The sequence below is a fragment of the Tachysurus vachellii genome, chromosome 24 (assembly GCF_030014155.1).
Source record: "Tachysurus vachellii isolate PV-2020 chromosome 24, HZAU_Pvac_v1, whole genome shotgun sequence".
Taxonomy (NCBI): Eukaryota; Metazoa; Chordata; class Actinopteri; order Siluriformes; family Bagridae; genus Tachysurus; species Tachysurus vachellii.
In genome coordinates, this window is record NC_083483.1 from 9742702 (window position 1) to 9814790 (window position 72089).

The 72089-nt window shown below is 38.7% G+C and overlaps 4 protein-coding genes across 8 annotated transcripts; 1 reads left to right on the top strand and 3 right to left on the bottom strand.

Annotated features, from left to right (window-relative positions):
- Positions 1-6743: 6743 nt before the first annotated feature.
- LOC132839134 (RCC1 and BTB domain-containing protein 1-like) lies at positions 6744-19774 on the bottom strand. 2 transcript variants are annotated; one of them, XM_060859938.1, is made up of 12 exons: positions 19600-19774; positions 18485-18702; positions 17493-17643; positions 16699-16865; positions 15842-16000; positions 15510-15617; positions 15179-15321; positions 13697-13887; positions 13295-13421; positions 12474-12625; positions 12140-12270; positions 6744-9810 (listed from the first exon to the last, which is right to left on the bottom strand). In XM_060859938.1, exons 2-12 carry the CDS (start codon positions 18608-18610, stop codon positions 9670-9672), a joined length of 1596 nt encoding a protein of 531 aa, XP_060715921.1. In that variant the 5' UTR covers positions 18611-18702; positions 19600-19774; the 3' UTR covers positions 6744-9669. The 2 variants fall into 2 exon arrangements, with proteins under 2 accessions (XP_060715921.1, XP_060715922.1); XM_060859939.1 differs by having other exon boundaries at positions 19685-19740.
- A 1127-nt stretch (positions 19775-20901) lies between these two features.
- Positions 20902-39039, bottom strand: LOC132839133 (RCC1 and BTB domain-containing protein 1-like). 3 transcript variants are annotated; one of them, XM_060859937.1, is made up of 12 exons: positions 38964-39039; positions 37814-38031; positions 35572-35722; positions 34780-34946; positions 26949-27107; positions 26609-26716; positions 26278-26420; positions 25694-25884; positions 25288-25414; positions 24488-24639; positions 24149-24279; positions 20902-23197 (listed from the first exon to the last, which is right to left on the bottom strand). In XM_060859937.1, the coding sequence occupies exons 2-12, from the start codon at positions 37937-37939 to the stop codon at positions 23057-23059; spliced, it is 1596 nt and encodes a 531-aa protein (XP_060715920.1). In that variant the 5' UTR covers positions 37940-38031; positions 38964-39039; the 3' UTR covers positions 20902-23056. The 3 variants fall into 3 exon arrangements, with proteins under 3 accessions (XP_060715920.1, XP_060715919.1, XP_060715918.1); XM_060859936.1 differs by lacking the exon at positions 38964-39039 and adding an exon at positions 38860-38955; XM_060859935.1 differs by lacking the exon at positions 38964-39039 and adding an exon at positions 38860-38934 and having other exon boundaries at positions 37814-38006.
- Positions 39040-50302: 11263 nt separating this feature from the next.
- cdadc1 (cytidine and dCMP deaminase domain containing 1) lies at positions 50303-59329 on the top strand. 2 transcript variants are annotated; one of them, XM_060861011.1, is made up of 9 exons: positions 50303-50544; positions 52491-52591; positions 53019-53196; positions 53474-54055; positions 55666-55715; positions 55886-56055; positions 56969-57151; positions 57721-57778; positions 58259-59329. In XM_060861011.1, exons 1-8 carry the CDS (start codon positions 50418-50420, stop codon positions 57737-57739), a joined length of 1410 nt encoding a protein of 469 aa, XP_060716994.1. In that variant the 5' UTR covers positions 50303-50417; the 3' UTR covers positions 57740-57778; positions 58259-59329. The 2 variants fall into 2 exon arrangements, with proteins under 2 accessions (XP_060716994.1, XP_060716992.1); XM_060861009.1 differs by having other exon boundaries at positions 50304-50544; positions 56969-57158.
- Positions 59330-59511: 182 nt separating this feature from the next.
- Positions 59512-70373, bottom strand: cab39l (calcium binding protein 39-like). Its single transcript, XM_060861012.1, has 9 exons — positions 70137-70373; positions 66581-66749; positions 65233-65397; positions 63759-63877; positions 63398-63566; positions 63250-63309; positions 62724-62789; positions 62485-62628; positions 59512-61869 (listed from the first exon to the last, which is right to left on the bottom strand). The coding sequence occupies exons 2-9, from the start codon at positions 66680-66682 to the stop codon at positions 61690-61692; spliced, it is 1005 nt and encodes a 334-aa protein (XP_060716995.1). The 5' UTR covers positions 66683-66749; positions 70137-70373; the 3' UTR covers positions 59512-61689.
- Between the last annotated feature and the right edge of the window lie 1716 nt (positions 70374-72089).

Below are 72089 nucleotides of genomic sequence, written 5' to 3' on the forward strand. Positions count from 1 at the left end.
AATAACCTGGAAGTATATAGTCGAGCGAGCTGCCTGGTGGGGAGGTTTCTGGGAATGTCTTGTGAACAAAGTCATGCCTTAAGAGACTCTTGGGTAAAGCCTCATTAAATTTTGAAGCGCTAACCACGATCTTAACTGAATTTAGCTGTGCTAAATTCAAGACCCCCATTCACGATGAATTGGATGAACCTCAGACATTGACTCCTGCTCATTTTCTGGTTTTTAACATCACTACCACCAAGACCATTGCATCTAACCCTCAGCCAGCTGTTCAGAATTGAGAAACCTTGACAAAGAGATGGAAATACAGTCAGAGGCTGTTGAATGAATTTTGGACTTGTTGGCCAAAGGGACTACTTGATGAATTTAAGGTCTGCTCACCATTGTGTAAACACTACAGCAGAGGTGCTAAATGTCGTTCTTGTGGCAGAGCCACGACAGACATAGAAGATAGGAAAGATTGAAGATGTTTTCCTGGGGAGAGATGGATTAATACACACATGTTCTGTGCGCACTTCCCTTGGAACGGTGCTGAGAAGACCAGAACAGTTACTGTATCCTTTGGAAAATCCACTTAGTGATGAGTGATATTTTATGTTGCAATTTATTATTTGATATTAAACAACGTGAAAGGTAAAGTTAAAATTTAGTGTTGTTTTTATGTCTATGATTGTTTTGTTGTTTACCTCAACATTTTCTTTTTAAACAAAAAAGCAGCAGCATGAGATATGGTCGGCAGTGAATTTTGGGATCAGGCAGCCCTATATAGTTTTCTGCTTGCTAATTTCTCATGCAATTTTTGTTCAGTTCCCGCAAAAGACAAGATGCCTCCCATCTCTTTATTTTAATCCAAACTATTTCATAGCGTTATTGGTGAAAGTGAGGGTCTTGAATATGAACATAGATGAACAAAGTCAAACACAAAGGAGTTAATAAAAAAAACTAAAAACAAAAAAACTAAAAATTTGATACCACACGAGTTTAAATGCAGCATAATTGCAAATTCATGATTGTTCATATTCGTTATTTGATGCCATTCATGCAAAAATTTCCTTACCAGTCTTTTTTCAGTCAAAGTGGTCTCATTTTATTTTCTTGTATTTTATTCCCTTCTCCAGGAATTATTCACTGTGGAACTTATAAATGGGCTGGAGGAGGCTTTCTGACCGATGTTGGTGATCTACAGCTATCCGCTAGCGGACATGACAGACACAAGCCGCCTTCCTCAAACCGCATACAAAAGCCAAAAGCTTTGTGTGCTAAAAATAGAGGATTCATGGGATGGCCGTTATGCTCTGCGGCCAGAAGCAGCAGTGTTGCACACCCAGGCATTTAAATAGCGTGTTATTGGTTATTGTTATTGGTGAGAGTATTGAATTTGAGCTCAAGAGTTTGAGAAAGGCAGAGGCAGAGAGAAAGCTTGATAACTTTGTAAGACTGTCTTTTATCTCAATTCTGTGTTGAGCTATGAATATGAGTGAAGCGTACACTTGTACACTTTGTATTGTGAGATTTTAATCTTTATTGTGAGATTTTATATGAATTGTATTGAATAAATAATTGCAAAATTTGTGTTATTTCTTGAGAAAAATAGTATAAATGCTGTATACACTGCATTCATTACTACTTGCTACTTAATAATAGCTATTAGGCACTTACGTACTTAAATGCTATTACTATTATTTTATTTAAAAATTTGATTAAATTTTTAAATTTAAAAATCCGAAGTCAGAACTGTTAGAACTCGTAACTCGGAAGTCGGCCGGAATTTGTAAGTATAACTCGGAACTTAAAACTGTGAAGTCGGGAAAGACCCGCCATAACTCGAAACTCGTAGGTATGTAAGTGGGAACTCGAAGTCGGAAATCACTATTTTATTTGCTATTTTATCAAAACTTAAAAATCCGGTCAGAAATTGCAAACTGTGTCAGAACTTGGAAGTCGGAACTCGGAAGTCGTAAGTCGGAACTCGGAAGTGGGAACTCAGAAGTCATAACTCGTAAGTCGGAAGTTGCTATTTTATTTGCTATTTTATGAAAACAAACATCCAAAGTCAGAAATTGTAAACTGTGTCGAACTCGGAAGTCGTAAGTCGGAAATCGTAAGTCAGCCGTCGGAAGTCGGCAGTCGTAAGTCGTAGGTCGGCCGTCGGGAGTCGTGGGTCGTAAGTCGGCCGTCATAAGTCGGCCGTCGGAAGTCGGCCGTCGGAAGTCGGCCGTCGGAAGTCGTGACCTGAAAGTTATCGGAAGGCGCTGTTTTATTTGATACTATATCAAAACTTAAAAATCCAGTCAGAAATTGCAAACTGTGATCGTAAGTCGGAAATCGTAAGTCGGCCGTCGGAAGTCGTGAGTCGGAAGTCGGCCGTCGTGGGTCGGAAGTCGGCCGTCGGCCGTCGTGGGTCGGAAGTCGGCCGTCGTGGGTCGGAAGTCGGCCGTCGGCCGTCGTGGGTCGGAAGTCGGCCGTCGTGGGTCGTAAGTCGGCCGTCGGAAGTCGCGGGTCGGAAGTCGGCCGTCGGAAGTCGTGACCTGAAAGTTATCGGAAGTCGCGGAAGTCGGAACTTAAAAATCCAGTCAGAAATTGCAAACTGTGATCGTAAGTCGGAAATCGTAAGTCGGTCGTCGGAAATCGGAAGTCGGCCGTCGGAAGCGGATCTTGTCAGCTTGCTAATCTTACCTGTCATCTTGCTAAAGTGTATTAACATATCTGTTACTCTGCTTGTAGAGCACGATGATTTCTTGACCGTGGCTGAATCTCTAATGAAAGAGTTTGGCTGCCCTGAGACTTCAGACCTGAAATTCAGCGTTGAGGGAAAAATTCATTTATGTCCACAAAGCAGTGCTTAAAATTAGGTGCATGCTTCACTCCTTTTACACTGTGGGGAGTGAGATTAGTTCATTGGCACCAAAAAGTGTACAGTGTTTTTTTTTTTTTTTTTTTTTGCCATGCAGAGGTTGATTATTATCAGAGAATTTGAAGTCTACTGTATTTAGATGTCAGGAATGCTTGGTTGGTCAAACAGTTGTTTGCTTGGTGCTTGCTCAGGTGTTTGCTTGGTGCTATAATAACTGCGGTCAAGTAGGATCAGGTTCCACGGCCAACCAGCCCACACCACACAGGGTCTCCAGCTGCCTCCTTAACAAAGTAGTGGTCAGCATAGTGTTACGTCCTTTTTTATTTTTGTTTTCTGTTTTGGGAGGTGTCTGTGTTTTTGTGCAGGATGAACACCAATTGGTTCCTGAAGGTTACCTGGTGCCACGCCCTGCCTGGTCAGCTGACTTCCTGCGGCCTATAAAGCCTCCACCACCTCTTCCTGCTTTAGCTTTTTGTTGTTGCTGCTGCTGCTGCTGCTGCTGCTGCTGCTGCTGCTGCTGCTGCTGTGTTTTTGTTATTCGTTTGCTTATAGTTAGTATTGTGTGAGATTTGTCAGTGATAGCGTGTTTAGCCATTCCTTTAATGCTGATTATTGCCTGTTCTTTTGACTTTGATTCTGGATTGCCCCTCTTTGGACTTATTAGCTAACCTGTAAATATTTGTATATAGTATTGGGTAGGTAGGGATACCGACACCATTTTTTGTTTGAACCTTTTATTGATTGTGTACAGTTAGGGAAGTAATTGTATTTTCTTTTCTTTTTGTTTGCAAAGTAGGGAATTTAAAGGGTAGAACAATTAGATGTTTCTGTTTGTTATTTTGGCTTTGTCGGCTCCTCAAGACATACCCCTAGTTGTAAATGTGAAATTTGTTATTCTCATCAAAAATATTGTTCATTCCGTTCCTTCTGTTTCCTCGTACCCTTTCATGTTGCGCCTTCACCCCTAGACCGGGCATAACAATAGCCTGTGGTCAGACTTCTTCCATGACGGTAACAGACAACGGAGAGGTAAAAGCGAACATGCCATAGCTTTACTCCTTCGCTTAGTCCAAAGAGATATACATATTTTCATTTGTCAGATTTTGAACAGCATCTGGTTCAATCACAATCTCAGTGACAGACCACATCATCAAGTTGTAAATATCTTGGATCAATTCTGGACTGCCAGATGAGTTTTACTGATAATACAGAGTACCTTTTTAGAAGCTGTTCACAGTGACTTTTTCTTCTAAGGTGGCTCAGTGGTCTCGGTGTCAGTCAGCACATTTTAGAACTTGTGTATACATCTATTATTGAGAGTGCCTGATGTTTCATCTTACCGCCTGGTATGAGCATTTAAACTGTAAACTGAAGAATAAGCTCTCCAGATTTGTGTCAATTTCAAGCAAAATTGATGGCAGGACACAGAAGCTCTTGACACAACTGTATGCAGAAAGAACAAAGGAGAAGGCAAGAAGCATTCTAGCAGATGCTTCTCGCCCTCTCTTTGGTCAGTTTGAGCCTATGAAATCTGGCAGATGATATAGGGTTCCCTTAGCACATAAAAACGTGTTTAAGAGGTCTTTTATCCCAAATGCTATTAAATTTCTGAATTTCTCAAGCGATTGATAAAACAAGTGTAATCTGAGATACTGTGATGTGATGTGATAATGTGATATTCTAATGGATATTGGTCTTTGTTTTTATTTTCCAGTTCCTTTTGTTTTTCTTATTTTTAAGTGATGGTGAGCCAAAGAAAAATTTCCACCTTGGTGGACAATAAAGACATACAATACAATACAATCATCAACTTATTGTGAAGTCATTCTTACAATTCTATTATGTCTGTTTTGTTCATGTTCATATTCTTTGTACGTTTGGCTCCTTAAGTGTGTGCCTGAGTGTTTTAGGTGTACGGTTGGGGATATAATGGTAATGGACATGTGACACTCACAAAATAGGATTTGTTGAGATTATGAATTTTTGTTTCCTTTCCTTCTATTACAATGGTATTTTATTTTACTCTGATTTATATAATTGAATACTAATGAGAGATAATGGGGAAAAACACACAATGACATGTATTTCATCAAATGGACACAGGGTGGCAGTAACCACGTGCAGTGTTACACTGGGACATTTAGCGGTGCGCAGGGCAAGATGAGCTCATAATCCGAGTGAATGGAGAATGAGCAACTCTCTCACTCATTTTCTACCACTTATCCGAACTATCTCGGGTCACGGGGAGCCTGTGCCTATCTCAGGCGTCATCGGGCATCAAGGCAGGATACACCCTGGACGGAGTGCCAACCCATCACAGGGCACCAGTATAAAGTACTAGAAAGCAATACTTGAGTAAAAGTTTAAGCATCGTACTAGAAAAAGACTTTGGTAGAAGTGAAAGTCACCTTTTAGAATATTACTCAAGTAAAAGTCTTAAAGTATCTGATATTTACTGTACTTAAGTATCAAAAGTAATTTTCTGATATTTAATGTACTTAAGTATTTGAAGTAAAAGTAAAAAGTAAAATCTCAGTGATGTTCGGTAGGTATAAGAGCAGGGACGGTTCTAGGGTTTCATCTTTAGGGGGTTTAGCCCTCAGTGAGAATTTAAAACAAGAAGAGTTTTATATTTTATATGACTACATAATAAGCCAAATGTTATGGTATTCTTAAATGGCAAAAGTGGACACCAAAATTTTATGCATGATGTAATGATGCCAGTCTTGAATCAGATCAGTTCATGTAGTGTGCATTCTCTACAAACAGTGTGTCCAATGAATGCAGTCATTAATAGAATAAATATTCACAAGACAAAGACCAAATCAATAAATGTTATTTTTATTTAGTATTAATATTGCATTAATATTTTGTTTGTGCTATCATCTCTGGTAATAAGAATAGTGGTTGCTTTTGGTTGCCGCCGTTACAGATAAATGCCTCCAGCTCTGACTGCGTGTGCGCGGAAACCCCCGACGCACGGGGAGAACATGCAAACTCCACACACACAAGGCGGAGGCGGGAATCGAACCCCCAACCCTGGAGGTGTGAGGCGAACGTGCTATACCACTAACAGCCTAGCAGGTTCTCACCTTGCACTTTGCCCTCCGTCTGTGTGCTGCTCTCCTTCAAGTTAATGACGTCATCCTCTCCTTTGAAGATGAACCCATTTCTTCTTTCTTCTAACCCCAGCTTTTAAAACTATTAAACTCTTCCATCATCAGCAGCATTTTTTTTTATATTTCTCTTTCAGCCTTGACATGTGGATAGTGTACATTAAAAAAAAAAGATACTACTACATTTATACTTCTAGGTAAAAGACAGGAATTATACAATAAGGTACAATATTGACAAGGAATAGAATTATTATATAGTTATAGATTAGATTATAGATTATTTTATTCTGAGTGGAAAGCCTGGGATCAAGATTGAACAAATGAGCAGTCTTTGTCCAGTCCATTTGGCTGTTTTAAATATATGCAGTGAAAACTTACAGAAATTGCCTAGAAATGTATAAGTAATGTTGGCAACCAAAAAAAATTAAATTAAAATATATTCTTAAAGGATATCAGCTGCTTCACTGACCGAAACAAATGACTTAAGCTGTATTAGTGCAGAACATGTTAAATGGCTAAATTTACATCCCAATGAAGTCTCAAGTTTATGGTACTATTATGACATCATAAATTCACATTCGTTTCCTAAAATAGTTTCTAAAAGTCAATATTTTGCCAGACTAAGTGACTTTAAATGCAATATTTTTCCTGATTTACACAAAAAAGTTAACAAATCGACATTACCGTACACGGGGAAAAAGTTTAACAAAACTCAGTCCTTGATTTACGTTTAATTTATTAAATTTTAATAAGTTAATAACTTACATCACTGCTTTATTTTAAATCACTTCATTTTAAATTTATTTCAAAACCTATACAATATATACATTTCACAAAAAATAAACTTTTTGCCCTTTTTTTTATATATATATATTCACAAGCATTTATCATAAACACAAAGTCATAAAAAATGAAAATGATGTCTGTGCAGTCATTAACTATAGGGAACAGTGCATTTTAATGTGCAGCTTTGTGCCCAGCTGGTTGTTTGCCTAAAATTCTCAGCCAATAGGTCTTGTAGATTAAGCACTGAAACTTCAACTGAGCATCCATGGAATTTCTGATTAAAAAAAGAGGTTTCCTCAAGTGGACATGTGTAGTGATGTATGTCTCTACATATGGAATGCAGTGAATTAAAGACTTTGCTAAAGTGTCATGATCAACACTGGAGCAGCGAACATAAGAGGTGCTCCAACTGAAATGAATAATAACTGAGTCGCACCAGATTAGGAAAGAAAACTCCCATTAATCTCTCTTGTTGCTTTAACCCTGGCTCTGCCAATTGGAATGTGATGTCATTGGGGTAAGGATTGGGGTTTAGTGTTGTTGGGGCAAAAATATTGTACAATGATGCACAGCATAGCAACATGTTCGAAATACCATAAAAAAACGTGTTATTCAGTTCCCACTACAGTCCAAACAAGCCCAATAAGGCCAGCAGGCATGTTAGGACATTACCATGACTCTACACTGTCAATTGTAAATTAAACTGAGATTCCAGCGAGGATTATAGAGTTAAAGACTGACAGGTTACACATCTCTGTAACAGAAGTGAAGATGACCTAACTGCCATTGTCAATAGTGATGCTCCGATTGATCGGCCACCAATCATGATCGGCCGATATTGGCTAAAAATAGCTAAAAATCAAAAAAGCCGATCACGTGACGTAAATTACTCGCGCGACTTTTTCACACGTGCATGCACGGCGCACAGGTAAACAACAGCAGAGCAGAGCTTACCAGTGGCAACATGAGTTCTCCCGTCAGGAAGTTTTTCAGTGTCCGATAAAGACGTAAAGTCAGCCGTTTGCAATGTATGTCGTGATGAAATCCCTCGAGGTGGAAGCAAGCAACGGCATTTTAATACCACTAACATGATTAGGCATCTTAGAACACGCCATACAACTGAATATGCCGAGTATGAGAAACTAAACCAGCCGAAGCTAACAACATCCCCATCCCTCAACCAGCCAACTGTGAGTGATGCATTTAAACTAGTAGTGATGTGAGTGTGAGTGATGCCTTTTATGAGACCTGAAGGATTTTGTACTCTGTGTTAGTAGGCCGAGGCCCAACATGTTTTGGTTGAAACATTTTTGTGGCCAATTGTTTAATTTTAATATATTAAATTTTATTTACATTTTATTTACATTTTACAAGTAGCCTGGGCCTTTGTAACCTCATACCATCCCAAGTTCATCTGGTTGGTAACTATCTGCTTGGCCTCCTTGTTTCTCTGCCTTGTTATTTAGAAAGGATGGCATTGGCTTACAGTAGCTTTCATTATTTAATTTTTTGGATCTGATGTAGTTGGTTTCTCAACTACATCAGACGTTCATAATAATAATAACAGAAAAAAAACACTTGCCATAGTTTTGTAATTTGTGGCAGTAGCCAGTTTTGGTGTAACAAGTTTTACATTTTGCTGCCAATTATAAAATGTAATCAGTGTATTAAGAGGCTACATCCCATTAAGCTGATCTGATGTGTGTTGGTCTGCCTGACCCCTCTTTGTTTGGAATAATTTTAAGTTACTCTGCCTTATTTGGGAAATGTCTTACAGTAGCCTTAAGTTCTCATTTTCTAAAATAAACACTTGGTGGTTCTTCAAGATCTTGACTGTAGCCAATTTCTACAGTTTTTTTTCTCAATACAGTTAATTTAGAGTTAATTTCATTTCTAAAAATGGTGCAAACTCTGCTAGATTATAGATAAAAGATTCCCATACCCCTGCCATTCTGTGATCGGCAATCGGCAGATCATGATCTTGGTGATCGGTAATCGGCTCCAAAAATGCTGATCGGAGCATCTCTAATTGTCAACCCAAGTGCTGTAAAGTCTAATGGAAAAACAATGTCTATTACTTCCTATTAAAGGTGGGGTGCACAATGTTTGAAAGCCAATGTTGACATTTGAAATCACCTAAACAAACACGCCCCTAACCCAAATAGATGTCACCCCTGTTTTGATAGTTCCGCCCCACACATACCTGTACATAAGTAACCCAGGCAACTATTATGGCGGAACCTGCTGGGGCAGCTGGCCGAGGGGATATTTTAATCAATAAATGAACTAATGAAGTAATACTATGGTAATACAAATGTGTTTATGTAGTACTGCGTGTTGTACCGTGAAAGGTTTAGCTCTGTTTCACGCGGAAGACGTTCAGTTCTCTCCAGCGCTGGAAAGCTGATCCTATATCAACACGGGTCCTGCTTCGTGCCTTATCGTAAGCCTTTTTTCGCTTTTCATTTTTATCCGCCATGTCATTGTTTCAATCGCTTGCAGCTAATGTCAGACATGTGCACTGAACACTCTCTCTGCCCATATTGACAAGACACGCTCCTTTCTGCTCATTGGCTACACGTTTGTTTTGTTAGTCGGCCCGACTCAGTTTTCTGAAGCATTTCTCAAACATCGTGCACCAAACCTTTAATACAATATCTACTGTGAAACAAAACAACTCCCCATAAAGAAAAATCTATTTCTCCTAGAAAGCATCTATTAAGATAATTTCAACAACCCTTTATCAAAAAATTGTTCACTCCATGGGAATAAACAAAAATTCTCCTTCTCGGATATCTGTAATAAAGCAAAAGGGCTCAAAATGCAGGCGGTAACAGTCGAGCAGAGTGCCCTCTAGTGGTGAAGATGAGTTTGTAGTAACAGCTGCACTCATGGGAAAATTTAGCTGATTATTTAGTTTTTAAAAGCTCCACAGCGGCTGGCTCTACAGATAAACTCCTTCAGCATGTTCCCGTCAAACTGCCAGAATGCTGCAGTCTGAGTCACCTCGGTCAGATGGTCCACACAGAACTTAAAGCAGAATTCTTCAAGATCCTAATTGAGAAGGAGAGAGAGATAGAGATTATGACTGATTAGACGTACAGTGCCTTGCAAAAGTATTCATACCCACTGAACTTTTTCACATTTTGACACATTACAACCACAAACAAAAATGTATTTTATTAGGATTTTATGTGATAGACCAACACAAAGTGGCACATAATTGTGAAGTGGAAGGTAAAAAGATAAATGATGTCCAAATTTCTTTTACAAATAAATATCTGAAAAGTGTGGCATGCATTTGTATTCATCCCCACTGAGTCAATACTTTGTGAAACCACCTTTTGCTGCAATTACAGCTGCAAGTCTTTTGGGGTATGTCTCTTCCAGCTTTGCACATCTAGAGAGTGAAATTTTTGCCCATTCTTCTTTACAAAATAGCTAAAGCTCATTCAGATTGGATGGCGAGCATCTGTGAACAGCGATTTTCAAGCCTTGCCACAGATTCTCAATTGGATTTAGGTCTGGACTTTGACTGGGCCATTCTAACACATGCATATGCTTTGATCTAAACCACTTCATTGTAGCTATGGCTATGTTTAGGGTCATTGTCTTGCTGGAAGGTGAACCTCCGCCCATCTCAAGTCTTTTGCAGACTCTAACAGGTTTTCATCTAAGATTGCCCTGTATTTGGCTCCATCCATCTTCCCATAAACTCTGGCCAGCTTCCCTGTCCCTGCTGAAGAAAAACATCCCCACAACATGATGCTGCCACCACCATGTTTCACAGTGGGGATGGTGTGTTCAGTGTGATTTGCAGGGTTAAGTTTCCGCCACACATAACGTTTTGAATTTTGTCCAAAAAGTTCAATTTTGGTCTCATCTGACCTCTGGCCTCGGCTGCTGTTCTGATTAATGCTCTCCTTTTGCACGGCCTGTCAGTTTAGGTGGACGGCCATGTCTTGGTAGGGTTGCAGTTGTGCCATACTCTTTCCATTTCCGGATGATGGATTGTACAGTGCTTTGTGAGATGTTCAAGGCTTTGGATATTAATTTATAACCTAACCCTGCTTTAAACTTCTCCACCACTTTATCCCTGACCTTTCTGGTGTGTTCTTCAAGATGCTGTTTTTTCACTAATGTTCTCTAACACACTTCTGAGGTCTTCACAGAACAGCTGTATTTATACTGAGATTAAATTACACACAGGTACACTCTATTTACTAATTACTTCTGAAGGCAGTTGGTTTCACTGGATTTTAATTAGGGGTATCAGAGTGAAGGGGGCTGAATACAAACGCACACCACACTTTTCAGATATTTATTTGTAAAAAAGATTTGGACACCATTTACAATTTTCATTCCTCTTCACAATTATGTGCCACTTTCTTTCTGTCTATTTCATAAAATCCCAATAATATACATTTTTCTTTGTGGTTGTAACATGTCAAAATGTGGAAAAGTTCAGTGGGTATGAATACTTTTGCAAGGCACTGTATAAGCCTTTATTTGTCACATATATATTACAGTGCAGTGAGATTATTTATTTGCATATCCCCTTGTTAGAAAGTTGGGGTCAGTGCAGAGAGAGACAGACATGATACAACACCACTGTAGAAGGGCTTGAACCCCTGATCTTCTGATCAGTAACCCAGAGCCTTTACATATCCTTTAAACACCACTGCCCAAAATAGATTGATTAGTGTAATTACAGTAAGATAAATACTGAAATTGCCTTCACTCAAAACTAGTTCTCCATTACCTGGAACCCTGGTAAAAAGTGGTAGTGAACAAGTTTACGATTATTTTTCTCTTTTAACTAAATTTAATCTCAGCTTTGACGTGGTGCTCTGCCCTCAGGTTGCACGTAACAGACATGTGAGTGGCTAGTGTCTTTATTTTCTCTCTAAATGTGAGGTGACTAACATAACTGTCGTGATAGCAGCAGAGGTTGTCATTGTTTCCACAAATCTGCATGCTTCCCATTGTGGAAAGATCATCGTTTCCCCTCAGTCTGATGTGTGCAGTACAGCACACGATGGAATTCTGAACAAACAATATTGAAGTCTCTTATGTGCTTTACGCTTAAATAATCATACCAAATAAAAAGCTTTGTTTTTATTCTCGAGCTAATACAGCGACCCAATTTAAAATAAATCTCTAGGATAACAGTCAAAGTCTATCATCACAGGGCAAAAGGAACAAGAGCTGGGCAAATGATTTTCTTCATCATGTTAATGGCTCACTCACATTTCCACACACACAGATAACAGTTATACCTGTGCATGTTTTTAAAGCTTTAGACAACCCAGACCTAGAAAGTTAAACTTGTCATGAGCCAGAAGTTTAATGTGTCCTGTAAGAGCGGGTGGGTCATTTGTACCTCAGCGTCGTATCTGACTGCAGCAGAAAGCAGGGAGAAAGCATTTTCCACAGTGATGCCCCGCTTTATGATGTGCTGACATAGCCGCTTTAGCCTGTTCTCACAGTACGAAGTTGCCAGATCCAGCAGTCCTGCAAAAAAAATAAACAAAAGTGGAAAAATGACCAGTGAACATTGATGTAATGATCAATGCACATTTTTTATTTGCTGGTTATAGCCAGTTATGGAAACAGAAATATTGTATACTGATTTTTATTCTAACATTTTTTTGTCATGTACATATTAATTGTGTGTAGATGGACTAGAAACTTCTCATGCTCCGTGTTGCACTCACCAATAGCATCCTCTGGAGGAAGATCTACTGTGTCCGTGTAGAGGAACTTGAGGAAGGACCTGTACACTGGGTAGGAGAACTGATCGATCTCAATCACCTCTTTCATATCTTCATTCCACTTGGAATTAAACATGGATCTGAAGTGTTCACATCTGTGAAAGAAATAATATAGTACACATTTTTAATAATAACGAACATGAGTCTGATAAGTGTTCTCTGTACTCTACATCTGTACTATGAATACTGTATCAGATCATTAAGAAGTATTAAACCTACATCATTTGGTTTGGTTACTTTAAATCATGGTGTGTTTGTATGTCAGGTGTGACAGCTGAGCAGGTTCATTCAAACTCAGATCAAATCAAACATACAAGAACCAAACAAAGACATGATTGCAGTGTGGTAGCAAATCTGAAATGTGTTTTGCGTGTATAAAGTTCTAGGTGTTGTAATGTTACCAAGTTAAATGAGTTGTTGTAGCTGGAAACGAGGGCTTCTTGTAACCATTTGAGTAATAATTTTATACGCAAAACACTTGCTAAACCCTTTTACTAAATCTTCTCTATTGCCCTTTCAAAAAACATCAAAGTGTAAATAATAAATCATGAGGTACAACTGGAATAATATTTTGCAAAACCATTCTTTACATGATTTGAAGCTCAAGTCAGACCATGACTCCATGTCCAAGCTGACATCTAAGTAGACTTCAAATTCTCTGATAATTTAAACCTCTGCATGGCAAAAACAAACACTGTACACTTTTTAGTGCCAATGAACTAATCTCACTTCCTACATTGAGTGTAATGGAGTGAAGCATGCACCTAATTTTAAGCACTGCTTTGTGGACATGAATGAATTTGGCCTCAACGCTGAATTTGAGGTCTGAAGTCTCAGGGCTGTCAAACTCTTTCTTCAGAGACTCGGCCACAGTCAGGAAATCATCGTGCTCTACAAGCAGAGTAACAGATATGTTAATACACTTTAGCAAGATGACATGTAGACACACAATACAGGGCTCAGCTGTGACCTGGAGAGAAGCTGAACCAAAACAGGAAAAAAAACACAGAACAATGTATTTTGAAAAAGGAAAAAAATCACCGCAATCATACAGTACAGTATCATGAACTGATATGCTTCTGGAATAAATCTCTGATCCTCTTACATTTGGACCATGAAAAACTATTCAACAATCTCGCAGTAATATTAAGCTTCTCCAGACTCACCCATGGACAGGAGTCTCCACATGACAGACGGTGTTGCAAAGCAGGCGAAGACGTCGTCGGTGCAGCTGAAATGAGTGTGGTGGGGTAAGACAATGGACTGGCCTCTGCACTGGCCCCACATATACACCCGGCCACTCTGCGTCTTCGCTGCCGAGGTGTGTGTGGAGTGACAGGCTGCTACCTCCACAATCCTAAAGAATAATCAAAGGAAAGGGAGGGAATAGATAAGGAAACTCATCAGAGGCTAAAAACCAACTGAGGAACCATATTAAAGCATTCCTGAACAGACTAGAGGTCCAAAATTCATTTCAGTAAATTTTTCTTTTTATAAAATGCTTTCTTCCTGCAACTGCAGGAAGCGGAGGAAAAACAAGATCAAGCTGACAGGAAAGGGATCCAAGACACAACAATGTGGAGAAGTACTGGCATGCTGACCATCCACACACCCACACACACACACACACACACACACACACACACACTCTTTGTCATTAACTCAATGTGCCACACCCAGCATTTAGTCATAATAGCCGGACATGTGCACTTAGAAAAATAGAAAACAAAAATAAGTGCAAGTAAAAAAGTCATTAGGGCTGCAACAAACGATTATTTTGATCATCGATTAATCTAACGATTATTAGAACGATTATTCGACTAATCATCGATTATTGTCAATGTCATTGACGACTAATCAGTAAGTTTTGAACGATTATTCAGCCTTTTCAATTAGTTAAAACATTGATTTATACATATTCTAAGTATAATATAAAAAAAGAAAATCACTTCAGCTTTTGAAATGGTTGTTTTAATGAACTTTGAGCCAATTAAACAGGTCATTCTCTTTTTAAGCACTGTTTAAATATTCTGTTATCTTTTAATTAAAAAAAAAATTTACACAAATGAATCAGCTGCATTACAGACAAAATATATATATATATGTTTGAATGTAAACATCTCTTGGCAGCAGTATTAAGAGCTTCATTTGTAAAACAAGTGTTCAGTTTAATGAAAAGCAGTATGTACAGTAACAGTGTCCTTTCTGCACTGGCCTTTTTTTGGATTTTCAAATAAGTGCTGAATTAAAATGAAGAAATTCCAGCCTCCTCTTGTGCCAGGATGTTTCCTTTTCATGTGCTCGAGCATGCACGTTGTGCTTCCATGAAACGCAAGTTCTGCCTTGCATGTATTGCACACAACTGCATTTTTGGTTGGAAGTTTTGTAGAACTTTCCCACACCTTGCTTGTTCGCATTCGCTTGCACTCCGTCATAATTTGCGCTTCTTTTAAAAGTTCTCTTCTACCGCATTTGTTAGGGCTGCATTACACTCTAGCGCTACAGCGCCGTAGCGGTCAAATCGCGATATTGCAGGCCCTTACATTAGGACACGTGAGAACAAACGACTACTCGACAACAAAGATATTTGTCGACAATTTGTTGTTGTCGACAATGTCGACTAATCGTTTCAGCCCTACCCGTCATACCTCTCTTTCTCAGCCATGACCTGAACAGGGCTAAGCTGATTGCTCTTGTTGCCTGTGCCAAGTTGGCCATAAGTGTTGGCTCCCCATGCGTATAACAGTCCCTCGTCTGTTAGTGCAAGTGAGTGGGCATAACCACAGGCTATCTGAAACACATGGGAAAACCATTATCTCAATACAATAAGCTAAATGACATTTATCTTTACATCAACATCAACTGGACATCAACTGTTTCATTACAATAAACTAAAGATTGAATTGTTGTTTACAACTAAAAATTTCAGTACATTTGTGGATTTTGGATAGTGGCTGGTATAAAATTAACAAAAATGACCTGCATGATGCAAACACTCTGCAGCCCTGCTAGACGACATGGTGTCAACTGATTTCCATTGTTCCCCAAACCAAGCTGTCCATTACCATTGTATCCCCAACCGTACACCTAAAACACACAGGCACACACTTAAGGAGCCAAACGTACAAAGAATATAAACAAGAACAAAAACAGACATGAGTGAAGTAAGAATGACTTCACAAAAAGTTGATGATGTGGTCGGTCACTGAGATTATGATTGAACCAGATGCTGCTCAAAATCTGACAAATGAAAATATGTATATCTCTTTGGACTAAGCGAAGGAGTAATGCTATGGCATGTTCGCTTTTACCTCTCCGTTGTCCGTTACCGCCATGGAAGAAGTCTGACCACAGGCTATGCTGACCACTACTTTGTTAAGGAGGCAGCTGGAGACCCTGCGTGGTGTGGGCTGGTTAGACGTGGAACCTGATCCTACTTGACCGCAGTTATTATAGCCCCAAGCAAACACCTAAGTGACCAACCATTTGAAATGATAAGTGATGTACAAACCAATAAATAATCAACAACTATTAAATACTTGTTTTATTGAGTATTGCTTTGAAATAAAAAAAATTTGTCTTTTACATACTTAAACCAAAAACATTTCGAGACATTGCAGCATTTAAGCTAAAAAAAACTGCTTTATTAGTACATTCCTATTGAAAAGTAAACTTATTAATTGCAATAAAGAAATTGCAAACAGCTATAATATTGGCCTTATTTATAAACAGAACTAAAGCGATAACCTTTACAGACTCTAGCGTGAATTTCCTTCTGTTGATACAAATTACAGACAAAAAACCACACACAATGTTTTCAAATAAAATAAGAACTATTGATTTGCAAACAAGCACATAGACAAATGTACAATACCTGGTTTAGCTGGAGCCTAAAGGAGAACAATGACCCTTCAAGCCTACAGTCGTGTATCACAAGTTCCTGCTTACAGTAAGCACAATGTCGCTAAACAGCCAAGCTGACAGATATCTGAAGCAGTTAAGTAATTTATTACTATCTAATGATTTTTAACATGCATTGACCTATGAATGAAATGAACACTAAGATCATGTGGGTTTATTCGACAACCTGGATTTACCACCCATGTCAAAAAAAAACAAAAAATCACTATTAATATTAAAGAAGGCAGCTCAGACTTCAGACTCTCACCTCTCCATCATGGGTCAGGGCGACTGAATGGTGTGATCCACAAGCCACCTCTATCACCCTCTTGCTCTGGAGGTTAGTAGATACAAGCACAGGAGACACTCCCTGATTGGTGGTACCGTTCCCTAGCTGACTGTATCCGTTATGTCCCCATGCGTACAGCTGGCCTTCTGCAAAGGCAAACAACGCACTGATCAGAAAAGACAATATACTGGCACTAGAATATCTCACAATTTTGGATGTGCTTGGGTGATACAGATATCTTTATATAGACATTTTCATGACTGATCCACATGTGATAAAATGGACTCACAGCACAAGTCTTTATCACAGACAATTTGAGTTCAATGTGGTAAAAGTAAGGGATTTGTACTCTTCCTTCTTTCATTTCTGACTTTCCTGAAACTAAGTCTAGACCCAAATTACAAAACAGCCCTAAAGTTACACAACAGTTTGCTTTACAGTTGACATTACATATTGTATTGTATTGTAAATCAGGAAAATGTGAATAGATTGAGCAAATATGGCAACCTGAGTATATTCAGAATAGCAACAAAATCATGATGAGCAGAGCAGGTAAAGCTTATTTTATAGATAATAAATATAACTCAGTTTATGTAAATTTGAGATTTGGTTCCCAGACTTTTTGGACAGCTTGTTTTATCCCTCGGAAAACATTCCATAGTGATGAGAACCTCAAGTAGTACACATTCTCTTTATGCAATACACAATTGTGTCTTTAATGTAGTTGCTGGTGTAACCTAATTCCTTAGTGAGAATCTTAGTATCCGTCTTACCATCTGTTGTGAGCAGCACATGTGGCCCACTGCCATAGCTTAGACTGACCACCTTCTTCCCACTCAGACAGTTTAGCTTTTTAGGGACGATGATGCTTGTGCTGTCCCCTGTGCCCAGGCAGTTGCTGCAGTTCAGCCCAAAGACGTACACCTGTACAATAAAACAACAAAAATACACAGGATTCCTCCATATAAGCTCAATATCAACAGAATTAAATGTAGTTTGAGACTTTATATTACATTAAGAACTAGAATGAACTGGGTAAATATGATGAAACAAAACAGGACAGGAACAGACTGCAACACACAGTTAAAACAGCAGAAAAAACTAATTGGTGCCCCCCTGCCCACTCCCCAGGACTTGTATGATACAAGAACCAGAAACTGGGCAGGAAAAATCACTACTGTCCCTTCCCACCCTAGACACAACCTCTTTCAGCTCGTCCCTTCTGGCAAGTGCTACAGAACTTTGTTTACCAAAACTGGCAGACACAGAAACAGTTTATTTCCCCAGGCAATCACCATCATTAACAACTCACCATAATTATATTCCCTGCTTCATATCTATAAGTACTGCATTATCAGAACTGTCAGTCATCACATCATCCGTGTATGTTACACACACTACTGCTTCTGTATATTGTACAAAAGCACAATACTACACAATACTGCAATTTGCACTACCATGCACGCTCACACTTTATGTACATTACTGTTCTGTCATATATTCTCGTACTGTCATATATACTCGTACTGTCTATATTGTCTCACATTGTCTTGTATAGTCTGTTTTGTCTTGTACAGTCCAAGCTAAATGTATAGTATAGTGTCATTTATGTCTGTATTTTTCAGAATCACCAACAGCTGGAACCAAATTCCTTGTGTGTGTCAACACACTTGGCCAATAAACCTGATTCTGATTCTAATCTGGTACTGCTTAGCCTCCTTCTAAACTGGGTTATGAATCCTACTGCACATCACATCACACTCACCTCGTTATCATGGGTGATGTAGATCGCCTCATTGGCAGATGTTCCAAACACGCACGCCTGACGTATTGAAGCAGCGTCCTGTTCACTCAAGAGGCTAAACAGTGGCCATTTGATTACATCCACCATTGCTGTACAGTTGAAGCTCCAGGGTAAAGGGGAAACAGGTTTGGATGGGGCAGAAGCAGATACAACACTAGAAGAGGCAAAAGGGTCAACCCCTTTTTGTTGAAGGGTCAACCACAGAAAGATTATTACCAGAGCACATTAATATAGAAATTGTCCCTATGGCTGGGAGATCATGGGTTCAAAACCTGTACGTATCTGTGACAACGAGGGGTGGTTATTTAGAGGGCAAATAGCTGTGATATTGCATGAGCAGCAATTCCATAAGATTCAGTGGTTGTTTTTGCTGCTTGACAAATTTCTTCCAGTTTTTTTCAATATATACTGGGAAATTTCCCTCCAAACTAAACTGATGCTAGTTTTAAATCTCTACATATGTGACACTGACACAAGCACACTGACACATTCTGACTTTTGTCAATCAAATAAAACAAAGTTATATTTATAGTTTATTTATATTTATAGTAATGTTACTGTGATCATGTTTTTGTTCTGGCCACTTTTACATTAGATTTCTACACAGTACAGAAACTGAACTCTTACACAATAAACACATTGTCCAATATCCATGGAAATCTATGCAAAGATGAATAGACACCAAAGTGCAGTATTATCTCTTATCTATATGCCTTTGTTTAGAGAACAGTAATATAAATGTCGTGTAATCCTGTTAGCTTTCTGACCTGACGTTGCTAGAAAACACTGAAAGCTTATTATTGATAAAGTCTAGAAGTCCATATGTGATGAGCTAGTGAAGGAAGTGAGGATACAACCGAAAAACAACAATGATGTGTCAAATATATCAACAGCTAACACAAGCTACTAGCTAACTGAATAACAGAGTTAGCACGCGCTGTGTACGTTAGCATTAGCAAACATATTAGCTACTACATTAGCTCATTAACTAGCCAGCTTTATAACTGTCCAGAAAGACAATTGTTAGCTAAGACAGCTATTAGCTATCATAACCCGTATAGTACTGAGGTACTGACCTACAGCATCGCTCCATCAGCAAACTGGATAGAACTGAGAGAGAGAGAGAGAGAGAGAGAGAGAGAGAGAAAGAGAGAAAGCTACCAAACAACGAATGCAGATTGTTTCAGATAATATTACCGACTGGAGCTTCTACAGTTTTCAGCGTTCTAATGTTATCAGTTCTCTGTGTGTGTGTGTTGTATTGAGTTGGGTATATTGTGTGTGATGGCCTCTAGAGGGAAGTTAATATCATTACATGGTACCAGGATAAATGATTAAAATGACGATTTTCTTCCGTTCAAAATAAAGTTGACAGGAAATATAAATGAAAACTGGAAAGATTTCACGCAAAGTTTTAAACTTTATGCCCTCGCCATTGTGTTGGATGGAAACGAACGAAGAAAGATGGCATTGCTGCTAACAGGTGGCAGGACGAGGCGCACTGGATGTGTGTAACACGTTTGTCTTCACGGAAAAAGAAAAAGACAAGTATGATGGAGTGATTGAGAAATTTTGGAAAAAAAAAAAATCCAAAAAATACTTAGTGTGTTCCAAAAAGAAAAGGATTCAAAAATTCTATACATCCGCTTCGCTTTTTTATTTCTTACATCTTTTAGGGCCTCAATATAATGCTTAAGTTAAATTTTAAATAATGTAATGTTAGGTTTATTATTAACATCACAGGATTCTTCTATTTCTGGAAAAACATTATTCCATTTCTGTTTGTGTATGTGATATTTTCTATACATAATTATTAAAATAAAAATAAAATCAAAGTTTATTTATAGCGCACCTTTTTAAAACAGCAGGTGTTCACCAAACTGCTGTACATACAATAGAAAATAAACAATAGAACAAAAAGCATAAAAAATAAAACAATAATAATAATAAAATAAATAAAAACACGATAAAAAAAATGCAATAAATACAATAATAATTAGTAACACACTTAAAAAGAACTCCTAACAGGTAACTCATACTGCATTGTATGCTGCACTATACAAATATAGCCAGTGAAGGTGCCTGCCTAATGTACAATCTTTAATCATGTGAATTTTTTTATATAAAAGTTATTACATTTTTTATCTATAATTTTCACACCATTAATACTTAACTGATCTGTATATAATGGAATAGGCTCAGAAGATATAATGACTGATAAAAGTTGAATAAGACCACTAGGTATGACATCAAATACTACCGCAAACTCTTTAGCAGTTACAGGGATCTTATAATGATTCAGGAATTCACAGTAATTAAAGAGCTGTCCCTTATTCATAATTAGCTGCTTCACCAAAATTATACCATTGTCATACCAATTTCTGTAAAATAAAGATTTATTTTTAAACTTAATATATTTGTTGTTCCAAATCAGAGTTGTGTGGAGAAAAGATATGCTTAAAAATGAGCATCCATAATACAATAACCTGTTTATAAAAAGAAGAAAGCTTTATGTGAACCTTGTTTACATCAAAATTACAGCTAAAAAAAATTCTAAACCCCCCAATTTATAAAAATTTAATTCAGGGATGATATTCCACATCTTGTCTTTAGCGTTCAAGTAGTTCTTTATCCATTTGTTTTTAAATACACGGTTAGCAGTATTAAAGTCAAGTACATTTTGACCACCATCTTCAGTTGGGTTACATATAACTGTTCTTTTGAAATAATGTGGTCTGTTCTTCCAGAAGAAATTGAACAAAATAGTTTCTACCTCTTTTATAACAGATTGTGGAACATCTAATGCAAGAGATGTATACACTAAGCATGTAAACCCTTCAGTTTTTAATAATAATATTCTTCCTTTTAATGATAGATCTCTCATTAGCCAGGAGTTTAATTTTTGTTTAACTTTCCTAATAATTGGTGTAGAATTTTAATTATTTCTCTCCTTTTGGTCCTTACAGATTCTGGTCCTTAAATAATCTACTATCTCTTTTACTGGAATACCCAGTATGTTATTATAAATACATGTTTTCAAAGGAAAAACACACATTTTTACATGTGTAAACATAAACTGGAAACAGACGAGAAAATATTAAGGCACTCAATAGCTTTTCTAATTTCAGATTCTTTTTTTTTTTTTTTTTTTTTTTTTAAAAAGATGGCAGTGTCTCTTTCTCCATTCTCCCCTCTTTCTCAATTCTAATACCACAAAATGTATTAATATATGCCTCTGGCCAAGTGTAAGTTATGCCTTCACTTAAACCTAGACTACCTCTGATCATCCTTTAGGAAATCTGACTTTATAATTTAAGACTAAGGAAAGTCTGAGACTATTCTAAACCATGTCTGAGAAGTGCTTTTTCAGTTAATCCAGGTTAAATGTGCATTTAATTCTAAGATTAGTGTTAAGCCCTGTCCAGGAAACCGCCCCTTAATTTATTGCAAAATCTATACAATATATACATTTCTCAAAAAAGGAAACTTTTTGCTTTTTTTTTTAAACATTCACAAGCATTTACCATAAACAAACACAAAGAGAGCCATAAAAAATGAACTATAGGTAACAGTGCATTTTAATGTGCAGCTTTGCATCCAGCTGGTTGTTTGCCTAAAATTCTCAGCCAATAGGTCTTGTAGATTAAGCACTGAAACTTCAACTGAGCATCCATGGAATTTCTGATTAAAAAAAGAGGTTTCCTCAAGTGGACATGTGTAGTGATGTATGTCTCTACATACGGAATGCAGTGAATTAAAGACTTTGCTAAAGTGTCATGATCAACACTGGAGCAGCGAACATAAGAGGTGCTCCAACTGAAATGAATAATAACTGAGCCGCACCAGATTAGGAAAGAAAACTCCCATTAATCTCTCTTGTTGCTTTAACCCTGGCTCTGCCAATTGGAATGTGATGTCACTGGGGTAAGGATTGGGGTTTAGTGTTGTTGGGGGCAAAAATATTGTACAATGATGCATAGCATAGCAACATATTCGAAATACCATTAAAAAAGAAAAAAAAAAATGTTATTCAGTTCCCACTACAGTCCAAACAAGCCCAATAAGGCCAGCAGGCATGTTAGGACATTACCATGACTCTACACTGTCAATTGTAAATTAAACAGATTCCAGCGAGGATTATAGAGTTAAAGACTGACAGGTTACACATCTCTGTAACAGAAGTGAAGATGACCTAACTGCCATTGTCAACCCAAGTGCTGTAAAGTCTAATGGAAAAACAATGTCTATTACTCTGTGAAACAAAACAGCTCCCCATAAAGAAAAATCTATTTCTTCTAGAAAGCATCTATTAAGATACAACCCTTTATAAAAAACCCTTTACAAAAACAACCCTTTATAAAAAAATTGTTCACGCCATTTGAATGAACAAAAACAAACATTCTCCTTCTCGGATATCTGTAATAAAGCAAAAGGGCTCAAAATGCAGGCGGTAACAGTCGAGCAGAGTGCCCTCTAGTGGTGCAAATGAGTTTGTAGTAACAGCTGCACTCATGGGAAAATTTAGCTGATTATTTAGTTTTTAAAAGCTCCACAGCGGCTGGCTCTACAGATAAACTCCTTCAGCATGTTCCCGTCAAACTGCCAGAATGCTGCAGTCTGAGTCACCTCAGTCAGATGGTCCACACAGAACTTAAAGCAGAATTCTTCAAGATCCTAATTGAGAAGGAGAGAGAGAGAGATTATGACTGATTAGAAAAAGTAGAAGCCTTTATTTGTCTCATATATTTATTATATTTCTGTGAGATTATTTATTTGCATATCCCCTTGTTAGAAAGTTGGGTTCAGTGCAGAGAGAGTCAGACATGATACAGCACCACTGTAGAAGGGCTTGAACCCCTGATCTTCTGATCAGTAACCCAGAGCCTTTACATATCCTTTAAACACCACTGCCCAAAATAGATTGATTAGTGTACTTACAGTAAAATAAATACTGAAATTACCTTCACTCAAAACTAGTTCTCCATTACCTGGAACCCTGGTAAAAAGTGGTAGTGAACAAGTTTACGATTATTTTTCTCTTTTAACTAAATTTAATCTCAGCTTTGACGTGGTGCTCTGCCCTCAGGTTGCACGTAACAGACATGTGAGTGGTTAGTGTCTTTATTTTCTCTCTAAATGTGAGGTGACTGTAACATAACTGTCATGATAGCAGCAGAGTTTGTCATCGTTTACACAAATCTGCATGCTTCCCATTGTGGAAAGATCATCGTTTCCCCTCAGTCTGATGTGTGCAGTACAGCACACGATGGAATTCAGAACAAACAATATTGAGGTCTCATGTGCTTTACGCTTAAATAAACATACAGAATAAAAAGCTTTGTTTTTATTCTCGATCTAATACAGCGACCCAATTTAGAATAAATCTCTAGGATAACAGCCAAAATCTATCATCACAGGGCGAAAGGAACAAGAGCTGGGCAAATGATTTTCTTCATCATCATCAAAATGAAACCCAGTGCTTATTTAATGGCTCACTCACATTTCCACACACAGATAACAGTTCTACCTGTGCATTTTTTTAAAGCTTTAGACAACCCAGACCTAGAAAGTTGTCATGAGCCAGAAGTTTTATGTGTCCTGTAAGAGCGGGTGGGTCATTTGTACCTCAGCTTCGTATCTGACTGCAGCAGAAAGCAGGGAGAAAGCATTTTCCACAGTGATGCCACGCTTTATGATGTGCTGACATAGCCGCTTTAGCCTGTTCTCACAGTACGAAGTTGCCAGATCCAGCAGTCCTGCACAGAAAATAAACAAGGGGAAAAAATAAAAGATGAACAGTGATGTAATGATCAAAGCATAATCAATTTTTTTATTTGCTGGTTATAGCCAGTTATGGAAACAGAAATATTGTATACTGATTTTCATTCTAACATTTTTTTGTCATGTACATATTAATTGTGTGTAGATGGACTAGAAACTTCTCATGCTCCATGTTGCACTCACCAATAGCATCCTCTGGAGGAAGATCTACTATGTCTGTGTAGAGGAACTTGAGGAAGGACCTGTACACTGGGTAGGAGAACTGATCGATCTCAATCACCTCTTTCATATCTTCATTCCACTTGGAATTAAACATGGATCTGAAGTGTTCACATCTGTGAAAGAAATAATATAGTACACATTTTTAATAATAACGAACACATGAGTCTGATAAGTGTTCTCTGTACTCTACATCTGTACTATGAATACTGTATCAGATCATTAAGAAGTATTAAACCTACATCATTTGGTTTGGTTTCTTTAAATCATGGTGTATTTGTATGTCAGGTGTGACAGCTGAGCAGGTTCATTCAAACTCAGATCAAATCAAACATACAAGAACCAAACAAAGACATGATTGCAGTGTGGTAGCAAATCTGAAATGTGTTTTGCGTGTATAAAGTTCTAGGTGTTGTAATGTTACCAAGTTAAATGAGTTGTTGTAGCTGGAAACGAGGGATTCTTGTAACAATTTGAGTAATAGTTTTATACACAAAACGCTTACTAAACCCTTTTACTAAATCTTCTCTATTGCCCTTTCAAAAAACATCACAGAAGTGTAAATAATGAGGTGCAACTGGAATAATATTTTGCAAAACTATTCTTTATATTATTTGAAGCTCAAGTCAGACCATGACTCTATGTCCAAGCTGACATCTAAGTAGACTTCAAATTATCAACCTCTGCATGGCAAAAACAAACACTGTACACTTTTTAGTGCCATCTCACTCCCCACATTGAGTGTAATGGAGTGAAGCATGCACCTAATTTTAAGCACTGCTTTGTGGACATGAATGAATTTGCCCTCTATGCTGAATTTGAGGTCTGAAGTCTCAGGGCTGTCAAACTCTTTCTTCAGAGACTCGGCCACAGTCAGGAAATCATCGTGCTCTACAAGCAGAGTAACAGATATGTTAATACGCTTTAGCAAGATGACATGTAGACACACAATACAGGGCTCAGCTGTGACCTGGAGAGAAGCTGAACCTCAAACGGAAAAAAACACAGAACAATGTTTTTTGAAAAAGAAAAAAAAATAAATCACCGCAATCATACAGTACAGTATCATGAACTGATATGCTTCTGGAATAAATCTCTGATCCTCTTACATTTGGACCATGAAAAACTATTCAACAATCTCGCAGTAATAATAAGCTTCTCCAGACTCACCCACGGACAGGAGTCTCCACATGACAGACGGTGTTGCAAAGCAGGCGAAGACGTCGTCGGTGCAGCTGAAAGGAGTGTGGTGGGGTAAGACAATGGACTGGCCTCTGCACTGGCCCCACATATACACCCGGCCACTCTGCGTCTTCGCTGCCGAGGTGTGTGTGGAGTGACAGGCTGCTACCTCCACAAGCCTAATGAATAATCAGAGGAAAGGGAGGGAATAGATAAGGAAACTCATCAGAGGCTAAAAACCAACTGAGGAACCATATTAAAGCATTCCTGAACAGACTAGAGGTCCAAAATTCAAAGTAAATTTTTATAAAATGCTTTATTTCTGCAATTGCAGGAAGCGGAGGAAAAACAAGAGCAAGCTGACAGGAAAGGGATCCAAGACACAACAATGTGGAGAAGTACTGGCATGTTGACCATCCACACACACACACACACGCACACTTTGTCATTAACTCAATGTGCCACACCCAGTATTTAGTCATAATAGCCGGACATGTGCACTTAGAAAAATAGAAAACAAAAATAAGTGCAAGTAAAAAAGTAGTCAAAACTACAAATCCACCCCGTCATACCTCTCTTTCTCAGCCATGACCTGAACAGGGCTAAGCTGATTGCTCTTGTTGCCTGTGCCAAGCTGGCCATAAGTGTTGGCTCCCCATGCGTATAACAGTCCCTCGTCTGTTAGTGCAAGTGAGTGGGCATAACCACAGGCTATCTGAAACACATGGCAAAACCATTATCTCAATACAATAAGCTAAATGACATTTATCTTTACATCAACATCAACTGGACATCAACTGTTTCATTACAATAAACTAAAGATTGAATTGTTGTTTACAACTAAAAATTTCAGTACATTTGTGGATTTTGGATAGTGGCTGGTATAAAATTAACAAAAATGACCTGCATGATGCAAACACTCTGCAGCGCTGCTAGACGACATGGTGTCAGCTGATTTCCATTGTTCCCCAAACCAAGCTGTCCATTACCATTGTATCCCCAACCGTACACCTAAAACACACAGGCACACACTTAAGGAGCCAAACGTACAAAGAATATAAACAAGAACAAAACAGACATGAGTGAAGTAAGAATGTCTTCACAAAAAGTGAAGTGGTCTGATGATGTGGTCTGTCACTGAGATTATGATTGAACCAGATGCTGTTCAAAATCTGACAAACGAAAATATGTACATTTCTTTGGACTAAGCGAAGGAGTAAAGCTATGGCATGTTCGCTTTTACCTCTCCGTTGTCCGTTACCGCCATGGAAGAAGTCTGACCACAGGCTATGCTGACCACTACTTTGTTAAGGAGGCAGCTGGAGACCCTGCGTGGTGTGGGCTGGTTGGATGTAGAACCTGATCCTACTTGACCGCAGTTATTATAGCCCCAAGCAAACACCTGAGTGACCAACCATTTGAAATGATAAGTGATGTACAAACCAATTAATAATCAACAACTATTAAATACTTGTTTTATTAAGTATTGCTTTGAAATAAAAAAAAAATTGTCTTTTACATACTTAAACCAAAAACATTTCAAGACATTTATGCTAAAAAAACTGCTTTATTAATAAATTTCTATTGCAAAGTAAACTTATTAATTGCAATAAATAAATTGCAAACAGCTATAATATTGGCCTTATTTATAAACTGAACTAAAGCGTTAACCTTTACAGACTCTAGGGCTGGGCGATAAAACAATAACGCTAGATTCCACTTCAGTAACCGGCGACTGATAAGCAGAAAATGAGCACCGCAGCGAGCGAGGAAATTGTAAATAAAAGAGGAAAAGTAGGCTACTTTTTCATATTTCTGCAGGTTTTATATTTTAATGTTACTGTACTGTTTCAGGTTTGTTTTTTATATTAAAGATACATCTCAGTTAGGGCGGAAACAATTCCTCGAGTAACTCAATTAAAATTAAAATTTACCATTTTAAAACTCACGTCACGTTCTTGTGCAATTATTGTGTGTTTGTGTGTGTGTGTGTGTGAGACAATGCGCTTATGTAAAAGCGGAAGGAGACGCAAGGAGTTAGCGGTCTTTTGATTTGAGGCCGTGTGCTAGTGCGGGCTGCAAATGGAAGGGTGTGATAACAATGGCAATGAGCAAAGAGAAGAAACAAACAGGAGAAAACGACAGAAAATGTCCAAGGTTTGGGATCATTTCAAATCGAAAAGTAAAGAAAACGCTGTGGCGTGTGTCCATTGCAAGATTGAGCTGGCATACCACAACAGCATATCATCCATGCTTATATATGCTTAAAGCACTCGGTGTGAAACCATGCATGGACACTAGTTCCAGGTTCCTGTCCATGTTTTTGCCTCTTAAATACCACAAAGCATTCCAAGAAGACAGTAAAGGCTTATGTTATGCCTGAGCTTTAGATTTAGAATCTTTTAGTTCTGAAAGTTAAGTTGCATGACTTAAAGGCAGTATTTTTTATTTTATTATTATTATTATTATTATTATTATTTATTTTAATGTATACTTTAAAAAGCAATTTGAAAGAAATTATTTTTTTTGTTTTTATCTCAGAAAAGGGTTCATTTAAAACTCAATGTTTGGCAATTAAATGTACTTACTTCTACATTCTCAGTAAACTTTGTCATTGTTCACAGTACAAGTACAGACAGAGAAACAAAGGGTAATATCTAAATGTTTACTTGTGATAGAAAATATTGTATGCATTGCATACTATGCATTTAAAAAATTAAGTTAATTTTTCTCAAAAAGGAAACCAATTAGTTGTTCATTTTAAGAGACCCGTCTTATTTTCTCTTGTATATTTAATAATGCTCTTTAATTAAGCAAAAATACATTTTATCCAATTTAGGGCTGGGCAATATGGCCGAAAACTGTATCACGATATCAGTGTTTCATATCGGTCGATATTGATAATTATTGAACTTTTTTATGGCCCATTTAAAATAAGGACCAGGAGAAAAATATATTACAATTAAACATTTTTATTTTAAACTTAACCTTCCTCTTGTCGTAATCCCCTCAGTTATTAAGACAGAAATGTCAACAACCAGGAAAACTCAAATAATTAAAATGTAAACATAAGTCTCCCCTCCTTGAACCGCCACCTTATTGTGGTGGAGGGGTTTGTGTGTCTGAATGATCCTAGGAGCTATGCTGTCTGGGGCTTTCTGCCCCTGGTAGGATCTCCCAAGGTAAACAGGTCCTGGGTGACGGGCCAGACAAAGAGCGGTTCAAAACCCCTTATGAGGAAAAACAAAGCAAGGTCTGTGATGTCACCCGGTATGGTGCAACCGGGGCCCCACCCTGGAGCCAGACCCGGGGTTTGGGCTTGCATGTGAGCACCTGGTGGCCGGGTCTTACCGATCTCCTGTGGGCCCACCACCTGCAGGAGGAAACGTAAGGGGCTGGTGCAATGTGGATTGGGTGGCATTCGAAGGCGTGGGCCTCGGCGACCCAATCCCCAGACACGGAATCTGGCTGTAGGAACATGGAATGTCACCTCGCTGGGAGGAAGGAGCCCGAGCTGGTGCGGGAGGTTGAGAGATACCGAATAGAGATAGTTGGGCTCGCCTCCACACACAGCTTGGGCTCTGGAACCCAACTCCTCGAGAGAGGCTGGACTCTCTACTACTCTGGAGTTTCCCGCGGTGAGAGGCGGTGGGCTGGTGTGGGTTTGCTCATAGCCCCCCAGCCCAGCAACCATGTGTTGGAGTTTATCCCGGTGAACAAGAGGGTCGTTTCCCTGCGCCTTCGGGTCGGGGATAGGTCTCTCACTGTTATTTGTGCTTACGGGCCAAATGGCAGTGTAGAGTACCCGAGCTTCTTGGCGTCTCTGGAAGGGGTGCTGGAAAGTGCTCTGGAAAGGGACTCCGTCGTTTTACTGGGGGACTTCAACGCTCACCTGGGCAGCGACAGTGACACCTGGAGGGGCGTGATTGGGAGGAACGGCCCCCCCGACCTGAACCCGAGTGGTGTTCTGTTATTGGACTTCTGTGCTAGTCACAGTTTGTCCATAACGAACACCATGTTCAAGCATAAGGGTGTCCATCAGTACACATGGCACCAGGACACCCTAGGTCGGAGGTCAATGATTGACTTTGTGGTTGTTTTATCTGACCTCCAGCCGTAAGTCTTGGACACTCGGGTAAAGAGAGGGGCGGAGCTGTCAACTGATCACCACCTGGTGGTGAGTTGGATGCGATGGCAGGGGAGGAAGTTGGACAGACTTGGCAGACCCAAACGTACTGTGAGGGTTTGCTGAGTCTCCGGTCAGAGAGATCTTCAACTCCCACCTCCAGCAGAGCTTCAACCAGATCCTGAGGGAGGTTGGAGAAATTGAGTCAAAGTGGACCATGTTCTCCACCTCAATTGTCGACACGGCCGCTCAGAGGTGTGGCCGTAAGGTCTCCGTGCCTGTCGTGGCAGCAATCCCCGAACCCAGTGGTGGACCCCGGAAGTAAGGGATGCCATCAAGCTGAAGAAGGAGTCCTATCGAGCCTGGTTGGCTCGGGGGACTCCGGAGGCAGCTGATAGGTACCGGAGGGCCAAGTGAGCTTCAGCCCGGGTGGTTGCGGAGGCAAAAACTCGGGTCTGGGAGGAGTGCGGTGAGGCCATGGAGAAGGACTATTGGTCGGCCTCGAAGAAATTCTGGCAAACCATCCGGCGCCTCAGGAGGGGGAAGCAGTGCCCTGCTCACACTGTTTACAGTGGGTGTGGGAATCTGCTGAGGTTCTTCTCTCTTCTACTTCGAGGTTCTCCTCAACCCCACCGACATGTCTTCCACTGGGGAAGCAGAGGCCGAGGGCTCAGTTGTGGACTCGTCGATCCCCCAAGCTGAGGTCACTGAGGTAGTTGAGAAGCTCCTCAGTGGCAAGGGACCGGGGGTGGATGAGATCCGCCCTGAGTACCTCAAGTCTCTGGATGTTGTGGGGCTGTCTTGGTTGACACGCCTCTGCAACATCGTGTGGAGGCTGGGGACAGTGGCTCTGGACTGGCAGACTGGGGTGGTGGTCCCTCTGTTTAAGAAGGGGGACCGGAGGGTGTGTTCCAACTACAGGGGGATCACACTCCTCAGCCTCCCCGAAAAAGTCTATGCCAGGGTACTGGTGAGGAGAAATCGGCCGATAGTCGAACCTCAGATTCAGGAGGTACAATGTGGGTTTCGTCCTGGTCGTGGAACACTGGACAATCTCTATACCCTCGCCAGGTTGCTGGAGGGTTCATGGGAGTTTGCCCAACCAGTCCACTTGTGCTTTGTGGATCTGGAGAAGGCATTCGACTGTGTCCCTCGTGGTGACCTGTGGGGGGTGCTCTGGGAGTATGGGGTCCGGGGCCCTCTGCTAAGGGCTGTCCGGTCCCTATATGACCGAAGCAGGAGTTTGGTTCGCATTGCCGGCAGTAAGTCAGACTTGTTCCCGGTGCATGTTGGACTCCGGCAGGGCTGCCCTTTGTCACCGGTCCTGTTCATTATTTATATGGACAGGATTTCTAGGCACAGTCGGGGGCCAGAGGGAGTCCGGTTTGGGGACCACAGGATTTCGTCTCTGCTTTTTGCAGATGATGTTATCCTGTTGGCTTCCTCAAATCAGGACCTTCAGCGTGCACTGGGATGGTTTGCAGCCGAGTGTAAAGCAGCGGGGATGAGAATCAGCACCTCCAAGTCGGAGGCCATGGTTCTCAGCCGGAAAAGGGTGGCTTGCCCCCTTCAGGTTGGTGGAGAGCTCCTGACTCAAGTGGAGGAGTTTAAGTATCTTGGGGTCTTGTTCACGAGTGAGGGAAGGATGTAGCAGGAGATCAACAGGCGGATCGGTGTATCTTCTGCAGTGATGCGGTCGATATACCGGTCTGTTGTGGTGAAGAAAGAGCTGAGCCGCAAGGCAAAGCTCTCTATTTACCAGTCGATCTACGTTCCTACCCTCACCTATGGTCATGAGCTTTGGGTCATGACCGAAAGGACAAGATCCCGGATACAGGCGGCCGAAATGAGTTTCCTCTGCAGGGTGGCTGGGCGCTCCCTTAGAGATAGGTTGAGGAGCTCGGTCACTTGGGAGGAGCTCAGAGTTTACAGAGCTCACAGAGCTCCTCCACATCGAGAGGAGTCAGCTAAGGTGGCTCGGGCATCTGTTCTGGATGCCTCCTGGACGCCTCCCTGAGGAGGTGTTCCGTGCATGTCCAACTGGGAGGAGGCCCCGGGGAAGACCTAGGACACACTGGAGGGACACGCATGATGTCTCTCGGCTGGCCTGGGAATGCGCTTCGGTATTCCCCCGGAAGAGCTGGAGGAAGTGTCTGGGGAGAAGGAAGTCTGGGCGTCCCTGCTTAGACTGCTGCCCCCGCGACCCGGCCCCGGATAAGCAGTAGAAGATGGATGGATGGACATAAGTCTAAAGTCACAATGAACACTTAACAATTATCTCTTATCATTTAAGGTGCAAAATGAAAGAAAATGTAAGAAATGCTTAAAAAAGTGTAATAAAATAGTGCAAAGTGTTAAATATAAACAGAGATACCTGAGAATTTAGTGCATGTTTAGTATTAGGAACTTCACTAGCTGTTCACCTTCTGGTGAATAAAGTGTTTTAAAATATGTGCAGTGTTTTTTAAACATAAATAAAAATGAGGTAGTCTGAGATACATCTATAATATAAAAAACAAACCAAATACCGTACAGTAACAATTTGAAATATAAAACCTGCAGAAATATGAAAAAGTAACTCAAGTTATTCTTACTCTAATCATACTTGAAGTTGAACTATTCAAGTATTTTCATAGACTTATAATTAGGGCTGTAGCTATTGAATATTTTAGTAATCAAGTATTCTACCAAAAATTTCTTCGGTTAATCGAGTAATCTGATAAAATGTATTTTTGCTTAATTAAAGAGCAATATTAAATATACAAGACAAAATAAGACGGGTCTCTTAAAATGAACAACTAATTGGTTTCCTTTTTTAGAAAAATGAACTTTTATTTTTTAAATGTATAGTATGCAATGCATACAACAATATTTTATATCAAAAATAAACATTTAGATATTACCCATTGTTTCTCTGTCTGTACTTGTACTGTGAACAATGACAAAAAGTTGACTGAGAAGAATTAAGTACATTTAAGTGCCAAACATTCTGGGTTTTAAATGAACCCTTTTCTGAGATGCAAAAACAAAAAAATAAATTATTTTCAAATTCCATTTTTAAAGTATCAAAACTAAGGAATACATTAAAATAAATAGTAATAATGATACAAAAATACTGCCTTTAAGTCATGCAACTTAACTTTCAGAACTAAAAGATTCTAAATCTACAGTGCAGGCATAATACAAGACTTCACTGTCTAATTTGGAATGCTTTGTGGTATTTAAGAGGCAAAAAACATGGACAGGAACTCACTCTCTCTCAACGTGTGTGTGCTTTAAAAGTCTTTAAAGGAGCATGTGATGGCAATGAAGAAACTTGGACATTTTCTGTCGTTTTCTCCTGTTTGTTTCTTCTCTTTGCTCATTTACATTGTTATTGCGCCCTTACATTTTGCAGCCCGAACGTGTCAAATCAAAAGACCGCTAACTCCTCGCGTCTCCTTCCGCTTTTACGTAAGCGCGTTGTCACACACGTGCACACACAAAATAATTGCACAAGAACGTGACGTGAGCTTTAAAATTAATTTAAAGAGGCTTCGAGGCAGTGGAATTTGCCTCGAATAATTTTTGTAATCGAGTTACTCGAGGAATCGTTTCAGCCCTGCTTATAATATCCAAAAAACTGCCGTACTGGCGCGCTGACTTTTCCTCTTTTATTTACAATTTCCTCGCTCGCTGCGGCTCATTTTCTGCTTATCAGTCGCTGGTTCCTGAAGAGGAATACGATATGGCGAAACCAGACATGATACTGTTACATGATTGGCTGTTAGAGTGTCACTCCCCAAGTTGCTAGGTTACCAGAGAGTGGGTGCCTTTGTTAATGCAACCAAACTTGCTTCGCAACCTCTGTTTTCTTTCGACAAAGAATAAAAAATATAAAACGTTTTATTGAGCACATTTTGTATCACTATCAATCACGTGTCTATCGCGATACATATCGTTATCGCTTTTTTCGCCCAGCCCTAATCCGATTACTCGATTAATCGATGAAATTTTCGGTAGAATACTCGATTACTAAAATATTCGATAGCTACAGCCCTAATCTCAGTCTACCTCAGTTTTATTTATGTTTAAAAAACACATATTTTAAAACACTTTATTCACCAGAAGGTGAACAGCTAGTGAACTTCCTAGCAGTAAACTTCCACTAAATTCTCAGGTTTCTCTCTGTTTATATTTAACACTTTGCACTATTTTATTACACTTTATTAAGCATGTCTTACCTTTTATTTCATTTTGCACCTGAAATGTTATAATTAATGTTATAATAAGTTATAAAATGAGATAATTCTTGTGTTCATTATGACTTTAGACTTGAGTTTTCCATGACATTTCTGTCTTAATAACTGAGGGAATTATTATCAGAGGAAGGTTAAGTTTAAAATAAAAATGTTTAAATGTAATATATTTTTCTCCTGGTCCTTATTTTAAAGGGGTCATAAAAAATATCAATAATTATCGATATCGACCGATATGAAACACTGATAGTGTGATACAGTTTTCAGCCATATCGCTCAGCCCTAACAGACCCTAGTGTAAATTTCCTTCTGTTGATACAAATTACAGACAAAAACCACACACAATGTTTTCAAATAAACTAAGAACTATTGATTTACAAACAAGCACATAGACAAATGTAAACTACCTGGATTAGCTGGAGCCTAAAAGAGAACAATGACCCTTCAAGCTTACAGTCGTGTATCACAAGTTCCTGCTTACAGTAAGCACAATGTCGCTAAACAGCCAAGCTGACAGATATCTGACGTGAGGCTGAAGCAGTTAAGTAATTCATTACTATCTAATGATTTTTAACATGCATTGACCTATGAATGAAATGAACACTAAGATCATGTGGGTTTATTTGACAACCTGGATTTACCACCCATGTCAAAAAAATCAAAAATCACTATTAATATTAAAGAAGGCAGCTCAGACTTCAGACTCTCACCTCTCCATCATGGGTCAGGGCGACTGAATGGTGTGATCCACAAGCCACCTCGATCACCCTCTTGCTCTGGAGGTTAGTAGATACAAGCACAGGAGACACTCTCTGATTGGTGGTGCCATTCCCTAGCTGACTGTATCTGTTATGTCCCCATGCGTACAGCTGGCCTTCTGCAAAGCCAAACGATGCACTGATCAGAAAAAACAATATACTGGCACTAGAATATCTCACAATTTTGGATGTGCTTGGGTGATACAGATATCTTTATATAGACATTTTCATGGTTGATCCACATGTGATAAAATGGACTCACAGCACAAGTCTTTATCACAGACAATTTGAGTTCAATGTGGTAAAAGTAAGGGATTTGTACTCTTCCTTCTTTCATTTCTGACTTTCCTGAAACTAAGTCTAGACCCAAATTACAAAACAGCCCTAAAGTTTCACAACAGTTTGCTTTACAGTTGACATTACATATTGAATTGTATTGTAAATCAGGAAAATGTGAATAGATTGAGCAAATATGGCAACCTGAGTATATTCAGAATAGCAACAAAATGATGAGCAGAGCAGGTAAAGCTTATTTTATAGATAATAAATATAACTTAGTTTATGTAAATTTGAGATTTGGTTCCCAGACTTTTTTGGACAGCTTGTTTTGTCCCTCAGAAAACATTCCATAGTGATGAGAACCTCAAGTAGTACACATTCTCTTTATGCAATACACAATTGTGTCTTTAATGTAGTTGCTGGTGTAACCTAATTCCTTAGTGAGAATCTTAGTATCCGTCTTACCGTCTGTTGTGAGCAGCACATGTGGCCCACTGCCATAGCTTAGACTGACCACCTTCTTCCCACTCAGACAGTTTAGCTTTTTAGGGACGATGGTGCTTGTGATGTCCCCTGTGCCCAGGCAGTTGCTGCAGTTCAGCCCAAAGACGTACACCTGTACAATAAAACAACAAGAATACACAGGATTCCTCCATATAAGCTCAATATCAACAGAATTGAATGTAGGTTGAGACTTTATATTACATTAAGAACTAGAATGAACTGGGTAAATACGATGAAACCCATATTCAGGTCAATAATTTGATTGTAATTTTTCAGTACGATCTGGACTATTATTGTAAACTACATACCATGAAAGTCGGCTGTTAGACCTTAAGACATTTATTTTAAGTCATTATTACATCTGGTGCCGTGGGTGGCAGCCTCGGACGACTCTCTCTAGTACTTTCTTTCTTTTTGTTTACTGTCTGTGTTTGGTTACCCTACCCTGATAACTTAACACTAGAGAACAACTGCTTAACATCAGGCAGTTCACTCCAGACACTTTTTCCACCAGTTTTTATAAACTCGGAAGGTTTTTTTAGAGCTCTTAGTTGGAGGAGCAGCTGAGACCGTGCTGGCACGCTAGTGAAGCTACAACAGAGTGGATTTAGAACTGCGCTCCCTGCGTTCACCTGGCGAACCTACGCTCATTGCCGAACAAAATGGACGAACTGATTCTTTTTAACAGAACAAACAAAGACCTTGCATGCTCCGCTGCTCTCTGTTTTACCAAAACTTGGCTCAGTCATTCAATCCAGACAGTGGATTACTTCTCTCAGGCTTCCACTTACACCGAGCAGATCGCGTAACGGAGCAACGGTCAACACGGGGCTGCACTACATTCTGCAACACCGTGACTGCCCAGAGACATATGCCCGGATTCTGTTTATCGACTTCAGTTCAGCTTTTAATTCAATAATTCCGTAAATTCTCCACACCAAACTCCTAAAGCTCACTATACCCCAGAGGATGTACTTTCTACGTCAATTATGGAAGTATGGTCTGGCACAGGAGCTGTTGATGCATCTCTACATTGCAGTCATTAAATCTGTCCTGTGCACATCCATCACCATCAGGTTTGGAGCAGCAACAAAACAGGACAGGAACAGACTGCAACACAGTTAAAACAGCAGAAAAAACTAATTGGTGCCCCCCTTCCCACTCCCCAGGACTACGATACAAGAACCAAAAACCGGGCAGGAAAAATCACTACTGTCCCTTCACACCCTAGACACAACCTCTTTCAGCTCGTCCCTTCTGGCAGGTGCTACAGAACTTTGTTTACCAAAACTGGCAGACACAGGAACAGTTTATTTCCCCAGGCATTCACCATCATTAACAACTCACCATAATTATATTCCCTGCTTCATATCTATAAGTACTGCATTATCAGAACTGTCAGTCATCACATCATCCGTGTATGTTACACACACTACTGCTTCTGTATATTGTACAAAAGCACAATACTACACAATACTGCAATTTGCACTACCATGCACGCTCACACTTTATGTACATTACTGATCTGTTATATATTCTCGTACTGCCTATATACTGTCTATGGTCTGTCACATATTCTCGTACTGTCTATATCGTCTCAGATTGTCTTGTATAGTCTGTTTTGTCTTGTACACTCTCTCTCACTCATTTTCTACCGCTTATCCGAACTACCTCGGGTCACAGGGAGCCTGTGCCTTATCTCAGGCGTCATCGGGCATCAGGGCAGGATACACCCTGGACGGAGTGCCAACCCTCGCAGGGCACACACTCTCATTCACTCTCATTCACTCACGCAATCACACACTACGGACAATTTTCCAGAGATGCCAATCAACCTACCATGCATGTCTTTGGACCGAGGGAGGAAACCGGAGTACCCGGAGGAAACCCCCGAGGCACGGGGAGAACATGCAAACTCCACACACACAAGGCGGAGGCGGGAATCGAACCCCCAACCCTGGAAGTGTGAGGCGAATGTGCTAACCACTAAGCCACCATGCCCCCTTTGTCTTGTACAGTCCAAGCTAAATGTATAGTATAGCGTCATTTATGTATTTTTCAGAATCACCAACAGCTGGAACCAAATTCCTTGTTTGTGTCAACACACTTGGCCAATAAACCTGATTCTAATTCTAATCTAACTGCTTAGCCTCCTTCTAACTGACTGGGTTATGAATCCTACTGCACATCACATCACACTCACCTCGTTATCATGGGTGATGTAGATCACCTCATTGGCAGATGTTCCAAACACGCACGCCTGACGTATTGAAGCAGCGTCCTGTGCACTCAAGAGGCTAAACAGTGGCCATTTGATTACATCCACCATTGCTGTACAGTTGAAGCTCCAGGGTAAAGGGGAAACAGGTTTGGGTGGGGCAGAAGCAGATACAACACTAGAAGAGGCAAACGGGTCAACCCCTTTTTGTTAAAGGGTCAACCACAGAAAGATGATTGCCACAGCACATTAATATAGAAATTGTCCTTATATCTGGGAGACAACTGATAGCTGTACGTATCTGTGACAACGAGGGGTGGTTATTTAGAGGGCAGATAGCTTTCCTTTGGATGTGTTTGGTTGCTCTGTGATATTGCATGAGCAGCAATTCCATAAGATGCAGTGGTTGTTTTAAATCTCTACATATGTGACACTGACACAAGCACAATGACACATTCTGACTTTTGTCAATCAAATAAAACATAACTGAAGTTATATTTATAGTAATGTTACTGTGATCATGTTTTTGTTCTGGTCACTTTTACATTAGATTTCTACACAGTACAGAAACTGAACTCTTACACAATAAACACATTGTCCAATATCCATGGAAATCTATGCAAAGATGAATAGACACCAAAGTGCAGTATTATCTCTTATCTATATGCCTTTGTTTAGAGAACAGTAATATAAATGTGGTGTAATCCTGTTAGCTTTCTGACCTGACGTTGCTAGAAAACACTGAAAGCTTATTATTGATAAAGTCTAGAAGTCCATATGTGATGAGCTAGTGAAGGAAGTGAGGATACAACCGAAAAACAACAATAATGTGTCAAATATATCAACAGCTAACACAAGCTACTAGCTAACTGAATAACAGAGTTAGCACGCGCTGTGTACGTTAGCATTAGCAAACATATTAGCTACTACATTAGCTCATTAAGTAGCCAGCTTTATAACTATCCAGAAAGACAATTGTTAGCTAAGACAGCTATTAGCTATCATAACCCGTATAGTACTGAGGTACTGACCTACAGCATCGCTCCATCAGCAAACTGGATAGAACTGAGAGAGAGAGAGAGAGAGAGAGAGAGAGAGAGAGAGAGAGAGAGAGAGAGAGAGAGAGAAAACCTACCAAATAACGAAAGCAGATTGTTTCAGATAATATTACCGACTGGAGCTTCTACAGTTTTCCGCGTTCTAATGTTATCAGTTCTCTCTCTCTCTCTCTCTCTGTCTGTGCGTGCGTGCGTGCGTGCGTGCGTGTGCGGGCGTGCGTGCGTGCGCGCTGTATTGAGTTGGGTATATTGTGTGTGATGGCCTCTAGAGGGAAGTTAATATCATTACATGGTACCAGGATAAATGATTAAAATGATGATTTTCATCCGTTCTAAATAAAGTTCACAAGAAATATAAATGAAAACTGGAAAGATTTCACGCAAAGTTTTAAACTCTATGCCCTCGCCATTGTGTTGGATGGAAACGAACGAAGAAAGATGGCATTGCTGCTAACAGGTGGCAGGACGAGGCGCACTGGATGTGTGTAACACGTTTGTCTTCACGGAAAAAGAAAAAGACAAGTACGATGCACATAGATATATACACTAGATGTCGCCTTGTATACGGCAGTACTTTGGAACGAATGCGTCAACTGAGCAGCCATCTTGGTACAGGGGACCCCCTCCTCTTAATGCATCAGCGTCAATGTATGCAAAGACATAAAATCACCATAAATGCTATTTTCTATTTTTTTTTTTTGGTTCGTTCCAAAGGTCAGACATGTATTTATCATTAAGTCCAGAGAAAATTTAAGGTTTTGATATTAAGATAATCTACTTTACACAATATAATGCATAGTGCTAGTAGGTCTAAGTTTATTAGTTACATTCTTCCACTTGAGTAAACTTCAAATGAACAATCGCTACTTACCTTATAGCTTACTGCATGCAACACTGCTACAATTGTGTGACTATACATGTTCATTTAAACATTTAAATTGTATTGGTTTATTTAGTATCCCTGCAACAACACGACCTTACAGTTTCTTCCTGACACTTTTGCTCTGCAGTTGCAGAGTATGAACCTTTGTGACATGGTGTTGTCTCAACTTATGAAAGTTACAGACAACCGGTGACATTAAGCTAAAGTGATGGTTGTCTATGCCATCTTGAGTCTCAACAGTGTGATCCCAAAGACCAAATATGTCCCCAGGGCCTACTTCTGCTTTAGATTCGGATTCAGATTATTTTATTTAATACCATGTCAGCAATCAAAGCTATTTTCATGGCAAAAATTCAATTATAAAAAAAATTATAATAAATTTTTTTTTTTTATAAAATTAAAAATTAAAATTATAAAAAAAATATAATATAAATACAATAAAAACAAAACAAATATAAACAGCAAGTCATGTTATACAATGTTTTTTTTAATTAACATACGAGTCCTTTTCAGACATAATGTCATTAAATATGTCCTTAAGTGAAGTAACTTGATAAAAGAGCATTCTGCTTGTGTTAAGTCCAGGACAATCTAATAAAATATGTTCAACAGATAAGGGAATCTTACAAAACATACATAAAGTTGGGTCTTCACCTTTAAGCAAAAAAAACATGGGTCAATTTTTAATGTCCTTATTAAGAGCTTTCGGAATCTACAAACATTCTCGGTTTTCCTAACTGTCAAAAACTAATGGGTAACGCATGGATTAGCTGCGGTCGTTAACCAAGGACTGAAACAAACCAACGGAACCAGAAATATAATTTCATAACGTTCAGTATCATAAAACACATTCTCACTTGTGAAATGTAATCCTTTGCTGTCTGGTTTTTAGATTTGTTTCGTTTGAACATCCAAACGCAGCACAGAAGTCTGGCATTGTGCATGCCTCTGAAGTACAAGAGCCCTGTACAAAGATGGTGGCGGTTTTGACGCATTTTTAGGACCCCAAGGCGACATCTATGGTATATATCTATGTATGATGCAGTGATTGAGAAATTTGGAAAAAAAAAAAAAAATCCAAAAAATACTTACAGAGTGTTCCAAAAAGAAAATGATTAAAAATTTCTATACATCCGTTTCCTTTTTTATTTCTTACATCTTTTAGGGCCTCAATATAATGCTTAAGTTAAATTTGAAATAATATAGTGTTAGGTTTATTATTAACATCACAGGATTTTTCCATTTCTGGAAAAATATTATTCCATTTCTGTTTGTGTATGTGATATTTTCTATACATAATTATTAAAGTTTATTTATAGAGCACCTTTTTAAAACAGCAGGTGTTCACCAAAGTGCTGTACAAACAATATAAAATAAACAATAGAACAAAAAGCATAAAAATAAATAAATAAATAAATAAATAATATGCAATAAATACAATAATAACTAGTAACACACACTTAAAAAGAACTCCTAACAGGTAACTCATACTGCATTGTATGCTGCACTATACAAATATTGCCAGTGAAGGTGCCTGCCTAATGTACAAATTATTAAGTTAATCACCAAATTTTGCTCCAAAATCTTGTTTTTATATAACAAAAATATATCTTTACCAGATAGTTGAATCTTTAATTTGGTGAATTTGAATATTAGATATTCAATATCAATCCAAAACGATTGGGTAAATACACATTCAAAAATAAGTGTTTTCTTCTTCTGAATGACAAAAGACGCATGTAGTCTCCATGTCTCTGAAAAATCTTGAGACTACTTGTCTTACTGGATAAATCAAAGGAATAAACTTATATGTAATTTCTTTAACTTTACTGATGAGGCAGTATTTACTAGGTAAACTCCAGACTCCTAATGTACATCATTTTTTTTATATACAAGATATTTTCACATCATTAATACTTAACTGATCTGTATATAAGGGAATAGGCTCAAAAGATATATTGATATATTGTTGAATAAGACCACTAGGTATGACATCAAATACTACCGCAAACTCCTTAGCAGTTACAGGGATCTTATAATGATTCAGGAATTCACAGTAAATAAAGAGCTGTCCGTTATTCTTAATTAGCTGCCTCACAAAAAATATACCATTATCATACCAATTTCTGTAAAATAAAGATTTATTTTTAAACTTAATATATTTGTTGTTCCAAACAGATATCCAATCAGAGTTGTGTGGAGAAAAGATATGCTTAAAAATGAGCATCCATAATACAATAACCTGTTTATAAAAAGAAGAAAGCTTTATCTGAACCTTGTTTACATCAAAATTACAGCTAAAAAAAATTCTAAACCCCCCAAATTATCAAAATTGAATTCAGGGATGATATTCCACATCTTGTCTTTAGAGTTCAAGTAGTTCTTTATCCATTTGTTTTTAAATACACGGTTAGCAGTATTAAAGTCAAGTACATTTAGACCACCATCTTCAGTTGGGTTACATATAACTGTTCTTTTGAAATAATGTGGTCTGTTCTTCCAGATGAAATTGAACAAAATAGTTTCTACCTCTTTTATAACAGATTGTGGAACATCTAATGCAAGAGATGTATACACTAAGCATGTAAACCCTTCAGTTTTAGATAATAATATTCTTCCTTTTAATGATAGATATCTCATTAGCCAGGAGTTTAATTTTCGTTTAACTTTCCTAATAATTGGTGTAGAATTTTAATTATTTCTCTCCTTTTGGTCCTTACAGATTCTGGTCCTTAAATAATCTACTATCTCTTTTACTGGAATACCCAGTATGTTATTATGAATACATGTTTTCAAAGGAAATAACACACATTTTTACATGTGTAAACATAAACTGGAAACAGACAAGAAAATATTAAGGCACTCAATAGCTTTTCTAATTTCAGATTCTTTTTTTTTGTAAAAAAAAAAAAAAAAAAAGATGGCAGTGTCTCTTTCTCCATTATCGCCTCTTTCTCAATTCTAATCCCACAAAATGTATTAATATATGCCTCTGGCCAGGTTTAAGTTATGCCTTCACTTAAACCTAGACTACCTCTGATCATCCTTTAGGAAATCTGACTGAAGTGCTTTTTCAGTTAATCCAGGTTAAATGTGCATTTAATTCTAAGATTAGTGTTAAGCCCTGTCCAGGAAACCGCCCCTTAATTTTTAATTTATTGCAAAACCTATACAATATATACATTTCACAAAAAAGGAAACTTTTTGCTTTTTTTTAAACATTCACAAGCATTTACCATAAACAAACACAAAGAGAGCCATAAAAAATGAACTATAGGTAACAGTGCATTTTAATGTGCAGCTTTGTGCCCAGCTGGTTGTTTGCCTAAAATTCTCAGCCAATAGGTCTTGTAGATTAAGCACTAAAACTTCAACTGAGCATCCATGGAATTTCTGATTAAAAAAAGAGGTTTCCTCAAGTGGACATGTGTAGTGATGTATGTCTCTACATACGGAATGCAGTGAATTAAAGACTTTGCTAAAGTGTCATGATCAACACTGGAGCAGCGAACATAAGAGGTGCTCCAACTGAAATGAATAATAACAGAGTCGCACCAGATTAGGAAAGAAAACTCCCATTAATCTCTCTTGTTGCTTTAACCCTGGCTCTGCCAATTGGAATGTGATGTCATTGGGGTAAGGATTGGGGTTTAGTGTTGTTGGGGCAAAAATAGTGTACAATGATGCATAGCATAGCAACATGATCGAAATACCATTAAAAAAAAAAACACAAGTTATTCAGTTCCCACTACAGTCCAAACAAGCCCAATAAGGCCAGCAGGCATGTTAGGACATTACCGTGACTCTACACTGTCAATTGTAAATTAAATGCTGCAGTCTGAGTCACCTCAGTCAGATGGTCCACACAGAACTTAAAGCAGAATTCTTCAAGATCCTAATTGAGAAGGAGAGAGAGATAGAGATTATGACTGATTAGAAGAAGTAGAAGCCTCTATTTGTCACATATATATTACAGTGCAGTGAGATTATTTATTTGCATATCCCCTTGTTAGAAAGTTGGGGTCAGTGCAGAGAGAGACAGACATAATACAGCACCACTGTAGAAGGGCTTGAACCCCTGATCTTCTGATCAGTAACCCAGAGCCTTTACATATCCTTTAAATGCCACTGCCCAAAATAGATTGATTAGTGTACTTACAGTAAAATAAATACTGAAATTGCCTTCACTCAAAACTAGTTCTCCATTACCTGGAACCCTGGTAAAAAGTGGTAGTGAACAAGTTTACGATTATTTTTCTCTTTTAACTAAATTTAATCTCAGCTTTGACGTGGTGCTCTGCCCTCAGGTTGCACGTAACAGACATGTGAGTGGCTAGTGTCTTTATTTTCTCTCTAAATGTGAGGTGACTGTAACATAACTGTCGTGATAGCAGCAGAGGTTGTCATTGTTTCCACAAATCTGCATGCTCCCCATTGTGGAAAGATCATCGTTTCCCCTCAGTCTGATGTGTGCAGTACAGCACATGATGGAATTCAGAACAAACAATATTGAGGTCTCTTATGTGCTTTACGCTTAAATAAACATACAGAATAAAAAGCTTTGTTTTTATTCTCGAGCTAATACAGCGACCCAATTTAGAATAAATCTCTAGGATAACAGTCAAAATCTATCATCACAGGGCAAATGATTTTCTTCATCATCATCAAAATGAAACCCAGTGCTTATTTAATGGCTCACTCACATTTCCACACACACACAGATAACAGTTCTACCTGTGCATTTTTTTAAAGCTTTAGACAACCCAGACCTAGAAAGTTGTCATGAGCCAGAAGTTTTATGTGTCCTGTAAGAGCTGGTGGGTCATTTGTACCTCAGCGTCGTATCTGACTGCAGCAGAAAGCAGGGAGAAAGCATTTTCTACAGTGATGCCCCGCTTTATGATGTGATAATATGATATTTTCTCACAGTACGAAGTTGCCAGCAGTCCAGCAGTCCTGCAAAGAAAATAAACAAAAGGGGAAAAAATGACCGGTGAACAGTGATGTAATGATCAATGCTTAATCAATTTTTTTATTTGCTGGTTATAGCCAGTTATGGAAACAGAAATATTGTATACTGATAATTATTCTAACATTTTTTGTCATGTACATATTAATTGTGTGTAGATGGACTAGAACCTTCTCATGCTCCATGTTGCACTCACCAATAGCATCCACTGGAGGAAGATCTACTGTGTCTGTGTAGAGCATGGGGTTCTCAACCTTTTGCATGCTGGGCCCCCCAAAGCAGGTTCATAGCAGTTCGGGCCCCCACACACCACCTTTCATGCTATATCATTATATGCGGTTACATGCTTTATTGTTGTTGTTTTTATTATTATTATTATTATTATTATTATTATTATTATTATTATTATTATTATTATTATCAGTAGGCCTATTATCATTACTAAGCTATTGCTATAATTGGGAATTGGCACCAGACCTCAGATATTAATTTATGCTTTATTATTGTTATTATTACTAGGCCTAATAGTAGGCATATCATCTGCATTTTTTACAGAAGCTTGCAGGTAGGTGATGTTAATGGGAGACCTGAGCCTGCTTTCCCTTGCAAAGATCCTCAATTCTTGGCTCAATGTCTGATAAACTTAGCCTCAAATCATCCTCGATTTGTGCACGATTGCGGTATTTCGTTTTGAGTGCAGTCATTTTTGAGAATCCTGCCTCACACAAATATGTTGACGCAAAAGGAAGGAGAATCTTCAAGGCGATGTCACAGAGTTCAGGGTATTCCTGCATCAATGCTGCCCAGAATGACGAAAGAGGGCAGAAGCTAAAGAGTTCTTTCAGTCTACTGTAATTCTTCAGCTCAATAAGCTTTTCCTGCATATCAATTGATAGCTCGTTTGCTGTTCACACAAACGGATCTCGAACCCATGCAAAAGAGCTATAATCCTCTTTAAAGTACGTCGCAAATTGTTTTCTCATTGTTGACAGGTGCTCAGACGCTGATTGAAATATGGAGGAGAAATCGTGTGATGTGCCTGCATCAGTGATAAAGTCTTCAAGGCTGGGGAACATGTCGCAGTTCCCTCAACTGATGCAGCCATGCCAGAGGTCTAGTTTTTGTATGAAGGCATGCACTTTGTCTGCAAGGAGCAAAATATGAGTTTCGCGGCCTTGCAAAGACAGGTTGAGGCCATTCAAGCGGTCAAATATATTAACCAAATAGGACAGAGACGCAAGCCATATAGTGTCATGGAGATGCTTTGCCAGATCTGATTTGATTTCTGTCAGAAACCACTTCACCTCCTCTCGCAGCTCATACAACCGCTGTAACACCCGCCCCCTGGAGAGCCAGCAACCATCAGTGTGCAGAAGCAGCTGTTCATGCCCTGACCCCATCTCATGGCAGAGGACCCCAAACAAGCGAGAGTTTAGCGGCCATGATTTGATGAGATTTATCATTTTCACAGATTGGTTCAGCACAGAGTCAAAGAGAACCGGCATTTTTTTAGCAGCTAATGCTTCACGATGGACCATGCAATGTGTCCATTTCACAAGTGGGGCTACTTGCTGAACGCGAGCAGCTAGGCCACGCTCACACCCCGTCGTTGCCTGCACACCATCTGTGCATAGGCCAACGCATTGGTCCCAAGCCAAACCATTTTCACAGATAAAATAAGAGTAAGAGAATGGGGGCCATAGAAGCCTTTATTATATACATTACAGCACAGTGGAATTCCTTTCTTCACATACCCCAACTGAGGAGGTTGGAGTCAGAGTGCAGGGGCAGATACAATGATACAGTGCCCCTGGAGCAGGGAGGGTTGAGGGCCTTTATTGGCAGCTTGGCTGTCCTGGGCCTTGAACCCCGGTCCTCCGATCAACAACCCAGATTAATTTATACTGATGTATGTGTCCCTTAGTGACACATGTTTTCGGATTACGTAGGAGACACTTCCACAATCCCACTAATGAATGTGTCCTAGTTTGCACGGGTTAGTATTGAAAACACAAGATCAACTATCAGAGTTGGTCTTACCTTGAACGCAGGTGTCCTTCGAAGTCCCCTCGGTCTTCTAACAAAGGATCCTATTCAAGTTCTTTTACCTAATCTATTGTTTGAATCTTTAGATGAAGGAGTCAGACATAGACCTCTTTGTCTTTTCAGGATCCTCACAATGGGAGGCCTTGTTTTTATTAAAAGTAGTGTAATACAGATAAATGTGTGTAATATATGTAAAATAAAAAGAAAAAAACAAATAAAAACTCCTTCAAATAATCAAACAGTATTAGAATAAGTAGAAATAATTAAAATGCAAAGATTATAACAAACCAAGAAACACTCTCCAAGTGTAAGCTTGCATTTGTTCTATGATGTACACAGAGTATAACATGCACTGAGGCTGTCTACACTAGAATGCACACACAATGTAATTCAAGACAAGCTTTTATACATTTCCAAGCCTTTCACCAATACGGCATTCTTATTGACTTTAAAACCAACATTCCTTTCCATTCCTCTTTCCCCAAACCGGTAACCCTGTGGTTAGTGACCAGTTGTATTCTTTAACATATACATTCCTTTCAAAAAGCACACGCTTGCAATATCATCTTAGTAACTAAGTCCCTCCCCAATGAGTGTTGGGGTTTCCCTTTACGGATTACTGTCAGCGGTATCCTTCTGAGCACTGAGGGTTGACTTTTTTCCAAGAGAGAACAGTGAGGGTTGACATTTTTCCAAGAGAGCCTTCATATAACATACTCAGCACATCTTATCTTTTAACACACAAGCACACATTATTGCACACATTTTTTTGAAAGCAAAGAAAGAAAAAATATATAAAGAAATAAAGAAAACTTAATCAATTTAATATTCTTGATCTTGATCCATTCTTCATTTCTGTCATGGTACAGAGTCTGATTCTTTTTCATCCATTGATTTCTTTATTCCTCAAGCTTAATATTCTTTATTTTATTCAGCAGTTGTTTTATTTCTTCTGCTGCTTTTTCTATTCTCTGCATAAATTTGCTTGTATTTATCACCAATGAGCAAGTCTGAGGTGACTCAGGTGACTGGGGGGATGAACCTTGAGAGGAACCAGACACAAAGGGGAACCTCATCCTCATATGGGTGACACTAATCATATGTGATTATAAATATACAGTCTGATAAATGTTGTAATGAGGCAAAAGACCACATGAAATGTACAGCACCATTAACCCACCATATCCTTTGGTCAAAAACCTGTAGATATTTATAGACTTGCGTCTTTTGGGAAATATATTGCTACACCAATTGTAACACTCATATTGTTTGAGAGGAAATATAGGTCAGGACCCTGGACAGCAGCCAAGTCACCCCATAACATTGCATCATTACAGTAAATGATGAAATAGACATTGAATATAAATACAGAGAAATAGACATTGTTTTTCCATTAGACTTTACAGCACTTGGCAGTTAGGACATCTTCACTTCTGTTACTTCTGTTTCTCTCTTACAACATTTTCATTTTGTATGACATGCTTTGTGTTCGTTTATGGTAAATGCTTGTGAATAGAGTCCTGGACAAACAGGCCAAATACACACTGGAAAAGGAGATCGGAGTGTCAAAAAGGAATTATTCCAAAAAGCTATGGATTCAGTTTTCCTCTAATGTTTTGGCTTATCTGAAGGATATCACTGGACCCTTACTGGACCCTCTGTGAATGATGCAGTCAATATGGGACTGCATTATGTTCTGCAGCATCTGGACAGACCAGGGACTTATGTGAGGATCCTGTATGTGGACTTCAGCTCTGCTTTTAACACCATCACCCCATCACTCCTCCAGTCCAAATTAACCCAGCTCTCCATGTCCTCCTCTGTCTGTCAGTGGATTACCAGCTTTCTGACAAACAGGCAGCAGCTAGTGTGACTGGGAAAACTCAAATCCAGCACCCGCACCATCAGCACTGGTGCCCCTCAGGGTTGTGTCCTCTCCCCACTGTTCTTCTCCCTGTACACAAATGACTGCACCTCTAATGACCCCTCTGTCAAGCTCCTGAAGTTTGCAGATGACACCACACTGATCGGCCTTATCCAGGGCGGTGACGAGTCTGACGAACCACAATCTCCCAGGACTTGAAGTGGGACTTTCACATAGACTCCATTGTGAAAAAGGCATAGCAGAGGTTGTACTTCCTTCGCCAGCTGAGGAAAATCAACCTGCCACAGGATCTGCTGAAACAGTTCTACACTGCCATCATCGAATCCATCCTCTGCACTTCAATTACTGTTTGGTTCAGCTCAGCTACCAAATCTGACCTCAGAAGACTACAGGGGGTAGTCTGGACTGCTGAGCGAATCATTGGCAAAACACTCCCCACTCTCCAAGATCTGTACCTCTCCAGAGTGTGCAAAAGAGCAAAGACAATCACTCTGGACCCCTCACTTCAAGCACACTCCCTCTTTAAACTGTTGCCATCTGGTCGACGCTACAGAGCCCTGAGCACCAGAACCAGGCATAGGAAGTTTCTTCCCTCAGGCAAGCCATCTGATGAACACTTAACATACACAACACTATTCTTACACATTATTTACTTAAAACACATACTATTTATATTTCAATTGCACATTTCACACTTATTGTATATGTCATTCTGTTATACTGTGGAGCTTATGTCACTAAAACAAATTCTTCGTATGTGAAAACATACCTGGCAATAAAGCTCTTTCTGATTCTGATTCTGATTCTGAATGTGTAAAAAAAAAAAAAAAAGCAAAAGTTTCCTTTTTTGTGAAATGTATATTGTATAGGTTTTGCAATAAATTTAAAATTAAGTGATTTAATATAAAGTGATGTAGGTTGCAAGGCTGCAGTGATGTAAGTTATTAATTGTTATTAAATTATAATTAAGTAAACGTAAATCAAGGACTGAGTTTTGTTAAACATTTTGTGTTTGCATGGAGTTTTCTTTTCCCCCGTTTATGGTAATGTCGATTTGTTAACGTTTTTTTGTGTAAGTCAGGAAAAATATTGCATTTAAAGTCACTTAGTTTAGGAAAAAATTGACTTTTACAAACTATTTTAGGAAACGAATGTGAATTTATGATGTCATAATAGTACCATAAACTCATGACTTCATTGGTATGTAAATTTATTAATTTAACATGTTCTGCACTAATACAGCTTAAGTCTGTTTTCGGTCTGTTTTTTAATTTGTTTCGGTCAGCGAAGCAGCTAATATCCTTTAAAAATAAATTCCAATTGAAAAATTTTTTAAAAAACTGAATTTTTTGCTTTTATTTCTCAGAATAAAATAATCTATAATCTATAACTCTATAATAATTCTATTCCTTATCAATATTGTACCTTAAAGTCCTGTCTTTTACCTAGAAGTATAAATGTAGTAGTATCTTTTTTTTAATGTACACTTTATCCACATGTCCAGTCTGAAAGAGAAATATAAAAAGTGCTGAAGATGACGGAAGAATTTAATAGTTGAAAACCTGGGGAAAAACATCAGGTTTTTATCTGGCAACCCAGTCTTATCTGGCAACCCAGATTTAAAGGTCATTCACCAGCTCCTCCTGTTGACGTCGAACTAAATAGGAAGAGGATGTTGTAAAAGGTGGATTAAGCTCACACCGGTGGACTGTGTCGCTGGCAGGCGTCTTGTTGATGATCAGGACTGAATGGCAGAGACACCCCGTGAGCACCGGCTATATCCGGGTACCGGAAGAAACGGGTTCTTCGTCAACGGCGAGGATGACGTCATTAACGTGAAGGAGAGCAGCACACAGACGGAGGGCAAAGTGCAAGGTGAGAACCTGCTAGGCTGTTATCCTACACCACAGGATGTGTCCCAAAAAGAGCTTCTAACGTACTAGGCATTGGGTAATCTTAAATAATAGATTTACACAATATTAATGGTGTTGACGTGGCGTGATCACGTGTCTCTGATCATGTAACTCCTTCAGCAAAAAGTTCAGCATGTATTCTGACATTTCATATAATGTCTGGTCCTGCTAAGTCATTATCTATGAATCCTTTATAGTAAATGACTCACTTCTGAACACGTAAATAACTGACTCACTTCTGAACATGTCAATAACTGACTCACTTCTGAACACGTAAATAACTGACTCACTTCTGAACATGTCAATAACTGACTCACTTCTGAACATGTCAATAAATGATGCATTTCTGAACATATCAGTAAATGACTCACTTTGAATATATCAATAAAGGACTCACTTCTGAACATATCAATAATTGACTCACTTCTGAACATGTCAATAAATGACTCACTTCTGAACATGTCAATAACTGACTCACTTCTGAACATACCAATAAATGACTCACTTCTGAACACGTAAATAAATGACTCACTTCTGAACATATAAATAAAGGACTCACTTCTGAACATATAAATAAAGGACTCACTTATGAACATATCAATAACTGACTCACTTCTGAACATGTCAATAACTGACTCACGTCTGAACATATCAATAAATGACTCACTTCTGAACATATAAATAAAGGACTCACTTCTGAACATATAAATAAGGGACTCACTTCTGAACATATAAATAAAGGACTCACTTATGAACATATCAATAAAGGACTCACTTATGAACATACAAATAAATGACTTCTTTCTGAACATATAAATAAAGGACTCACTTCTGAACATATAAATAAAGGACTCACTTCTGAACATATCAATAAAGGACTCACTTATGAACATATCAATAAAGGACTCACTTCTGAACATATCAATAAAGGACTCACTTATGAACATATCAATAAAGGACTCACTTATGAACATATAAATAAATTACTTCTTTCTGAACATATAAATAAAGGACTCACTTCTGAACATATAAATAAAGGACTCACTTATAAACATATCAATAAAGGACTCACTTATGAACATATAAATAAAGGACTCACTTATGAACATATCAATAAAGGACTCACTTATGAACATATAAATTAAGGACTCACTTATGAACATATCAATAAAGGACTCACTTATGAACATATAAATAAAGGACTCACTTCTGAACATGTCAATAACTGACTCACTTCTGAACATGTCAATAACTGACTCACTTCTGAACATATCAATAAAGGACTCACTTCTGAACATATCAATAAATGACTCACTTATGAACATATAAATAAAGGACTCACTTATGAACATATAAATAAAGGACTCACTTATGAACATATAAATAAAGGACTCACTTATGAACATATCAATAAAGGACTCACTTATGAACATATAAATAAAGGACTCACTTATGAACATATCAATAAATGACTCACTTCTGAACATATAAATAAAGGACTCACTTATGAACATATAAATAAAGGACTCACTTCTGAACATATAAATAAAGGACTCACTTCTGAACATATAAATAAAGGACTCACTTCTGAACATATCAATAAATGACTCACTTATGAACATATAAATAAAGGACTCACTTATGAACATATCAATAAAGGACTCACTTATGAACATATAAATAAAGGACTCACTTATGAACATATCAATAAAGGACTCACTTATGAACATATAAATAAAGGACTCACTTCTGAACATATAAATAAAGGACTCACTTCTGGACATGTAAATAAATGATTCACTTGTGAACATCAGTACCAGTTTCTGTCATGAAACTGGATTTGGTTGAAGCAGCCACCTTTCACTAAAAAAATCCTATCTATAACATATTTCATTCTCTCTCCTTCAGGTCATGGACCGAGACTGTCCAAAGTTAACCTCTTTACATTACTGAGTCTTTGGATGGAGCTTTTCCCCAGGAAGGAATCTCAGAGACGAGACAATGCATCTGTAAGGACAACATAATTCTCTTAATTAGGAGTGATGCCTGGAATGGCGTTTTTTTTTACTCTCACACAACCTGCCTTCATTAGAAATGAAACCAAGCAACCCTTTGAAGAGTAATTTCCTGAAGAGCACATTTCCTTAAAATCCTTCTACTTGGTTGTTTTTCAAACAAATATCAATAGATATAAAAGAGTCCTGAAAGCCACCATTTTTAACTTCATCAAGAAACCCAGGAAGCATGAATATTCAAATTAGAAGCTAACCTACACTTGCTCCTCCTCTTCCCCTGATAAACTTGCTGCATGACCTGAATTTGCATAATTCTGCTTTTACAACAAGCTGTTAGTCTTTTCTCCGACTACACTTTGTTACTAAAATTGTGCACGGGACTTTGGAAGGAAACAACTGAACTGTAATGTGTCTGTTTCAGGTGCAAGTCACCGGCTTGGTGGTGGTCCATGAGCAAAGAATTTTGGGTCTTCATTGCACTGGAGCAGAGCTTCATGCCGGTCAGGTGGCTGTAATCAGACATGGGCCCAGACTAAAGGGGTGTGAACTTTATTTCTCCAGAAAGCCTTGTTCTGTCTGCCTCAAGATGATCATCAATGGTAAGCAACCATTGTTTGCTCGACTGCTTCTTCCTGTCTGTATAGATGGATATGTAAAGGTCTAAAGATCCTAGTTTAATCTCTCTGAGCCACATCAGCACATCCTGAGCAACCCCTGTCAACCACTGAAACAGATTCACAAACTGGACAGATTTGAAAAATACCTTTTAATTATGTATGTCTTTATTTGCTTCAGTGAAAATTCTGGACTTGATGGAATCTGATCTATCTATTTGTAATCTTGTCTCCGTAATGAATTTTCCTCTCATTCTCTCAGCCGGAGTGAACAGGATCTCTTACTGGCCGGCTGAGGCTGAGATCAGTCTGCTGTCTGACAGAAGCAGTGCAGCAGGTTCTCGTCTCCAGGAAGCTATGCTGGATGCAGCCGCCACTGAAAAGCTCAAATCCAGCAGCAGGCCACACATCGGTGTGCTGCTCCAACCTCTACCCAACTCCATGCTTCAGTTTGTAGAGGAGACGTCTCGCAACAGTGACTTTCTGGGCAGAATGGCAGCTGATGATCACACCATGGATGTCCACGAACTCTTTAGGAAAGAGCGCTGGAGGAACTGGGACAGTTTTTCTAAAAGGTTTGTGATTGAGAATGTGGAGGTGCACAGGGAGCTGCTCAGTAAGATGAACCTAGAGAACTTTTGCACAGAACCATATTTCAGTGAGCTGCGGCAGCACATGAGGGATCTGATTCGGATTCTGGCTTGTGTGGCTGCTAGTGTTCCCGTACCCGAGCACGAATACGGGTTCTATGAGACAGAACAAACAACAAGTGGATATAGGACATTATCCCAGGATGTTGTGCGACACTGCATCATCCAGGCAGCAGTGCTGGCGTACAGAACAGGTGAGATGTCGGTGCATGTGTGAAGCCTTTCTCTAACGGTTATTATGGAATACTCCATCTCTCTAGCACGTGTGATTAGCATGGACCCGATTTTCATTGAACTGACAACCTGTTGCTTTAAAACTCACTTATGAAAGAAATTTCAGTGCAGTTACTGTCTAAAACTTTTGCAATTCTTTACATTTTTTTGCCATGTTAGACTACTTTAATCTTTTGTTTCAGCTGTCAGGAAAATCTGGTTGTGAATTCTTATTCTAAAAAATATTGTTGCCTAACATATAAATAAGTGCCATAGCAACCTAACCCCAACCCTATCGCTGGTGATTCATACCCTGCATAAAGCAGTATACACCCTGGACAGGCTGCCAGTCTGTCACAGTAGCAACCATCAGCATTTATTATTGCATGCTCTGAAGACTTAGTCAGCATGTTCACTCAATACTCCCATGCTGCACTTGTTTAAAGCAGAGTTATAACACTTAAATAATCAAGATGACAAACCAACTAAGCAACTAAAATAATAATAATAAAAAGTAAACTTTAGGTAATAAAACATGTAGAACAACTTCCTCAAAGATGAACCAAAATATAATAAAACGCAGATGACATGAGTTTAAGTTTAGTGTTAATCCATAATAATCTCTAAAGATTACAGATAAGAAAATATAACTCCAGTTTTTAATCTTCATAGATTTTGTAGAATTAAATGTCTTAACCTAAACTGCATAAACCTTGTTATAATAGAAATATATAAAAACTAAATAAGAAAATTGTGATATTGATAAAATCACAACCAAAATTCAAATCAACCAAAACTTTTGTTTTTATAAAATAAAATAAAATATTTGCATAATAAATGTATATAAAATACAGACACACACACACACACACACACACACACTGAGCACTTTATTAGAAACACCTGTAGACCTACTCATTAATAAATTCATCTAATCAGCCAATCATGTGGCACCATGTCCTAAAACACTGAGTTCAGTGTTCTTCAGTGGTTTTCTCAGTCACCAGATCTGACTTCATTAGATCACTTTTGAGGTAGAACAGGAGACTAGCACAATGAAGTTGCACCAGAAAAATTGCAGACATTATATATATATAGTCCATGTTACATCAACATGGACCAGAATCCCAATCTCCTGTTTTTAGAGCAACGGGAAACCCTACCGATTATTAGTATAGTGTTCCTAATAAGTGCACAATGGGTATACACACACACACACACACACACACACAACTAATTTTATCTAAAAAAAACTACATTTTAAATATAAATTTGCATTGCAACTGAAAATGATATTTTTAATTATACAAAAATAAACATAAAAGCTAAAAATATAATAAATAAATAAATAAATAAATCGAAACATAGCTACAAACACTATAAACTGTATTTTAAATACTAATATGAAATCTATCTAATTTATTAAGATATAAAAGATAATATAAGATATCATTTATTAGCTTTAAAATCTAAACTTTACAATAATATTTAGAATAAAAATGTATAAAATAGACATAAAATATAGAAAGATTCAGACTGTATCATTTGATGTGTCTAATATGGCTTTATTCCTGCTTTTGTGGTATTTTAGAAGATCCTAAAGTGGGAGTAGGTACAGTGATTTGGGCAGAAGGTAAACTGGTAAGTAAAAGGTTCAGACTTTATAAAAGCTTTAAATTTGACAGAATATTAATGAAATGAATCCAATGAATGAATGAATTTGACTGATCTAGTATGGCTCTATTATTATTATTATTATTATTATTATGATTATTATTAAATATTATTTGCTGTAAATTGTCCACGCTCAGCCTCATTGCGATGGCACGGGGAACATGTACCTGGTGGGATGTGGTTATAACGCCTATCCTGTGGGATCTGAGTACGCTGAGTTTCCTCAAATGGACGACAAGCAGGAAGAGAGACAGCGCCGTAAATACCGCTACATCATCCACGCTGAGCAGAACGCACTCACGTTCAGGTGTGTGACATGTATCTAAGCGTATATACAGAGAATATATTAATTCGTCATGTTATATTAACGCACTTATTCTATTATGTAATCGTTTCTATGGTAACAGCTCTTTAACATGGACTGATACATCTAGTCTTTGACATGGTGAATCCTTCTATAAAGAAACATTAAAAATTATTTTCAGAACAGAGAACTTTGTGCTTCTTGTTTCCTGATCACATGGTTCATTGAAAAAAATTTTAATTCCTGTTTAAAGCTGATCTAATAACATTGCTAATAGAAATGGATAATGAATATGAAATTGTAAACGATGGCAAATGGATGTGATATGTTAAGACACGAACACGTTTAGATATGCTCTTCTTCTTCTTCTTCTTTTACTTTCAGCTTTTACCGAACTCTATCCTCAGCATCCTCTACTCTCACACCAATTACCTTCATGTCCTCTTTTAACACATCCATAGATTTCCTCTATGTCCTTCCTCTTGACCTCTTACCTGGCAGCTCCATCTCCAACATCCTTCTACCAATATAACCATCTCCCTCCTCTGTACATGTCCAAACCATCTCTATCTAGTCTCTCTGACCGTGTCCCCAAACAGCTATCCTGAGCAGCCCCTCTGATGTGCTGGTTCCTAATCCTGTCCATCCTCATCACTCCTAAAGAGAACCACATCATCCTCATCACTGCTACCTTCATCTCTGCCTCATGTCTTTTCCTCACTGCTACAGTTGCTACGCCATACAGCAGAGCTGCTCTCACTACCGTCTCCTTCACCTTTCCTTTAATTCTTGCTGAGACTTTTAAATATGCTGTTATGGGACATTAATCTGCCTCTTATTTTCCCAAGAGAACTTTCCAGAACACACACATTTCTGAATTGTTCATGCAATACTCTGGCTTTTCATCCATGTTCAGGAGTGCGGATGTTAAGGAGGAAGAGAACACAATGCTCTTCGTTACTAAATGCCCGTGTGATGAATGTGTGCCTCTGATCCAAGGCGCCGGCATCAAACAAATCTACACTACGGACCTGGACAGCGGGAAAGACAAACACGACATCTCTTACATCAACTTCAACCGGCTCCGCGGCACCCGCAGGTTCATCGTACGTTTGTGCCAATTTCCACAGTAAAACATTGGCATATAATATAGAAGTTTTGTTTCATAACTGAAGGATGCCTTTAAATGTAATATATGTAACTTTTTTAATATATTGATGTTGCTACCATTTAACAAATTTGCTTAATGATCCGTTTGTATTAAAGAAAGATATCAGGGTTTTTCGTGTCTGTCCATCACATTTGTAGTGTTTCTGTGATTTTTCTCCAGATTCAGAAAAGTCTAGAGCAAATGCTGTTGTGGAGTTTTACCATCTTTTCAACGCTGATACAATCTGATGCATAAAATTACTCTAGTATAGTTTATCCAAGAGTCTGATCTCTGAAAGAATGGATTTTGGACGTTTAGAGCTTCATTTACATTTAAATGAGTTTGAAATAAACAGATTTTAGTTCTTTTTTTCAAGACAGGGAAATAAGTTCTTGTAATACTTGTAATCCCACATCCACTACAGATGTGAGCGAGAGATAAGAGGTTGAAAAATGTTTGGGGGGGAAAAATGACACATTCACGCTTTTCACACTGTCTTTTGTTTGTATATTTTGAAGTGGCAGAAGTTGGGTGTGATCAGAAGTGCTTCTGAACAAACTGGTCCGGCTTTATCAAGTAAGCTTTTACTCACACTAATCATTTTACTAGAACTGAGTATTACTTGTATGAGCACTTTTTTGCAACTTAACACTGTTGATTTGTCAGTAAGGACATGGGCAGTACTATAAGTAGAAGCCATCGTTTTATATTCTCATGTTATTTTAAAAAGACAACCACTTTTGGCTTTTTATTTTACACCAGGCCTCGATTTACAGGCAGTGGTGGTTTAAGTCGTTAAGCCTTAGGGTTGATGATTGAAGGATCGGGGTTCGAGCCCCAGCACTGCCAAGCTGCCACTGTTGGGCTCTTGAGCAAGGCCCTTAACCCTCCCTGCTCCAGGGGCCTGTATCATAGCTGCCCATGTGCTCTGACCCCAACCTCCTCAGTTGGGATATGCAAAGAAAAGAATTCCACTGTACTGTAATGTATATGTGGTGATAATAAAGGCTTCCGTTCCATTAAAGTATGTGAGCTATTTCTTGTTATTAATTGCAGATGGCTGCGTGAAGAACAGAAGAGAGGAACCTGCAGACTGTCAGTGCAATAAGAGGCTGAAAAAGTGAGGAATAACTAAGACTGAGGGAATCAGTCTACAACACGCGTCATCCTTCTGACTGAACAATTATTAAGACGTTATTGAGGTGGACCGTAGTGTCGAGAGAAGTGAAACTATAACATTAAAATGGCAGTTACGTATTAACTACACATCATATGAAACATATTTTTAGATGACAACATACTGTAATCTTTCCGTTTGCTTGTTGAATGGATTTATTTTTTAGATTTAATTATTATGCACTAAGAAAAAGCACCCATTTTGTAGATGAAGCCCCAAAAGCATGCACAATGAATCATTTCATTTGCACAGCAGTCAGATTTTAACGATTATTAGTAATGTATTAATTTAATTTTAAAATAGAACTTTTGATTGTGACATCATTTATTAACCGTGTGTGTGTTTCTCTTGTTTGTAAAAGGTAAATAGAACAGATATTATCATCATTTTTCTGTTACTTCTGATTGCTTAAGAAATTGAAATACAATAAACAGAGTATTGGGCTTCATTTTTGGCCTGATTTCAACATGCCACTAAACCTTTAATGCACCATGTTTATTTCATGTAAAATCTTTCAGTTTAAATCTTTTTTTTGGTTAAGCTTCAAACACTGAACGTGACACAAGAATGTATCTCCTCAGTGCATTACATAGCAATTCATCAAGCAGGAATCTCTCACTCAACAGCTGTCTCTAAAGCAGTACAACAGGAAGGAGCCATGTTTCTAATTGATAAATTACTGGCAAGTGCCCGAGTGCTTTCGAGGCCTATGACAGTATTTTAGTGTGACACCAGTGAAAGTGAAATTCAATTAATTGAAGAATTACACTGATTTCTGTCACACAGAATATAATCTTCTGTTCTGAATGCAAAAGGAAGTGAGAGCAATGCGAAGGTTTTGCTTTTCAGTGTGTAAAGTTTGGTATATTTCAGAATTTAAACGGACTCTCACAATGTTTTACTACTGTATGCAGCAGTTGTGGATCGATATTAAAGTCTGGTAATATGTTTTAATTCTCTACATTTCATCCTGCTTCCTTAAAGAGATCAAATGATGAAAGAGTAACGTGTGCATGCCCTAATATTTCTCGATATATGTTGAAGTCTTGTGAACAATTTACCACAGACGAGGTGTACTGGCATGCTGCCCATCCACACACACACACACACACACACAAAGGAGAATAACTAATAATGCTTGAATTTTGCTTTATTGGTGATATGGTACAATTAGCACTGAAGAAGAAAGGATGCGATGTGGGTGGCATTGGGAAAGATTTCAGACTTGAAGTCTCAAAGTTTTTTTTTTTCCATTCATTGTAACACGTATGTAAGGATGTGAAGATATTGAATAAACTTGGCTCAAGTGGCTAATATAGTTGAATGGTTCCCCTGCTGAAGGGTTTAATGTTCTATGATTCACTTTACATTACACAGTACTGAGCAGCCTGATGCCCACCTGAGCTCTGAATGCTAATTCAAACTGGGAGGAGCAGAAGCAGTGTCAGTAGTGTGTGATGTATTTGTTCCACATTTGGGCATTATAACCAATGAATTTTGATCCAGGTTGGCTTCTTATAATGATAATAAAATATTACAGGAAAAAAAGGGAAAGGATGAAGGAAAAAAAAAAAATTCAGTATGTATAATGGACATCTAGAACAAATTTCACATAATTGGCAAACAACATTGGGTCAAGTCCACCTCAGCATACAAGCTCCACTTAATCTAATGATACAATCATACAAGTGAATCAATCAACCAAGTGCAGCGACTGAAAGCAAAGAATGAAGAAGGTTTTTCATCAGAGTAACTCAAATATAGTGAGTTAAGAGGTTCACTGCTTAATCAATTCAAAATATGCTCCACTAGAACATATTTAAAATGAACAACAAAATTAAATTAAGCTCCCCCTAGAAAGATCTGTTTAAAAATACAAAAAGCATGAGGAAAAAAAAAACAGGAATACATTTAAAACAACAACAAAAGGCACCTGTTTTGAATGATCGTGTCCTCGACGGTTCCGTTTAAGTTTGAGCTAAACGTTCAAAATCACTATGAAGAGCTAACATACCAGCTAATGAAGAGAAGAGAGAGAAATACATTGGAGTACTGCAGAAATACAGCACAGAACCGCCCCACTGCAACATAATAAACGTGTACAAGAAAGAGTATTAGTGGGATTAAACTACGTGACTCCTATAGCAGGTCCTATAGGAAGATTAGAGCTCTGGATACACTACAGTACTAGCACAGAACTCTAAGCTTTAGTACTATAGCACAACTCTAATTCCAGCCTCACTGCAAAACATCACGCAAAGTGCCGATAGATGTTTACTAGGTTTTATAAAAGGGCACTCGCATACAGACTAAAACCAGCTTTAAACATGTGATAGGTAAACATGTTGTCAAGTACGAAGTGAATAGTTACACAGCCCTGTTTCACAAGCAGAAATTTGATAACTAAAAAAATAAATTTATAAAGCATACAGACAGATAAACTGCGCCACTGATCAATGGCTGAAACCCGACAAGTAAAATACTGAAAAAACCCCAGCAAACAGGGATAACATGACTGTTTATTTTGGTAAATTTGAACCCATCCGAAGTTGGCAGTAAGCCATACAGGAGTGAGAAAAGTACGAAAGTTCAGCGTATACCATCAGTACCAGGAGGCGCTAGAGAAGAAAGAAAGAAAGAAAAAAAAAAAAGAATATACAGGAATGCAAGAATGAAGTTACTAACGTGTGAAAATCAGTTTTATAAATAGCTGGGGAATGCATCCTCCTTTCCTACAACTCCACGACTACAGCTACAAACTGTACAAGATCGAGGCCAAACTGCTGCTGTGTGAACTGCACTCGGATCAGGGGTGTGTGTGTGTGTGTGTGTGTGAGAGAGAGAGAGAGAAAATATGAGCTTATCAGAATGTAAAAACCAAAAAAGTGTCGATCGTTCTCTTAGGTCCTCGTGACTCACCCACGTCTCTCGAGGCTGCTACCAGCTTTGGTTCTTCCTGAAACTAAATTGTTTGCCTTTAAGTTTCATTTTTTTTTTTTTTTTTTAAATCACATCCTATTGTGGCACACAACTCGATGTTAAAACTAACAAATGTCTTATGAAAGAAAGTTTAAAAAAACAAAACAAAAAAAAAACAAAAACAAAGAAAAAGGAAATAAAAAAAGGAAGAAAATAACTGAACATCAGTGATTGAAAACTATCACTTGCGAGCCTCATGACTAAGAAAAGACAAATGTTTAAGATCTTAAATAGAATTATTATTGTTAATAGATTTTTGTGATTTTTTTTTCTGTTTATTTTTCCTCAGTAAAAAGATGAGGTGCTTAATAACGCGATCGCTAGCTAAGGTTTAGGAGGTGGGTTTCTTTAAGTCTCGTATCTGTTTAATGAGGTACGTCTTTTCGTCGTTAAACTGCTCGTCGTCTGTGCGGTCCTTCTGGAAGTTGTTAAGGAAGTCGATGAGCTTCGTCTGGTTCTTCAGTAGGATGTCTATGATGGGCTGTGTTTTGTTAGGGTTCGCCACAAACACCTGAGTGAGGGAACAAAATGTTTGTATAAACAATGTCCAGCATAACAGCAAATTCTTCTCAAATTCTTCCCCAGAATTTAATCTCATCTAATCTCTATTCCTCGTGTGTGTGAATGCCTCAGACAAGAATGAACACATTTTCCTGAAGTGAAAAAAAAAACAAATAAAAACTGAAAAGAAAACCCGTTTACTTAAACTGTGAACAATGGAAGATAATGAAGAGCTTCAGTGTTGATCTGCAGCTCAGAATCTGAACCTGCCTGATCTGACTGCTGCCGGAGAGCAAACACTGCTTTTATTCACTGTCTGATTATCAGTCCTATTATTTGTAAAGTGTTACAGTAGCTGTTTATCGTAGGCCTCATCTTTTCTTTTAGAACTTTTGCGGTTCACCACAAAGTCATAAGTTTCCAACAAAGCCACAGACATCCATGACCTAGTGCAGAGGCAGTGATAACAGCCATGCTATTTTAGTGGGAGGGGATCTCTCTCTTGCGCTCTCTCTCTTCTCTTCAGACACACAGACACACACACACGCAGACACACAATAAACAGAGATTGTCCTTTCGGGATAAAGAAATACTCAGATGTATTTCAACCTAATCATGACGTTACCTTAAAGACGTGGAATGCCTCAAACTGGATATTTGGACTTTTGTCTCTCAACAGGTTCATCATGAGTTTGAGGTTCTCCGGCTTGCTGATGTACCTCGTCATCACAGTGAAGTTGTGTCTGTCCAGCAGGAGCTCGCCCAACAGCTGTCATGCAACAGAAACACACACACACACATCAGAGGCAAGGACAGGAAAGACAACAGGCTGTAGTTTCTTACAAGGCACTACACTACACACACCTTCAGTGACTGCCTCTTTGTCACATAGTTTTCAGAGTGCAACAGCTTCTCATAGTTCTCAAAGACCTGCAAAAAAGGAAGGGTTCAAATAATTAGGGCAGATTTAAATAACTAGTATATTATAATAAATAAATAACCAACAAGCCTTTTTTTTTTAAAAAAGCTATACTGCCTTTCTGTTTCATTACAAACGATTAAAAACTTGTTTTCAAGCCATTTCTTTGATATAGTTAATAACGTGCTGCTTGGAGTCCAGGTCCACCAAGCTGCCACTGCTGGGCCCCTGAGCAAGGCCCTTAACCCTCAATTGCTCAGTTGTATAAATTGAAATAAAAATGCAAGTCACTCTGGATAAGTGTGTCTGCTAAATGCCAGAAATGTAAATGAAGTGTTTTTGTAAAAATGTCATAAAACCAGAGAAATCATCCATGCTTTTTACCCTTAAGAAATCCTGCAGAAATTTGCATACTGGAGCTGGATTAGTAATAATCTTACCAACATGTACATGCATGCAAAGGTCACTTACTGCGTCGTAGTTCTGTTCTAAAAACTCTGCCACTAGAACCTTGTGCCTTGTAAGAAGGTCCTGCAGAATGACAGCAAGAAAATCTGATTAATTCAAGAACTCCAGTCAAGGATGAGTTTAGACAGTTGTGTCAGCACTCTGTTCTTGCCTTGAAGGTGGCGAAGGCATCAGAGGCGATGTCGAACGTTGACATTTCCACATAGCTGAAAAAGTCGTTGAAATGCTCTGAGTGCAGGATGATTTTGGCGAGCGGTTCATGCCGGATGCACTCGCGCAGCATGATGCCACAGTTCAGTGCCACCTGAGGAGTCTCATACCTGTGGAGGCAACGCAAAAAAAATCAGTGAAACAGCAAACAAAATGCTAAACAAATATCAGACACATTTGTGCCACACAAATATTCTGTTTAATTAATAACTTAATTCATAGAACAGATCTTGAATATGTTATTAAGCTGAAATAAAGTCGATGGGTGAAGCTAAGGTGAGTGATATCTCGTCTCGTCTTACCCTTTGAGCAGAATAAAGAGCACTTCCTGATGGGAGCAGAAATATTCCACTGTGGGACTGCGGGTGCCAATCTGCCTGCGTAGGATGTTGTTGAAGATCTGACACACATCCTTCTTCCCCTGCACACATAGATCGGTAAAAGATTACATTAAAACACGTACATGAGATGAGGATCAGAAACGTTTGTCCATGTAAACACAGTAATATAGTATTGGAGGTGTGTAACAGTTCCTGCTTCCCTCCATTAATGTTCAACTTTGTGATCTTCCTCTTTTTATGTCAAGTAAGGTCTAAGTGTACTATAAAGTTCATCATTAACAAAATTGAGGGACAGAGAAACAGGTTCTCTGACACTCCCACAGATAAGTCATTTGGCAAATATTTTGTTTAACACAACTCCCTCTCTCCTGTCTGCTCCTCTAAACCACTCCAGTCACTTTGTCTACACCTCTCTCCTCATCTCCCGATCCTCCGTTCATATCACCACAAAGATGAAAATATGGCATGCTGTTTCCTCACAATGAATTCATTGTTTTTTTAATTATATTAACCATGGGCTGAATCAGCATGTGTTTTATTGAAACGATTTACCTCTACTCGCAACTAACGGCGCCGCACTCGCAACTAACGGCGCCGCACTCGCAACTAACGGCGCCGCACTCGCAACTAACGGCGCCGCACTCGCAACTAACGGCGCCGCACTCGCAACTAACGGCGCCGCACTCGCAACTAACGGCGCAATATCAGCACTGCCAAGATTACTTCAAGTGTTTTGTATATTTTGGTTAATTACTATTTTATACAAACAAGAAAAATTTAAATAATGTAAAAGACAAGAACTCACATTATAACCGAAATACTACTACGTTAAAATAATAATAATAAAAAAAAAAAAACACTTCAGACTATACAGTTTTATGATATATTATGATAATAATCCATGCTGCATCACAATACGCAGTTCTGCAACCCTAAACAACACGCTGCACATTTTAAGTTTATAGCTTAGTAATAAACCTAAAGCTGAAACTCCTCTTTGTTCCAGTGCTGACACACGATCCTCCTTTCACAAATGTTGAATAAATTTCATAACAAAAAACGTCAGCACATAAATGATTATGTTCTTTGTTCAGCTGCACTGTGGTGTAAATAATAAAATGGTAAACATTCTATCCAATTGCAGTTTCACTTACGCTCAGGCATAAACAGGCTGGGAGAACAGGAAAGAGGTGAGTTTTTAGTGCTTGGGTAAAACTGAGTAAGCAGATTTCATTCTGATTGGTGCACCTGTAAACCTGTGGTCAGCTCTACAGAATAAAATCCAACTGAACTTTAGCAGAAATTAAGATATTACGCAGAAGGAAAAACTAGGAGTAAATATCAGAAATCCCTTTAAATAATAAAGAATCGATATTTCTAGACGTAGCTAATGATGAAAATAAATGCATAACTGTGATAACGTGCAGTGACTCACCTCAAAGTCGATGACCTGCAGGTTCTCCACCAGGGAGATGAGCAGGCCGCTGTTGTACAGCTCTTGGGCCAGCTGGGCCACCGTTTCCGTGTGTGGCTCCTTGTCGTTGGTGCCGTACAGGATCTCCTTCATTGCCACCAGACATTTAGACACCTCCTCGGAGGCCTACACACACACACATGCACGTATAACTGAAAGGAGCAACTAACACTGAACAAACAATAAAATGCTTCTCCATCTCAGGAAGAACCCAGGAGCAGGCAGTCATCTGTGCATCCATCCTTCTGTTGTAAACACAAAGTCTGATGAGACAGGATGACAGGTCAGCCTTGTTTGCACCAGGTACTTCAGGATCACACCAGCCAGGTTGCTCAGAGATTCACAGACCTGTACTTTAGCAAGGAGCTGAAGGAAACCGGCTTAGCGACCGGCTGCAAATGACCATGAGGTAAAGTGGCACAGCGGCATCGTCACCTTGGTGTCACCTCGGCCTTCTCGCACATTCTCAGCACTCCTGTGTATTAAATTTTCTTTTTTCCTTCAGCTCTATCAATTCTCTGTTTCTATCTTTCAATTATTTTCCATATAAATATTTAATTAAACCACCTGCTGAGGAATCTTATTTATATTATGTTGCACAGACAAAACTATATCTAGAACTACAAAAGGTATAAATAAATAAATAAATAAAATAAAAACACGTCTTTTGAGAGACGGCTGAATAATTACACACTGAAATAAGTTATTAAAGAACAAAGCATTACAGAAACACATTTCATGCTGCTTAGTCTTTGACCGAGCACTCGTTCAATCAATCTTACTAAGAAAGTTTCTTCAACAGAACTATTTATCCCAAGGCTAAGGAGTGTTTTCATATTATCTACAGCACCAACATGCCACACTTCATGCTTCTCATACTCAAACTGCATTATCAGATGGATTTTTGAGTAGTAGCTGAAGTGCTGCTCTCCGAATTCAATGCTTCCTAGAAAGACGGCAGCTTCTTCACTTCAGACTGGCTAGTTGGTGACAAGTCTGTTAAAAGTACAAGCAAAAAAAAACAAAAACAACACAGCCAAGAAAGGAGGAAGGTTCTGGAATAAAGCCTGGTTTTGAGCACATGACAATTTGATGAAGTAGCTTCACCTTACAGTGTTACAGTTATGCTCCAAGATGGAGGGCAAAAAAGGGGCTTTGTTTCCCAATTAAATATAGTGATAGAAAATGCGGAAACGTGCAATAACACAGAAGTAAGAACATATTTTATGAAGTACTGCTATATAACAAAGATTCATTTTTGACATAACTAAAATAAAGAGCAGCATCTTACGCTTAAGTATGATCTCACCTTCTCTGTCTTCTTGTCCTGCTTGACCAGGATGGACAGGTTGTCCTTAAGAGCCTTCACAATATCTGTGGGACTCTTGTGAGATTTACCAAACAGTGGCATGGTTAGAGCCCAGTGTCTCTCTTACTCAGTCTCACTCTCTCTGTCTGTCTCTCTCCTTCCTCAGAACCTGAATAGAAGAAGGAAGAAGATTAGAGAGGAAGTGTAACTTTGGGGTTTTTTTAGTTTAAAGAAAGAGCACAGAGATGGAACTTTCAACACAAAATGTATATCTTGCAATGGGAATCTTATTAGAGAGCTTTGTGTGCATACAAGAGAATAGAAAGGATCCTCTACAAGTGTCTATAACCTTGTTACACTTTACAGAAAGGGTCTCAGGGCTGTTTACCCTACAGTGTTTTTGAACACTAGTGTAAAAACAAATGTACATCATAATTTTAAGCTAAAAATAATTAGAAATGCATAGCAGAATAATCTTTGCTCCATCATCAGGACAGTAGAAGTTCGAATCATGACGATGCCTCGGCTATCTGTGGCCAGGAAACGCAACACTGGCCCTGATTTCCTGTGAGCTCATGTATGTGGAAGAGGGTAGACTGCGCTTTCCTTTGAGTCTGTTACATTGCCTTGTGATGCTGCACAAGTAGACGTTTCAGAGGAAACATGTTTTGGCCTTTACCATCCTGGCTGGCAGCGGTCATGGTGACCAAATTGGGAAGAAATGAGAGAAAATAGATTCACTCATGTCACATTATTCATTCCTGAAGCTTTTCACAGAGACCACAAATAATCCTGGAGTGAAGCGTTTTCCACTTGAGTTTAAAAACAGCCGTACCAAACGGAACAGTCGGAAAAACTTCAGTAAGTCAGTTCCTGAAAGCAGACATGGCCTCACTCGTGAGTGGAAATCTAGTGAACCCAGAGAAGCCCAGGAGATCACTGTGAGATCACTGCCCTGTAAGGCCACCCCTGTCTTTCTGAGAATATCCTGTGCTTGCCAAGAGCTTGTCACTTTGATCATGTGACCGGACCAGACCTTTCTTAACACCCTCTCGACAGGTGGACATTTATTTCTTCCTGGTTTGGGCTATTAAAATACTGTTCACACACTTTACACAAGAGGCTAAAGCACATGCGATGCAAATCGACTCGAAGACAATCCTGTATATTTTTAGTGTTACTACAAACAATTAAGCGTGTCCATTCTGTGATGACATACGATCTTGATATTATTCATTCATAAGTCCATGGAAAATAAAAATCAGCTTGCAAGATCCTGGCGGATGAATGAGCACATTCAAGAGATACATCTTTACAATAAAGCAGTCAATCAAAACTATTCACCTCCTCTATTTGAACTTGACATGTGGTTGTTTTCACCTCTTCTGTTCTGGCAAGTAAAAATTTGAGTAACCGGCATGCGTAAGATTTTATTAATAACCTATGCTGAAACTGACAGCTTGGTGTCTTGGCTTACTCTCCAATCCTGTACTCCACAGATCAGTTAAGACAAATAAGCCATTAAGCATAAGCAAGCTGCCACCAAACAGTAATAGACCTAATTAACAAACCAACATGACAAACTAAACCCTTATACAGGGGCCCAAATGATACAGATTTTCACACATCTTGTTGGGCTGCTTTCAACCAGTTAGAGAGAAACCATTTATAAATATTTTCACAGCTAACATAACTAGGCAGCTCTCTGTGTATGCTGATTGGAGATAAATCAATAATATTTTAACCTAGATTGTCAAACACTGCAATATATCACTCATGTGATTATCTGCCTGTCATTCTGTTATTTATAACGCTGCCTTAAAGCAATACTCTACAAACATAACAACATAATCTCCACCTACTGCACATGTAGTGGATTTATGGTTTGACAAGTTTTCGTGTAGTGAGAAATAAACCAAAATCCTGCTCATGTGTTATGGAAGATTAAGGGCAGCTGATACGGAGGTCAGGTTGAAAACATTTGTCACAGCACCATATCGATCCTTAGAAAAGCGTCATTAATTAAAACAAATTCTTATAGTATTGACTCAAGCTTTGAAATTTGGACACAGCAAAAAAAAACCAAAAAAAAAACAAACAACAGCTCTCTCGAATATCTAGCTCATTGTATGACATTTAACCCAACAGCTGCCCCTAGACTTTAATTCTGTCTGGACTAAACAGATTTCCAGCTCTTTTCTCTGTACAAGGAAACTGAAAATCTTGAGATTAGGTTGATAAGGAATATTCCACCGGTTTTAATTCCTCAATAGTCCGATCAAACAAGGCTGATGCTCATTAACCATGGTCATTGTGATCATGGGACAGAGATAACAGTGCTGGTCTTATCTTTGTAGGAGTGTGACCTATAGCTTATAAAAGAAAATCAGATCCTATAGTCAACACTGGTCATCCATCCATCCATCCATCCATCCCTCTCACATATACATACATACACACACAGTGCTGTAGCTGATCATCTGTTCCACCTTTGACAAACAAATGCTGCAAAAGGCTTAAAACAACTCTAGCAAAATCAATGCAAAAAATGTTGGCAAAAGGAGGAAATAAATAAAGTAAACTTGCTCAAAAAAATAAACACACACACACACACACACACACACACACCTGCAGGTACTTTAACCTGATCATAAGAGATCACGGTGTGACTCAAGAATACAGGTAAGATTAGCTATTAGTCAGCAAACCACCTTTTTTTCTCCATAACATCATTTTACCTCATGAATAACCTCCTATTTAAGGCTTTACTGATCCATACTTCACCTTACTGATTAGCTGTAGCTTCAGGTGACTAGCTAACGGATATAAAAGCTGCCAGAAATCACGATGATCCCAAAGCCAGTGCTGTAAGCTAGTTAGCAACAACAATAGCAAACAACAATGAGCGTAAAAACATTAAAATTTTGTTTTAACCCAAACTTAAACATCGAGTTCGTTCGATAATAATAAAAACCTACTTTGGATCTAGTTAGTTATTTTCTTCACTTATTTTACTTAAACTGCCCGTTCGGGTATAAAAACAAACACACGAATGGAGCTACATCCAGGCTAGCTAGCGTTCAGGCCCGCATACTCGCGTACTAAGTAGGACGTCACAACCGACGCCTGCGTGTTTTAGTTCGGTAGTATGCGGTTTTAGACGCGGCCATTGACGGGACACGGACACAGACACAGACACACACCACACCACCTTCAATGCAGGCGAGATATAACCTGTCTATTAAACTGATTAGATCTAAATAAACCTAAACAACATGGCCCTGACACTGAGCTATGGTTAAGACGTTAAAATGGCAGGTAAAAACAAAACAGGCTACACAGAGCTACATCTAAAACAAAACACACACACACACACACACACACACACACACACACACACACACACACACACACACACACACACACACACACGTATCCACTCTCTTTAAGTTTTTAACAATGTCAAGGGCGACGTTCGGTTCATACACCGACCTCCAGCGACTCCTCTCCCCGCATTTAGACGCCCCTAAACCCGTCTAAAGAGGTAAACACTCACCGCGTCCACGGCCTTGTTTAGTCTGTTCTCGACTCCTGCTGCTGTTTCTTTTGCTTCTCTGTTATCGAGCAGCCCTTTTTCTGGTCACGCTAGCACACTGTGTGTGTGTGTGTGTGTGTGTGTGTGTGTGTGTGTTGCTGAGAGAAACGTCAGCGGAAAGTGCGTATGAGCGAATTAGAGCCGTGCGTGATTTCACTCGAAACCAATAGACTCGATATCAGCACGATTCGTGATTCATGATTCATGTTGCTTTACATACAACACGCACTCCAGATGAGTCGACTCGGTAAAAAAAAAAAAAAAAACTCTTATGATCTAGAGTCGGTTCTCATAAATAATTCAGTGAATTTCTCTATTATGGCAAACGCGTTAAGACTGATCTCGGATCAGATCCGCTCTGGTCAGACGTTAGAAACAAAGATGGGCGGGTCGATACCGAGGTCCCGATACTATCGATAATGTTTATTTATTTATCTATTAATTTATTTATAATTTAAAAAAGTGAGAAAGAAGTTGTTCTCATTCTCATATTCTTTAAATCATTCTCATTCTCGAATGATTTACATTTTCCCTGTTTTAAATACACAAGACTTTTTAAAGTACCAGTATCACGATACCGGTCTCGGTAACAGTGACACCACTTCCTATAGGTGTGGTCTGTAAAACACCCGGATGTAGATGCGTTCAGACTCGATAATGAGGAGCTTCTGTAGTGCAAAAAATACTCAGGGTTGCCATGTTTGCAGAAAATGTCCCAAATCATTTTTTTTTTAAAAAGTGCAGCATCATGACAGTGTTTGCCAATACGCTTTTGTAATTAACGATATACATTTTAATGAAGCATAACAATAAACAAAGCGAAATTGTGATGCAGTCTTGCCTCAGGCCTCCAAAGTCTCCAGGTCGAGTCTGGGTTTGGGTTAACTCTGGATTTCCTCTACTTGTCAGTAGGTGAAATGGCTGTATGATAAATTGCTAAGTGTGAACATGTTTGTGTATGGTGACCTGTCATAGACTGGCATCTCATTCACAGTGTATTCCCGTGTTCCTGGGACTGGCATCTCATTCACAGTGTGTTTCTGGGGCTGGTATCTCATTCACAGTGTGTTTCTGGGGCTGGTATCTCATTCACAGTGTGTTTCTGGGACTGGCATCTCATTCACAGTGTATTCCCATGTTTCTGGGACTGGCATCTCATTCACGGTGTATTCCCGTGTTCTTGATAGTGGCATCTCATTCACAATGTGTTCCTGGGACTGGCATCTCATTCACAGTGTATTCCCGTGTTCCTGGGTCTGGCATCTCAATTACAGTGTATTCCCGTGTTCTTGGTAGTTTCATCTCATTCACAGTGTGTTCCTGGGACTGACATCTAATTCACAGTGTGTTTCTGGGACTGGCATCTCATTTACAGTGTGTTTCTGGGACTGGCATCTCATTCACAGTGTATTCCTATGTTCCTGGGACTGGCATCTCATTTACAGTGTGTTTCTGGGACTGGCATCTCATTCACAGTGTATTCCTATGTTCCTGGGACTGGCATCTCATTCACAGTGTGTTTCTGGGACTGGCATCTCATTCACAGTGTATTACTATGTTCCTGGGACTGGCATCTCATTCACAGTGTGTTTCTGGGACTGGCATCTCATTCACAGTGTATTACTATGTTCCTGGGACTGGCATCTCATTCACAGTGTGTTTCTGGGACTGGCATCTCATTCACAGTGTATTACTATGTTCCTGGGACTGGCATCTCATTCACAGTGTGTTTCTGGGACTGGCATCACATTCATTAGTATAAGTATAAAAAATAAATATAGGTGATTTCATAGGGGTTACCCATAACTGTTAAAACTGATATATAGATAATATGTAGAGATCAAACAAGTATGTATATCAGTTAAAATGTCTTCCAAAATGTTTGTTTTTTTAAACTCCTAATTAAATTAATTA

Excerpts from the sequence above, each read along its gene's own strand:
- LOC132839134 (XM_060859938.1), bottom strand. The coding sequence starts at position 18,610 with ATGGTGGATGTAATCAAATGGCCACTGTTTAGCCTCTTGAGTGAACAG. Across the intron at positions 13,888-15,178 it reads GTCATGGCTGAGAAAGAGAG|GATTGTGGAGGTAGCAGCCT; the intron begins GTATGACGGGTA and ends ATTATTCTTTAG. Across the intron at positions 9,811-12,139 it reads CAGTCAGATACGACGCTGAG|GATCTTGAAGAATTCTGCTT; the intron begins GTACAAATGACC and ends CTTCTCAATTAG.
- LOC132839133 (XM_060859935.1), bottom strand. Across the intron at positions 34,947-35,571 it reads TGTGCTGCTCACAACAGACG|AAGGCCAGCTGTACGCATGG; the intron begins GTAAGACGGATA and ends TTGGCTTTGCAG. Across the intron at positions 23,198-24,148 it reads CAGTCAGATACGAAGCTGAG|GATCTTGAAGAATTCTGCTT; the intron begins GTACAAATGACC and ends CTTCTCAATTAG.
- cdadc1 (XM_060861009.1), top strand. The coding sequence starts at position 50,418 with ATGGCAGAGACACCCCGTGAGCACCGGCTATATCCGGGTACCGGAAGA. Across the intron at positions 54,056-55,665 it reads AGTGCTGGCGTACAGAACAG|AAGATCCTAAAGTGGGAGTA; the intron begins GTGAGATGTCGG and ends GTGGTATTTTAG. Across the intron at positions 56,056-56,968 it reads CAGAACGCACTCACGTTCAG|GAGTGCGGATGTTAAGGAGG; the intron begins GTGTGTGACATG and ends ATCCATGTTCAG.
- cab39l (XM_060861012.1), bottom strand. The coding sequence starts at position 66,682 with ATGCCACTGTTTGGTAAATCTCACAAGAGTCCCACAGATATTGTGAAG. Across the intron at positions 65,398-66,580 it reads AGGACAAGAAGACAGAGAAG|GCCTCCGAGGAGGTGTCTAA; the intron begins GTGAGATCATAC and ends GTGTGTGTGTAG. Across the intron at positions 63,310-63,397 it reads ATGCCTTCGCCACCTTCAAG|GACCTTCTTACAAGGCACAA; the intron begins GCAAGAACAGAG and ends GTCATTCTGCAG.